General features: G+C 41.0%; 2 protein-coding genes across 2 annotated transcripts; one reads left to right on the top strand and one right to left on the bottom strand.

The window, feature by feature from the left end:
- The first annotated feature begins 16,013 nt into the window (after positions 1–16,013).
- RASSF6 (Ras association (RalGDS/AF-6) domain family member 6) lies at positions 16,014–35,341 on the top strand. Its single transcript, XM_010575489.1, has 11 exons — positions 16,014–16,197; positions 20,894–20,983; positions 27,246–27,324; positions 28,539–28,690; positions 30,645–30,736; positions 31,196–31,380; positions 31,810–31,911; positions 33,216–33,267; positions 34,179–34,297; positions 34,386–34,483; positions 35,266–35,341. Exons 2-11 carry the CDS (start codon positions 20,913–20,915, stop codon positions 35,339–35,341), a joined length of 1,026 nt encoding a protein of 341 aa, XP_010573791.1. The 5' UTR covers positions 16,014–16,197; positions 20,894–20,912.
- A 4,834-nt stretch (positions 35,342–40,175) lies between these two features.
- On the bottom strand, positions 40,176–55,738 carry LOC104836833 (alpha-fetoprotein-like). The gene is made up of 13 exons (XM_010575587.1): positions 55,656–55,738; positions 50,736–50,871; positions 49,601–49,803; positions 48,904–49,051; positions 47,937–48,034; positions 47,229–47,358; positions 46,390–46,604; positions 45,324–45,456; positions 44,580–44,677; positions 43,234–43,372; positions 42,222–42,445; positions 41,210–41,342; positions 40,176–40,220 (listed from the first exon to the last, which is right to left on the bottom strand). Exons 1-13 carry the CDS (start codon positions 55,736–55,738, stop codon positions 40,176–40,178), a joined length of 1,785 nt encoding a protein of 594 aa, XP_010573889.1.
- Positions 55,739–71,372: the final 15,634 nt, after the last annotated feature.

The raw sequence follows: 71,372 nt of genomic DNA on the forward strand, positions 1-71,372 counted from the left end.
TAGCTAGTGTTACCTGGTATGAGATGTGATGTTAACATTCTGCAGGCAAGTTAACAGCATGGCCTTTGATATTTAAAGTTGTACTCTTGAATCTGTGTGTGGATGCTTAAATAAGTGGCCTGATTTTCACATTTGTAACTGCTGTTGAAGTTGCTGGGTATCTGCGAGCGCAATAATCAAGACAATTTCAGTATCTTACTTTAGAAGTGCCCATGTGAAAGCACGGACCCATTAGGAATTTCCAGCTTAAGGGAAGTCCCTTGTGCAAGAAGAATATAAGGATGACCCAGGACAAAATTGGCAAGTAAGTTAGATTTATTATGTATACATGATGTGGAAGATTGATAAACTCAGAGAAAAGACAATCACATGCCTAAAGCATTAACCTGGAACCCCAGAGATTTCAGTCCAGCTCTTGGCTTTGGTGCAGAGTTTTGTGACTCTGGGATAGTCCGTGAGGCCAGGATCTGCAAAGATCTCATCAAAGCTGAAGCTGTCATCCGCAAAGGTCATTCCAGAACAAATTAATTACCTCTCAAGATTTAAGTTTTATTTCTTTGTCCCTGACTTCTCTATAAAATTACATAGCTGCCTAGATTGAAGCTGCCTGTCTCCCAGGAGATCTGTGAGTCTTTTCTCGAGGTTCAGAAAAAGAAACACTCTAAAGTATACAGCATGGAGGGAAGTTAGTAGAAGGGTCTTGAGAACTGAGTGATTAATATTTTTATTTTATTTTATTATACTTTAAAAACCAGGAGTGGAGGATTGCCACGGGTTATGTGATTAAATAAAGTATTAGCACAGTTCTCAGATACAAGTACAGACCTCAGATAATGTAAGTGAAACTGGGTTTTCTTTTTGCAAAAGTAGGATTTATGAATTACCAAGTATACTTTAAAGTACAGATCTAGAACACCTTTGAAAGAAACATCACCTTTGTTCTGTGTGTTTTGCGTGAAAAGATGCAAATTATGGGTATGAACTTATATTTAACACTTTAGGCACTTTAACCTTTTAAAATGGAAACAGAATCTGTAATTCAGAAAAACACAGGCTTGCTTTGTTCCTTTTTGAAATAAATCTCTCTTATAATCCTCTGGAAAGGATTCAAGCAATATATTTCACCCTCACTGCATTTCATAAATAAATAAACTAACACAGAAAAAAGCATTTAAGTTGGATTATGGTTTTTCTCCACACCTTAGAGCCAGGAAGTTCAGCTACAGGTGACACACTGGTTTTCAATGCAACCTGTTTTGTTTTCATGGTAAAGCCAGTTACAGACACTAGCTGAAAGCTGAACTTCCTGCCAGAAGCAGATGCAGGTCACACTTCTAGTGTAGGATTTGCATGATTTATTTCTCTTTTGGGTCACTTAACCTAATACATTGTTGGGGATTGTAAGGGTCTTATTCACCCCACTGAAGTCATTGAGGTGATTTCCCTATCACACTTTCCACTTGTGTAATCTGATAATTGTTTTCCTCTATCTCACATGCCTGAACAAGATCACTTAAGTGAAAAACCCTACCAAGTGTTTTTTCTTCTGGTATGTGATACAGTGCAAGCTTCAAGCATCTAGGCATGAAAGACATAAGTCCCACCACCTCTGCCATTTCTACAACGTCAAATTCCTTTCACATGTGTATCGTTCACCAGTCTTTTGAATTCAGAGGTTTAATGGTTCTGTTTCAGGTGTGAAACAGGTGAACCTAACAAGCATCTGATCATTTAACAACCATTAGAGTCAATAGGAATATTTTACTTCAAAAAGCCTGAGCTGAAACATTATATAAGTAGACACCAGTAAAAAGGGGATGTTATAGGAGGGTGCCAGTTGAGAATATGGTTGCTTACACCAAAAATAAATTCACAAAATCCATTTGAAAGCATCTTTATTTAAACACAGATTGCAAAACTAAATATCTCCCTTGCTATTACCTGAATCCCAACAATTAAATATTTCTAAATCTATTTCCAATTAATATCAATGTAATTTTTTCATCTTGAGTGAGATAGCAACCAGGAAATACTATCAGGAGTCAGTGCTCGAGTTTATAGCAAGTGAGTAAGTTAATAGCAGGTGGGTATCAGGGCCCAGCAAGAACTAGCTGCTCCCGAAGGGACTGGGAGCCGGGCACCATAACACAGCAGGCAGGGCAGTGACTTCACTGTCTAAGCTTCCTCCCACAGTACCTGAGCAAGGTGAGCCTGGCAGGCCCAGAGATCACAGCCAGATTCAACCAAGAGTCCACATCACGAGCAAGTTCATGGCAATGAGGCAAGTCCAAGGTCAACCTGGGAAGTCAAGTGTCAGGTGAGAGGTCTGGATCAATGTGGTCCATGGCCAGACCAACCCAAGGCAGAGGTAGAACCATAGACAAGCACTCCTGCAGCATAGTTCAAAAAGAGTAAAAATGCTAAAGCCACAGCTTAAATGGGTTTATGGGCCCATGGGCGAGGGTGCGTTTGGGGAGGCTCTGGGTGAAGCTCATTGGAGCTATTAAGGCTAATTGGTATACTCAGGGCCCGGACAGCAGGCAACCTCTGTTGCAGTGAGATCCCTAATACTGGAAATACTAGGTATCCACCTGCTTGTCATTGCTGAGGAGTTCAACGAGGTCATTAAAGAATTCAGCTGGAAATACTGAAGGAGCAAAATTTAGTAACACAAAACAGCCTTTCTTCCTTCCGCTACAGACTGCAAAAATTGAAGCTTTGGCTTATGAGACCTTCTGTGACCTTTCTGAATGTCTGGTTCCTTCCCCAATCTTACCCAAATCTTCTGAACAGAAATAAAACTCAATCTAAATCATTTCTGAACAGCAAAATAAAAATACAGAGGTTTTCCTTGCAGTTATGGCACAGCACTAAAGACCTTTCTGAATCTCTCTGCCTTCCATCTTCAAATGATAACTGAGCTTTGAGTTGTCTCCAATGCATGCCTCTCAGTGTAAACAGTCCTTTACTACTATCCTGTGTGAGGTTACCTGCTCAGTGCCAGATACTGAAGGGATTTTCAATCACATGTGCTTGCTCTGGGCTTGACCTTGTGTCCCTTGTCAGCAGTGGCAAAATTTCCCAGTGTTGTGTTTCAAGGTCCATTCGTTGGCTGCAAATGCTTTCGGTTTTGCTGCAAGCTTGAAAGTGGCGTGACTTTCAGAGTGCACCTTCAGTTCTTTTTGTAAGCCAGGTATATTTGAATCTCAAAGTAGGTACCCAAAACCATGTCATCATTTGGAAAAAACCCTTGTCCATGGATTTCACCATTCCTGTAGGGTTTTAGTATTAATACTTTTGTCACTAGTGATGAGGTTTTAGACTAAATTTATTCATATTCCCAAGTGAGAGGTGTTACACAGGAGGCAGCTTGTTACTATTAACAGCCTTTGCACATTTTTTTTCCTATGGAAATTGCTTTTACTGCCATAGAAGAAAAAAGAATGAAGAAGTATTCCCCTCCAACATCACACACAATGAAATTAAGTGTTTTACCCCACATTTTGGTCTGGTATTTATTTTTGAACAAGATACAATAATAGACTAGTAGGGCATGTTGATAGCACCAGAAGTGTTGTCAGTGAAATGCATGAGAAGTGTAGAATAAAACCTTTGAACTGCATGTTTAAAAGCTTTCCAATGTATTTTAGGGTTCTGCCCTAATACCGTGTCCAAACATGGCCTTAAATTGTGTTCTTGAGGATTGCTTTGAACAGGAATGGAATAAACTGATGCCCATGTGATTTTCAGCACTGGTGACAAAGAGGTACTCATTTTATTTTATGAGAAACAGAATAATTTATGATACTACATTGAAAGCAACCTGCAGCAACAAGTTACTGCATGCATACACAAATCACCCAGGAAATAGCAAGCTGTTGACTGGCTAACTGAGCCTTCTCTTTTGAACGCAAGTGCTGCATTGTATTGCCAAGTCTATTTGGAGATTGTGCTTTTAGTGATTTGCTGTGTCAGTTTCAGGCACATCAGCCTGGTCCTGGAAATTGTCAGATTATCCATATGGATTATAACTGGTAAGAAGCTTACGTTTATTAACGAGACGTGCCATTCAGCAGCCTCAGTGGAAACAGTGTCAAATAGATAGTGAGGATCTCGTCCCAGGAGAAGTCCTCTCAGTGGAATCCTCTTGTAGCACTAGACCTGGTATCATTCCCTACTTTCACATGAAGATTTTATTTGCTGTCCATTTAGCAAGAACAGCAGCCAGGATGAAAAATAACATCTATACTTCCTGCAGGTGATCCAGTGCTGGCATGCCTCCGAAGAACTGCAGCACACTGGTATCTCAATCATTTTAGGTGCTGACAGATCCAGCAGATAAGAGCTCAGCCCTATTTATGTGACTGCAGTGTTTGATGGGAGAGAATGTTTTGTCTTTTTGCAGTCTAAAAACTCATTAATCTGAAAGCTAAAAGGAAGGATATTTTCCTATTCACAACAATGGCAGAAGCAGCCTCTTGCACTTAGGACAGAATGGGCTAGCGTGGCCATATCTATTTCTTGTTTTGTCCAGGACCTAGTGGTTTTGGTCCAGATTTCTTCCTTTAATAATATTTGGCTTTGCTTGGAATATCGGGATTTCTCTTTGCAAGTGCTTCACTAACAACTTCAAGCAAGTAGGAGACTGTAATATCATTTCAGCTTCTTTGTCCAGGACCAGTTACCTTTTCTGTCATCAAACCATTCTAAAGCTTATAACCAAAACCAGACATCTCATGCCCTTTTTCTGCTTTAATTTCTTGTCCAGTAGTATCTACCAATATCCCTGAGGATGGATTCATTTTCTGTTTCACATCTGCTCCCACCGCCTCAGGCTCAGCATGGGCACCCCTTTGGTAGAGAAACGCTAAGTATGGTTATTCCATATGGCTACTGGTGTGCTGTGGAGAGTGTATGAAAGACTGATGGATCCGAGTCTATCCCTTCCCTCCCTACATTTTTATTCTCGTTCCCTCTTTGCTGCCCCAGGTCACCGCAGTAAAATGCAGCACAATAAAATGTAATTACAGTGCTTCTTAAGGCAGTTTAATTAGGAAGTCAAGTTTTCCCCACGTATCTTTTAGCCAGGAGGTATTGGAAAGACCGGTAAGGCAGCAGTACCTATGCCTGAAACATCCTTCTCCCAGGAACCCACGCTGAGGTTCATCCCCCACCGTCTCTCCTGTTAAGTAAAAAGACCTGATGTTGTAGTGACTGCAGGCATTTATGGAGCGAGAGAAAGGCGGGTAGCCCTCTCGGTGCCTGCTTTAGCCTCTCCGTGGGTCCAGGCAGGTCCACAGTTCCACCTGGAGGCCGAGGCTGACACAGCAGCCTCTTGTCACTGAGAGAGCCTTCAGAGCTCCCTCTTAACGGTACTGAGAGACAGTTGAACACCAAACCCCAAATCTGCGTGCCCAGCCCTGTGCTTTTCGTGCACATCGACTTCACCTGACCATTGCCTATGTACAAGAACGTTTTGCTCTCCCCCTGGAAGCTACCCCTGTGTTGTGAGTGAAGTTGATCCCCACAGTTATCCCTGGCTGTGATCACATACTAGTATTATTAGACAAGATCTAAAGGTCACTGATGGGATACTCAATTGATACATGCTGTACCATAGTTATATTGTATGTGAAGAGTTTTAGAGGACGAGAACTGTTTCCTATTTATATGTAACTCAGCTCTTTAAGATGGAAGTTTCACCTTCCTGATTAGCTTTACGTCAAAGAGCACATATCCCAAAGCAGCTCCGTGGGACTCAGACCGCTCCTCTCCAACGAGAAGAGTGTCCATTATTTAGTCCTGCATTCTGTTTCTAACCTTTTATTCTTCTACACAAGTAATTTCTCCCCTCTTGAGGGATCTTTGGTAATGGACTTTGTTGATTTCCTCCAGGGAGCCAGAGTACCCCTACCACCTGGGCCCCTACAGCCTGCAGGAATCCCAGCAGGTCCTGAGCCACAGTTTTTGCCAATAAAAGCTGCATTAACCCTTCCCCAATATTTTAGGTGTAATCCTTTGGTCAGCAACTCTATTCTTTGTTCTCTTTTCTACTAATTTGCCCCATAAAGGCATCAACTTACTGGGCTGTAGTTTTCCAGACATTCAGAAGACTTATCTTTAAAACCAGGCCATTTTCAAGTCTGGTACCAAGGCAGGTATAAATGAGAGGTTTGGGATCTGCTATGTTTTATCTCCACATGTAATATGCTAGAGTCAGTACTCCTTTAATCTTTTTTCCCTTTGACCATTCCTGAAACGTTGGAAGCTATCTTACATTCTAATAGTCTCCTTAACACTGTTGAATTACATAGAGCCTTAAAACATTTTTCCAACAAAAATTTAACAGCTATTTTTTCTGCACTCCAGAGTCAATAGAGCATTCTTGCAAGCTGTAAGTCCTCTACACAAACGCTGACAGCTCTCAGCAGTAGGAGAGTAAATTTATTTCAGCTTCGCCAAGTTAGATACAGACTTGCATCAAAGTGAATTTTGTCAGCTCAATAGCTGCGTCCTTGGAGCTACACCACCTTGTGGTACTGGCACTCTACTGCATCCTAATTATCCTGCTCTTCCCGAGCAGGCACTGCTCTGAGTTCTTAGATGTTTTCCTATATTACAGCATTGCTGACTTCAGTTGCATACAATTATTAGTATTCATATTGGTATAGTGATTTTTTCAGTTCTTTAGAGACCACGACAAAGGCTAACAAATGCATAATCAGAATCATTTATAGCCTAAGCAGTCACAACAAAGCGAAGTGCTAAGGAACAAGCCCAGTGTAATGTAAGCAGTTGGCACGTGAAATAGGTTTTATTAGTATATCATCTTTACATCGAACTTTTGAATGCAACAGCATTTACTCAGTTTATGTACCAGGGGAGGCTTGCAATAACATGTTTTTCTGGAAACAGACTTGGTGGAAAACGGAGGTAAAGAAAATCGGATCAGGATAGACAAGCTAAGTGAGAGCTGGCAGACATTATTTTTACATTCACAAGAACTTCTGACAAAATCCAAGAGCCATTTTGGTTTTCTTTCAGCTGGTAAATTAAGTATAAAATTATACATTTTACAAGACAAATTTTAAGTTATGAAGTTTTAGTTCCAAACATCAGTGTTTGAACAGATACTGCATTAATTAAAAAATTACTCCACTCCTGAAACTATTTTAACAGCATATGATTAAAATTATTTTCACTCCACAGAGGCCCTGGCGGCTTGTAAAATTTAAGTGTTGCAGTGACATGCACAATTGGGCCACAGACCTAAGTTCCTGGACAAAAACAACATGAGGCAGGAGGATTTGAGTGTCTTAGCTCGGTCCTTTCTAACTATCTTTGTCATTTTATTTGATTTTTGTAGAAAAAACAAAAAAGCAAACAAAACCAATTTAAATGATAATCTTTTAATAGATATGTCTTAACATACAGTGTCTAGCATAGAGCCCCAGACACCCTGGGAGATGCAGCAAAGTAGGAGTAGCCAACACTCACCTTAGGTCTGTAGTGCACATTTTGCTGCAAAAGCCAGCAGGGGCCAGTGCACGCTCACCATGCAGGGCTGCAGGTAACCTGCAGCCCAAGGCCAGCTAGCACTGGCAGGCACCCTGCCCCACTACTTACCTGGCAGCAGTTTGGCTACTCAGCAGACCCCTTGGTCATCTCCCCAGCTACCTACCTCCTCTGGTACCTTAACAAGGCAAGCTGAGCAGAAACAGAGAGCACAGCCATGTTCACCCAAGAATCCAAGCACCAAGCAAAGTCATGGTAATGAAACATGACCAAAACAAAGTAAAAAAAAAAAAAATCAAACCCACACTCACAACAGGATCAGCCAGTGATGGCCCATCAAGTCTAAAGCAACAAAAAAAGCAGTCTGTTCCACAGATCAGGATTCATAAGGTCCATGACCCAGCATAGATGTGTCTATTGCTAAAACAGAGATCAACACAACTCAAAAAAAAAAAAAAAGGAACTTCTGCAGGCTGAGCTTAAATAGGGTCATGGGCTCATGGGTGGGAGTCAGGGGGTGGCGAGGTCCCAGGTGAGGCAAATCAGGGTCATTATCATAAATTGGTGCCCTCAGAGTACAGACATTGAAAGAGATTTTACTTTTTGTTTTACAGTATTGAGTTATATATGTGTTTTTGTTATATGAGGTCTGTTACACTAGAAGAAAGCATATTCTGTATCTTGCAAGGTCTTGCTCATTGGCGGGGGGAAAAGGAAGTAAGAGCATCTAACCCCGGGAAAATGTCACATTTGATGAAATTTCGGGTAACAAAGGCAGCTGTCTGTGAACAGCAGAGACAAAGGACTGTCCCTCTTTGAAAAAGCATTGTCATTTAAGTGCAGATCTGTGGTGTTATATGTCAAGAGAGTGGTGCCAGGCTTGTTCATTCACATCCATCTTATAAAAGTGGTTGTTGATCAGTGATTCTTTAATTTCAGGGTATTTCAGTAGATATTCCTTAATTTTTCAGAAAGGTGTCTGAAATTCTGAAATTTGTTGCTGTAAATGAAGGATTGAAAATTCAGTGCCAACTCTTGCAGTGCTACTGAGTTGACTATTGCAGAAGTGTGCAGGGCCAAAGAGGATCTGTGCAGATTATCACATGGTCTGAGAGAGGAGCATTCAGCTCCCTGTCCATATGCCTCCAGTAATAGCCGGACATTTACTGCTCAGATGTGGTTCCCGTTTCTGCAATAATTTTTGCATAAAATTTCACACCTGAAATTGCTTCCATTCTTGCACCTGTTAGAACCTGTGCTCTCTGCACAGTTCTGGGCGAGCATACCATCTGACTTACAGTCCTAAAGACGCTCCTATTTCTGTACAGCGTTTTAGCTGATTGACCATCATCCTCTTGTTGGAGACTGCGTCCATCACCCAGCAGCCCATGGTTCCCTGTGGTGAGGATTGCCTCCTGCAAGCATGGTACATTTCCCCTACGCGGCATGCATTGTAGAAGCTGGCACGACATGATCCCAGAGGCTGAATTTGCATTTCCAGTGGGCAGCTTGTTCAGATTCTTCACTTGTAAGGACATGTGTACTGGCTAGAAGCAAGGTATCGCCCACAGGGCTGAGAATGACAGTTTCAGATGGATCAAATTCCAAAGTGGAAGACACACCCTCCAAACAAGTGCGCAGGGAAGAATCTTTTCAGAATTTCAGCATCTCCTAAACAGCTATTGACTTGTTTATGTTGCCTTACACAGGAACAGGCAGAAGTCATAGGCCAAATCAGATAGTGATTTTATATACCACTGTGTTCTGTATGCCTCCATTCTCATCTGGCTTTGTTTTTCCAAAGCACTTCTAGACCAGAAAGATATTCAGATGTGTTCAATGGTGAGATCAAATTTTATCCTTGTTAATTCCCATAAAACCTAGCGTAGGTTGTAAATGTGTTAGCCAAGCACTGAGAAGATTTAGCCCTTCGAAGTTAGTGACACTATTGTTTCATCCAGTGCTACTGAAATGCCACCGCCTCTGCCATTGAGCTGACACCCATAGCACTCAGTGCTTGCTGTGCTTTAGGACCCTGTTCAGAAGAGCGTGGGCCTTGGATAGCTGAATGAGAAGAAAAATGTGATCCATACAATCAGACGCTCAGGAGAAGAATATGAATATGACACAGTAAGTATATAAAAGTATTTACTCCTGGTAGAAATATGCTAGACAGCTGAATGCCCAAAGGTGTTATTTGATATTGTAACAAAAAAAGCAGCATTAGGGAAGGACAGGAGTGATCCGCGGCAAGCAGTTGCAGTGTCTATGGGGTGATTTTCAGCAAGAAGACTGAGCGGAGTTGAGGAGTATCCCAATGTCAGAGGGTGAAGTTTTTTAGAGAGAACTGAGGAGTTGCAGAGGTCTCTTCAAACTGCCAAACCCAAGGCAGAACCTCAGTGAGTAAGCCCCATCTGTTTTGCTTTGCGCTTTCCCCTTCACAGTGCTTTCTGTGCTCGTGTGAGATTTTCAAGAGCAAATTAATAAATAAATGCCACGGATGCTTATAGATAGTCTGCTCTACTGTCTAGATATCTCGTGCAGTACAAAAATTAAAAAGTCAGTTCTCTTTCTGAACAATTTTCATGATGCGCTTCAGGGATGTTACTTGCTTACGCAGTCAATATTCATTATGGCAATGTTTTTAAGTCTCAGATGTTGCTGTTTTTATGCTAGCTTCCCAGCAGTTTGATGTATCACTCAAGTTATTTGTGCTTAGCAGCATACAATTAAGAACCGTATGCCATGCAGAGCCACAGGGACACAATGTGAAGAATGTCTGCACTGTGCAGCAACTGTGAGCAAAGGAGTGTGCGCTGCTCAGACACAGAGGCGGGCTGCAATTGCCCTGCATTCCCCCTATGCCCACCAGCTTCTGATTCATCACTTCATAATCACAGAGCAAAAATGAGAGAGTACTGTTTCTCGCGCTATTCCTTTTCAACCTGAACGCTTTTATTGCACCAAGAGTTACATATGTAAGGATGACTGAAAGTTATTTCAGTAAGGACAAACTATGTTCTCATGTGTACAGGAGAAGCTCTGGCGTGTAATTGCTCTTAAAGGAAATCTGATTTTCTTCTAGAATGGATGCTAGAGTAAGTGAGGTGGCATAAGTGTGAGTGTGCTCTTCATACTGTTTATCTGGGCACCTGATAGGAGAATACGTTATAGGAGCTGAGCTCTTGCTAGGTGACTTGTGATTCAGTCTCCTAGGTCTCCTAATGACACTATGTACGCTAAAAGGCTATTTTCCTTCAGTATTGATGGAGTTTCATTATTTTATGCCATTGGGAAACTTGGTCCAGTAAATTACAGCCATGTAAAATATGGTGGAGATGTCAGATAGTTTTGTGTCACACATTCTTTACTAAAATGGCTTTATAATCTCAATCGCAGTAAAACATCTGCTAAATACAGCTTCCACATCCTCTCTCATCCTCACCATTTTCTTGAAGCCTGTAAATTCTAGCAATGCTGGCTAGCATAGGTCATCATTCTTTCTTAAAGTGACCTCCATTTAGTGACCCAAAGCAGCATATTGTGTGAAAAAATTGTACTTTCTGTTGGCGTGAAGAGAATGATATCTAGAAATCTGGGCTACTTGGTTTAACCACTGAAGTGTTTACATAGACAATGGCAAGGTATTTACATGAGCGCTCTTTAGCCCATATCCAGCCTATCATTAAGCTAATTTAACATTAAGAGGTTTTTGCTTCATAATTATGAGTCAGCATCAATTGCTATGAAGTAGAAATATTTATTGTAGCGTAGTAGCATATTCATAGAATCACGGAATGGTTTGGGTTGGAAGGGACTGTTAAAGGCATTTTGGTAGTACACTGTATAATAGTGACACTCCTGAAGCGCAGTTTACTTCAGACTTTTCTTTCAAATATATCTTGCAGTTTACACACACAAAAAAATTGCTGCTGAGCTCTTCTCTGAAATTTGCCACAGACTTGTGTGTGCTCAGAGCATCACAGGATCTGGAACTGTGTAAATTTTCAGAAGATGAAATTCTGAGGAAAAAAAGATAATCTCTTTGAAAGTCTGATGGGTAGGGTAGCGAACACTGACAGCATGACAGTAAACAGCCTCCCAGATCCCCCCAAATTCAGTAACATGCAGGCATGTTCAACAGGGCATAGGACAGTGTTGCAGACCGTATGCTAGAGATACGTAATCATTTCATACACAGTGCCATGTACTGCAGCAAAGTCAGGAGGACAATGTCTGATTTGCATTGTATTAATTAGAAATTCAACTCAGACTGATTACTGAAAAAGACTTTTTTGTATAATGTTCATGTATTTATAATGTGACTCTAGGACTGATCTTCAGTGGAGCCAAGACATTTCCCATTTCTTCACTGAGTTCATGGGGAAAATATGGACTTGCATACATATGTCTGTGAAGCAAAATATATTGGAATTAGGGTTATTGCTGAAGGTTGCTTTATGATTTGGGACATTCTAGGATGAGAAGAATGGGGAAAACTTGAGTACAATGATTGTCCCTGCTCAAATAGTCATAGAGCACTTTCAAAATCGAATCTTCCCATGTGTATGCAATCTAAAGGCAAGCGTGGAAGTAACAGGAAAAAATAACTGGTTGTTTTCCAAGGGCAGTTCTAACTGCAGCATGTTTGATATGCCTTCACAGGAACAATGGTAATAGCTTCAAGTCAGAATTAAGATTTGAAGTTTCCCCAAAACTCTAATTTAGATCTAGTATGACTGTTTGATTGTGGAGAGTACTGGACTGGTATTTTTAAAAGGCATAGAAAATAGGAGACAGTCCACATTATGACTCAACTGCCTTAAGAAGGAAGTATTTAAAGAAGAATCATTAGCATATTGGAAATAGGAAAACTGGAAAGAAAAGGTGCTACAGTCACATGACTCTCAATTGACCATTACAGAGGAGTGACCTGAGGATCCTATAATGCAAACGGGAGGAAGGTTAGGGCCTGGTTTTTGTGGGTGGGAGTGGCAGAAGTCTTGATTGTAGCTCTCAAAAGAAAGGTAGACCAGGGTTCTTGTATTTTGAAGACAGAAGAGTGTAGATATAGAGTAACATGCAGAAAGAAACTTGAAGAAGGGATGTTTTATAGAAAACCTTGGATTTGATAAAAATCTGGGTCTGGAAACCTTAAGTGTGGAGGAGTTAGGGCTTACAAGTGCTGTGTAAGTTGGCTGGGTGTGGTGAGGTGATTTTACTTCTGGTTGAGCTCTAATGGGAGTGAGAAGTTGTATGATTGTAGCTCTTTTGGACAGGGCAGTTCCTTTTGGTTTTGTCCTTTATAATATTTTGTATCTCCAGGCAATGAAAATCCTTGTATGGCTTTATAAAGTTCTATAATATCAAGCAGATGATTTAATGGGTGTATATAATCAATGCCAAGCCATGATGCATGACTCATGGTGTTTCAGATGCTTAGGTAAGACCTGCCCCTCTAACAGCAGCTCGTGAGGATAAAGATAGTGGTATCTGCATGTTGCTTTCCATGCAGGCCAAGGTCAGTATCTGGCAAGTTCCAGCCCTTTAAATGATGTCCAAACCCTTAGTGTTTAGTATATGTGCTGCTGCATACATCAGCTCTGCTTCTTTTTTCTTCCTTAAAAACTTATGGCCTCCAAAAATCACAAAATGCTGTGCGTGTAAGCATTTATGGCCCGTGATAAATTATAAGGCATTGTAGTGGATGTGTGCATTGCATATTTAATTATCTGAGCAAATAATTTGTTTCCTAGTTTCTGTTTTCCATGCTTATCAGATATGTCTGCAAAACGTGTCCTGGTACACAAGTATTGCTGTTGGCACTTTGGTGCGATGACAGAAAATAATCTTGCTCAAGAATGGGAGGCCCTCTGCAGGGTAAATCCAGTTGTTTTAAATTCCTTGATTTGTTGCTATTATCAATGCTATCTCCTGGTAATGTCTGTAATATAAAGGAGAGAACTGATCACTTGTTTTATGTTAATTTCAGAACGTGTCTGTTGAGCCTCTACCTTCACATTGCAGTCACTAGTTCAGAAAGTTCAATAAGAATTTTCTGTTTTGAGTTAGTGATCTGAAGTTGTCCAGAAACAGCTGTTTGCAAACAATATTAGGGATTTTCCTTCTCTCTACAAAGCAGAGAAATCTGTTGCTAGCTCATGTGTATCCAGTCGTGTTTATGAAAACACTTCCACTGAAGTCCAGCACGCGTGTATGATCTTGCCATGGCCATCCTGCTTATTATGATTGTGTACTACAAAAACAGAACAGGAATCTTTTTGGTTTTCCCATTTGAGATGTTGTTCTAGCTTTAGCATTCTGTTTGTTAATGATTTGAGGCCAGGTTATTAAACAACTGAACTCCAACTTCCAATTATATATTAACTTAAAATTATTTGAATATCAGTCATGCAAGGAGCCAGAAATGTAACACAGCCATTAAAGACTCAAGGATCATTGCGTTCCCTGCCTGTTCTAAAGAGGTCATTGTTACCCTTTTATTTAAGAGGTGAAATAGTATAACCAAGTTGTCACTTGTTTTTGTGTTTCCAGGGCATACAAATCATGTTTATTATGAAAGATGAAAAAAATAATGCCCTCTGTGCATTGATTATTTACTTTCCTATGAAAGGAAAAGAAGTATTCTTTTTCTTGGAGTTTACAGTAAACGAATTCCTGCTATGTGGCCTTAAAGATATCCTGACTACGGCCCCCCAGCCATGTGATACCTATTCCTAGTCTGCACTGACCAGTCTCTGCAAAGTACTTAACAGGTAATTGTGTATGACTCAAATGAGATCAGAACTAGGCCATTGCTAGGAGTAGTTCAAGTGTGAGAGTGAAAACTAGAAACAAATGTGAGCCATGTTCACCAAGCCAATGTAAAAATCAACCCACCTGGAAATGAGAACTATAGTCCTTTATTACAATTGTCCTTTATTACAGCTTTATTGTATTAATTTCTTCCTGAGACATCTTTGCATGAGTCCAAGTAATTTAAGCATTGGGTTTTCAAAACTTGCTTATAAACTTAAAAAAGCTATCCCTAAAAACTTTAATTAATCTTAAAAAAACTCAAACAAAACCTTATAAGTTTGGAGTCAGGATGAAGCTTGAGTTACACTGAAGGGTTAACATTACTTTGCTCTGTTGCATATTAATGATGTGGTCTTCTGTTCTAAAAATACTCGGATACCTCCTGGTGCCTATCAGCTTTATGGTGGAAGTGTCTAGCAGGGTGGCATACTTGTCAGAATCAGAGAGATTTGGCCTTATCTTGGTTTAGAGACTTGAAGGTGCCAGGTTGTGCTTGCTCTCCGCTCTAGCTCTCTGATCTGAGAACATCAGGCAGAATGCTCAAGTGTCTCAAGCTGTGACAGGAAAAATCAAACTTCTGGTTTTAAACAACTTGGGAAGTTATGTGGATTTGTGTTAAACTATTACAGAAGAGATGGAGCAGCTCCACAGGTTGAGCTTGGTGTGAAGCTCCAAGCCCACCACAGCATGGAGATTCTGTGCTGTTGTGAATAGAGTGAAAATCTCATATGTTGACTCCTCCTTCCTGTATTTTGAGAGATTTCTCAATATATAGCAATGAAATCCTTATTTAAATATTTGTCAGGTGCAGAGATAGGAAACTGCAGCATAAAATGTAATCCCAAATATCACGTATATTGTCTTGTGTGTACGGCAGTGAGTCTAGCTTAAGAGCAGTACACCACAGGATAATGATGTGATAATGATATATATATAGATAGATAGATATAATGATGATATTTATGGGTCTGTTCTGCCTCTCCCTAACAAAATTATATAAAGCAGAAGTAACTTGATAAGTCATAGTGTAATAAGATGGGTATGAAGGCAAATTCAGGCTCAGTATTTTTCATGCTCCTCTCTATGTGACGTCTTAAGGCTTGATCTTGTGAATAAATTGCTTGCTATAAATGGATAGGCAACCAGCAGGAATTTGGAAGGTGTGTGTTGGTTCAAATATTTTTTACAGCTTAAACATCTGCTTATATGATTAGCTACTGAGCAATTAAGCTGAGCAGCGATGTATTCTCTCTTACAGACACAACTATTGCCCAATGAGTAATATTCATGAGGCTATTGTACTGTTAAGTGAAAAATTGAATACACAGCTGTATGTGATTAAGTGATTAAGCTGTGTTGTCACAATTTGTGTCATGATGTTAGAAACCCACATATCTATACTTAGGCATGACCTGATTGTATGTATGAGTTATTCCACCAAACACTAAAGATTGGCTTATATCTGGAGAAGGAAAAATGACTTTATCCTATGAATTAGAAAACAGACAAGACAAGAGGTTAAAGAGTAACAGTGCTTTCAGCACAGGATGTTTCAGGGTGTGCCCCGTCAGTAAATGATTACTAAGAGTCAGCAGGTTACCTCTCATTATAAAGTTAGTGATTAAAGTGTTAACTGGAGCCTCCCCGTAGGTGTAACTGTGACTAAGGGAGGGCTCCTGTCAGCAGCTTGGAGGAAGGAAAGTGGGTAGGTAAATATTCCCGACATGCACTGAGCTGCGGGGAGTGTCCTGGGTTTCCAGCACTCCCAGTTTGTAAAGCAAAGTAGTAATTAACAGCTCTGTGGTTCCGTGAAGTAGCAGAGGTAGCTGTCAGCCAGTGCAATGCTGTCATGCCTCTTCCAGGGCTCAGTGAAAGGTATGTGAAACTTCTTCTTTGCTGCTTTTTCTCTGATCCTATGCACAGGTAAGTGAAATGTAAAGCTGGAGCTGTTCTTCTGCTTGCTGTGTAACCTGCAGTGTCAGTAGAAAGCAAGGTCCTTTGCAGTCACCCAGAACTCGAGTCAAATTCCTTTTGGGTAATTAGGGTGCCGGAGGGAAGGAGAAATGTTCGGTCAGAAAATCTCATCAAAAAAGTTCCTAAATCTCAAGGTGGCTTGCGTGAGTCAGAGTTTTGATTAAAATGGGCAGATAATAGGTAGTGCTGCTGCTCAGTGTGTACATGGGCATAAGCGTTTGCTGCCCTTCGTTCAGTTGCCGGTGTGATTTAAAAAGTTACGTCAGTGACCTTTTCTGTTCTTTTTGGCGGGTAAAAGCTATCTTTCCTAAGCGACCTGAAATAGAAAGTAACTTCTTTTCATAATAATGGGTTACTTATTGTTTGAAATAGATTTGGTGCAACCCCTGCTCTATCATCATTGTGTGAGGGGAGGGAGCTTCTCTGTCTCTTCCTTTGACTCAAAGTTAAGGGGCCATATTCTGAAATAAATAACAACTTCATTTTGGTTTCAGTTATCAAAGCCCATTCTGAACCTGCCTGAGCACAGGGGTTATACTGTGTTTTGTATTCAAGTAGTGTTGTTACTGCTCTGTACTGTAGCAGTTCATTTTTTAAACTAAAGCGTAAACAAGTCTGCAAGACAAAGAAAAAAAGCAAAACTTGTTTTCGGTGAGGAAAATACAAGTGTTTGGAATAAGTACTTTCTTTTGATTATACCTTTGCTTTGGTGATGAAGACATCTAACTTAAAAAAACAAACAACAAAAACCCAACATGAAGGTTCATATAATGACTGCGAGTGACTACGTAAAGACTAGTAAAATTATTCTGCCGATACTGAATTTCTTATATATGTGAATAAGTCCTAAACTCATTTTTATAGAAACAGATCATGGTCTGAAATTTCACTAGATACCAGACACTTTGGAGTTTAGAAAATTACTTGGGTATATGTGTTTTTGTGCATACAGTGCAAAGCTCTTTGTGCTGTACAAAATATTAGACGTATATGTTGTCAATAGGTAAGTTAATAGGCAGCTGAGCCTTGTGGTTTCTATACAAGAAACTGAGAAGCTTTACCCCATCCTGACTTCCTGTGGTTTTGGAACAGCTCTGGGAAGCACTGAATCAAAATACCTAGAAATCTTTGGGGAGGTTTGGGTTTTTCATTTTTCTTAACACTGGTAGGAGCTCTGCATAGCACATTGCTTGCTCTGCAGTCCCCATCGTAATATATGGATGTGCCAAAAAGCACGTTCAGGCTGTTACATACAAATTAAAATGCTGCTTTGCTGCTTCTGCGTGGTTCAAGTCTGGATGTCGGGTGTCCCTCTCTTTCCAGTTCTCCTCTACAGTTGCCTCCTTTTATCCTTGAGTAAAAATCTGCATGGCTGTTTGCTCTTACCTTTGCTTTGTCATTTCTCCACTGTCCTGTCCCTATTCTGCCCCCTTAAACAAATAGCTTAAAGATCACTGTACTTAAAAAAATTAAACAAGCCTTCTCATCTGCCTCTCCACTAATCCTTTGACTCTTTCTTAGAAAAAAACATTTCAGGTAAGATACAAATCTTACAGAACAATAAAGTTCAGAACCTGTGTGAGATGTCGTGTGCCCTGATGTGACTTGACCCTTTCGCAGCTTTGGGATTGTGCAGTGGTCTTTCTTCTCTTTACTTTCCCTAGACTTCTCCAATAGTTGCAGTTTTCCTCTACGGTTGCTCACTTTGCTTCTGCCCCACTTCTCCTTTACTCCTGTCTTTCCCTTCTGCTTCTTTTGTTTCCTTCCAAAAGTATTTTAGGCTTCAGTCAGTCTTCCTCCAAGCATGAAGTTTCTTCGTAGTTAAGTCTCAGGCCAGGAGGTTAGTCCAGCCAAGGTCCCATTTTCAAAGTCTTACCTATCTGAGGGACTTGTGTGGTTCTAGTCTAATTTAACGTAATGATGAAGACTCCTGTCTGACACCAAGCGAGTCAGGAGACAGCTTTGAATAGATGGCCATAACCATATATCGTTGGTAGAGCTGGAAAACTAGCACCCTTTTGTTAGTTCGAATCAAAGGGAACAATGGGAAAAACACATTGCATTTCTCCTGCTTGCTTCCTCAAAAGAACTAGAGAAATGACATGGAAAACAATAAAATACCACGAGGTGATAGAACATGTGACAGCTTTGTGCATTTATGGAGTGCCAGTGTAAATATAGTGTCATTTGTGCTGTCAAATAATTGTGGTGGGGAAGTCACTGCGTGTTCTCAACCTGCAGGCTTCAGGGTTAACTAAAAATAAGGGCCGCAAGATGTGTGTAGCCAAAATGCACTTACGAGAAGGGTACATGGTGAAGTGTTTTATCTCTAGGGTGAGCCGGAGCTGTGGAAATGTTTTGTACGAGCCTGATAAGCAGAACTGGTCACACAACTGAGGAAAATGTAGTGAGCATTTTTTGTGCTTCTGTGCCAGCTGTAGGAGAAAAGGCCAGTCTTTGTCTGGGGTAATCAGGCATCGAGCAAAAGAAAAGGGGGAGGTGTTGGTGAAGAATTGTTCCCATCACCAACTACTCTTCCAGTTTGTTTAATTGTCAGCATTTCAATGGCATCCAGCTGAATTAAGATATGCTCAAGGTTTTTAAGGCAAATAATACAGTAAGAGCCATTTGCTGTGTAACAGAACAGGTAGTTCATGGACAATCTTTTATTTTTTTTTTTTTTTTCCTCTTAAAGATCATGTCTCTTAATCTGTAAAGATCAGCTTTTTCTTTCATATGAATCATTTTAAGGTCAAACTCTATTGAAAAGAATGACACCACGAGCAATGAAGCGGTGCTAGAGTCGTTGCTCTATGTTTAATGGTGGTGACTTGGCTAAATGCTCTTCTTAACACGTTGTTTCCTGACAGATAGGAGGAAGCTTAAGTGTATATGCAGTTCATGAACTGCAAATGTACATCAACTCCTCTGCATCTTTTAAAATTGTTCTGAAGTTACGTTGGCATTGGTAGGTGATTCAGTTGAAGGTATTAGTAAATCACATAAAATCAGATTTCAAGGTGTGGCCAATGGTTACTGAACTCATTTCAGGGGCAAAGGAACAACACTATTTTACTGGCGTACAGCAATCTCTTCCTTGTATATGAACTCATGTGTCTGCAGAAGTCCCTGGGCTTATTTGGCTTTCAGGTATGCTTTTGCCTTGATGGATATCACGCAAAGGACAAAGGGTGTGCGGGATCCTTCCCACTCTTTTCAGTGAGCTACTGATCAAGCACTGTTAGAAACCCCAGCTGCTCACGTAAAGCTCATTTTGGTAGGGCACCCTGGGTTTAGAAGTTGTGAAATAACTTCTTATATGTTTTGTAGGGTGACGGTAATGTATTTTTATGGAAAAATTCTTTTTTGTCCACATATATTTTATAAGTCATTCATTTATGACAATGAAACTTTATCTAACTTCTAAAAAAGCAGCTCAGTAGTGCAGGATCATTTGCAAGGAAGCTAGGCACTTACTCTTTAGCTAGCAATGGTCTTTTCAAGCTTGAATTTATTTTCTAAATTGATGTTCTGAAGGCTACTTGTCATTAGTAGTGTAGAGAAGCTACTTTTCAGATGTCTTGGACCAGGCTCTGTTCCGTGCTGTCTGAAATCAGACTCGAGTCAATCTCCTGCTGTAAGGGAGAGCGGACGTCAAGTGCTGTTAGGCAAATTCCTCTGTCGTCATGCCCAAATAAGACAGGAAAAGAAGTGGAATAATCAAGTTCCAATGCAGTCTTTGGAGATTTTACTGCTTTCTGTGGGATTCATTTTTTCCCCCCATGTGTGTGATGCCACTTCTTGGGCTGACACTAAGGGGTTTTTTTTTAGTGCAGTATCAGTTGTCAGTCTTGAGTCTCTGAGTCTCTTCAGTTACTTTCTTCAGTCTGCCTTTTCTTCTAGTACCTGAGGGGGAATGAAAGCAGCCAAGACTGCATAATTAAGCTTATTGAAGAATGCATTGTTGGAGTCTCATGGGTCTGGCTTGTTGCCTGCACAACGTGCTGGAATCGCTACATGGAGATCTGGAAATTATACTGCTACATCACTGTAATTATAACCTTGTTCTCTCTTTAATATCTCAGCTGCTTTCTTTGTGTGCTGCAGGACACTGCCAATGATCCACACTTCTCCTTCTCTTGTCTAGTTTTATGAACCTGGTTAAGGGTGGTTTGCTGAGTCACTTATTTTTTTTGGTGACCCTGGGCAATGCTCTATCCATAATTAACAAATGAATCCTAACCAGTAAATGGGTTGCAGCCTTGGTGTACTAGCAAGTAAAGTGTAATCATGGAGTGGTAGAGTAGTCCTAAAACTACTTGAGAAGGTCCTGGCATATGTAGTAATTGGGATTTAAAGCACTGTGATATACTTGGTGGGAATGGCTTATGGCTTTTTTACTAGGGGTGGGAGATAGTTGGGTCGTAAGGCTAAATACCAAGTAGTCAAAATATGGTGTAGTTAGCCCTTAGCTTCAGTGTCGAAGCCTGTTTCACTTATGCAAACTAAGGCTTTGTTGTTGTTAGTATTTAGTCTTTCTTAGTGGCATTAGCGGATATAATTTTTTTTTTAACCGTTTGTTTAGATTAATCTCTTCTGAATAAATGAAGAAAGTGACTATGAAAGCACAGCATCTACCTTCTGTTTCCATCAATGAGGAGAAGTTCATAACCAGGTAAATTATTAAAAAAACCCCAAACATTTAACGACTTTGCTGCTTTCGTTCAAGTTACTCCATATTTATTCATTAATAGAGGATTCTGTAGAGAGCTGAGCCTGTAGCAGCAGCAATTCCTACAACTTGCTTTCTGTTAAGTGTCTACAGAACAAGGTTGCCCTTTATATGGATTTCAAAGAACAGAGCATTAAATCTTTTGGTCTGTGGATTTTGTTTATTAGGTAGAGCAGCACTTTTAGAGGATACTGAAATAAAATTCCAACTTAGGGCAGAAGACCTTCCTACCTTTGAAATCTATTGGAACTGAACTTGAGTTCCAGTGTTTAACGTGAGCTCTGCTTGTCTGAGGCACAGGGTTTGGTCTGTAGCCCCAGATGGCAGGGTTTCTTTGCAGAAAGACTTAATTGGGCTACCAGCTCTATTCTGTAGTGAGTGAAAGTAGTTCTTTAGCCTACTTATAAAAAGCTTGGAATTACACTCAAACTGTATTTTGTGGGATGTTTTTTGACAGTTAAATCTGGCTGCTAGGAATTGTTCCAAATGCTGCCATAAACCCTGAGCTGCTTGGCATATAGCTCCATCCACTTTTTAGGGGATAAATTTTTCCCTTGTTGACCAGACCACAGGAGCTGGAAGAGGGGGCTCTTTTCTCACTTCATTTCCATCCCTCTTAATGTTCCTGTGGGAAGAAGCTAACTGTAAACTTGCCCAGGGATGGGGCCTGTGATAGAATTTCTTATGCTGTGATAGGTATTTGCATCTGAATCCTCATACTTTTATACGTGGCATGAGCAGTGCTGTTGATATCTCAGTTTTTAAGGAAGGGTGTCAGAACTTTGCCTGAAGCACACAGGCAATAAATGCATCCCTGCCCTTCTCCTAAAGAGTTGTTCCTCTTATACTGCTACTAATTTGGGACCTAGAGCTGGAGATGTGTAAATTTATGCTAATAATGAAATGTTCTCTGTTCTCCTTTTCAAGGGCTGTTGTAATGTGCAAGCGTGTTTTCTAAACTATTGTAATTGTCTAGCTTTGTGAAGGACCTAATGCATATTTTAGGAAGTGACTTTTTTTTTTAATTCATTTAAACAGCATTTTTTTTACATCATGGCAAGTTAAGTAACTGTTGTTAGACTGGAGTAGTGTCAGAAGGAATTGATTAGTGTGAATTTTCATGTATTTGGCATACAAAAGCATTTGGACATGTACCACATGAACCAATGTCTCTGGGTTTTTATTCCCCTATATATTTGCTTTCAAGTGGTGAAATATGGATTCTGGTTGATGCCTTTCTGCATTACAGTCATGGTTTTAAGTACTGTTGAAGTTCCTTTGCCTTACAAAAAACCAACAAACAAACGTTTCAAGAATTGCTAACATATTGTCTATGCACTCAAGCTTGCTTCCAATGCAATTTCTAGACTATTGTCCCTCATATATACCTTGAATCTGCTGTTACATTACTCTTCTTCCAGTTGTATTGTGCAAATCTTGCTGATGTGGCAAGCCAGCAGGCTTGGGAGTTGCACAATGGCTGGATCTAAAGGCTAACCGAAGTATGTAGGATTATTTGGCTGGCTGAACTACGGTGTCTTTAAGCATAACTGCAATCCATGGATCCATATCCACAGATAAATGTGTAGGGCTTGGGGGAAGAAGAGGACACAGGTGAATTGTCCTAGGTTAGCTTTTCAAGTGAGCACAATCTGGGCTCTCTTGTGGTTTGCCACTGGAGCACTTGACCTTCCAGCTGCCTTGTATTGTGCCTTTTTTATTGGAGGAAGTGGTCAATCTGCAGTAAACCTTACCTTTTTGGGGGTTCGCCTCTAAGTTGTTCTACCAGTTACTTAGCTTTGGCTTCCATTAATGGCTGTGTTTGGCTGTTGTCAGAACACGACAGCTGCTGATTTTCTGGCTGTGTAACTCTGAAGAGATGTCGGTCTGCCTTTTGGTTAGGGCAGTCTTTGGGCCTTTGCAGTGAAGTTGTGTTATGCTAAGACTAGTTCTGGAACTAGTAGGATGGTGCATGTGTTACTTCTTTCCAGACCTAAAAGAAGTAAAGAAGAATTTTCTCTTCTAATGTCTGCACTACACAAGGACAAACAAGTCAGTGTGAGCTGCTGTTAAATCTCTCCCTCAGGGCTTTTCTAATTGCTTGTGTGGTTTGTCACTGTTGGTAGCACTAGTGTGAGAATGAAACCTGAAAGATTTATTTGTGCGAACTTCTGTAGAAGTTAATGGGAAGTTTTTTCTAGTCAAGGCAAGAAACGAAGTGAAAATCTAAAGAGCTTGCTCTGAGAAATGATATCTGCCTCAGAGATAACCCTTACCACATCACTTAGTGTTTTTAGTCTATGATTTTATTTGCTTTTATAGCCAACATGGACTAGGAGTAATAGAAGGGCCTCAGAGTGTAGCCCAAATCCTTAGGTATTCATAATCTACCTTCAGGGAACTGATGTCTCCAACTTTGTACCTGAAAAAAGCTTGCAAAATAACAGCTGTCAATAAAATGGTTGTCAAAGGCTACAAAGTATAAAAAGTTCCTCACAAGCTGTATCAGCAGGTCTATCAACTTATGTCAAACAAAACTATGTCTCTCTTGCTTGCATGTCAATTTTGCATTGCATCTTGATTTTGCCTCTGTATGAGGCCAAGGTGTGCTTCATCTTGCTTACCTTTAGCCAACATGATCCAAATTTCACTTGTACCTGATTCATATCTAAGCCTACTACAACTTTCCCTTTTGGTGGGATGACCTGAATACAATCCCTCATCGCTCATGGAACACAAAGAACCTCTAATGAGCTATTTGAACACAATGGAAAGAAAGGTTTTCACCACTTGTATTACTAGGATTGAGGAGCAAAGTGACTTGAAGTAAATGTTGGAAATGCTGTTTTGGAGTCCTGCACTCTGTTGATAAAGCCACTTCAAAATATTTTGGGGGGAGTTGCAGTAGGTTAAAGTAAATAATTTGCATCCAGAGCATTAGAAGGGAATGCAGTTAACCTTCATGAGTTTAGTGGTGCAGTCTGTGTCCTCATGTTACCTGCTAAGTAAAAGCCCTGATTATCTTTTCCCTTCTCACCATGGGAAAAAGCTCACCAAGCAACAGGACGCTGCCCACTTCAGTTTATAAAGTGGAGCAAGGGAGGGATAGGGTATGCCGAGGAAATTTTTTCGCTTGTACACTTTGCATGCCCCTCTGTCCCAAACACAGGATATACATATTAACTGGTGTCCCTGCTTCCCCCGCTTCCCTCTGCAGCATGTCAGGTTGGGGAAAGGCCACATTTCTGCTGACCAGTTTCAATGTCGAGCTCTCAGGCAGCAGCGTCCATCAGTCCCACTCGGGCACTCTGCAGTGTCAGATGTCTGCCTGCCTCACCCTGAAGGAAGAGGCAGGTGCTACAAGTATGTATCCCATGTAGAGACTCATGTCATGATATAGTTCTACTCAGCGTTATTAAGAGATACCGTGTTGTCCAGATGCTTTGGATATGTAAAAATGGTCAGAGGTGACTGAGAAACACAATCCTGCCTAAGGCGCTTGCTTTGAGCTCTCAGAGAGACTGTAGGCAGGGGAGACTGAAGGTGGAAGAAGAGCGTGTGTGTCATAAGCCACAGAAGAGGGTGTACGCTGCTGGAGTAAGACTATGACAGTCCCAGGAGAAGGTATTTTGGTTGTCTGCTTGGTACACTTGGAAACATACCTAGCACTTTCCAACCAAAATGATTTGTGTTTTCATCCTTCTCCTATTCTTTTGCACTGATTTCTTGGGAATTCCTTAGTATCTAAGGTGAGTTCCCCTGAGCAACACTGACTTTTTTATTTTTTAAGTTGCACAGTCAACTGTGCAGCCATTTAAACAGTCACTTTGAGTAAATTGAGTCACAATCTGATCAGAGAGAGGTGCTATGAAATAATATTCATTTCACCCCTGAAAATAACTTTCTGAACTCCTTTGCAGTGATGGAGAAGCTGATACCACTCCTAGGGGAGAGATCGCTCTTAGGTTTGTCATTTCTGATAAGGGTGCCACTCTTGTTGTTGATAATGTCCTCGTGTTCTGCTACATGGGTGTGTTGTGACTGTTACAGGAAAACAGATGTTAAAAATTCTGCTGAAACCACTCATGCCACTGTTTCTAGTGCCTCAAAGCTGCACTGTAGAGTTCTTATCTAAATGTATCTTTCTGAGAAGGTAGTGTGTAATACTTCGCATATAGTCTTGGTCCATATATTCCTGTGTCTCCAATGTTACTTGTTTTATGTTCTTGGTGCACTCTGAGTGTTGAAATATTAAAATGTAATTTCCACTGAGTGTCATTCCCATGTGTAATTTGTTTTTCAGTGATGGTGCTGGAAGTCAATTCTTGGTTTTGGGGAGGGGTTTTGCTTTTGTTTGGTTTTGGTGACTTTTTGTTTGTGTCTGGTTGTTTGGGGGGCTTTTGGGGGGTGGTTTTGTTTCTTAAAATTGGCATAGGAGTTGTAATAGCACTTCTGATAGTATGTGGGTCTTAAAGTAGTTTCAGTAGGTCTTGTGGAACTTAACTGTGAGAAGAGTTTGCAAATGCTGTCTGTTTTGCCTGTGGTTCCCCTGTTAGAGTATCTCATACTAGATGAAAAAATGGAAATAATAGACACTATTTAGAAACAAACTTGGTGTCTTTACTCACCACTGTAAGACAGTACATAAAAGCATCTGGATCATTTGTCATCTCAGTGCTTAAAGATTGTCTGTGAGGAAGAATTTATACATTTCCATGCAATTGTTTCCCATGCTTAATTATCTCTGCTGGTGGAAATTGCTTTCTTGAATTACTGTCTAAATCATCTTTGGTGTTTCATTGGTGTGGGGAAGAGCATTTAATTCTTGATGGTTCTGAAATATGTATCACTTAATTCTGTCTTTTTTTTGGTCCTCCTTAACCTGAGCTGCAATTTGCTTTTTGCCTTCACGAGAGCCTGGCACTACTGTCATGGGATCAGCAGCTGCTTAGCAGTAATTGCAAGGTGCTTTTCCACAGTGCTGGTGCCGAAGCAATCATCCCCCAGCCTGTGTTTGTGCAATGTGGCATTTATTGCTCCTTACCCATTTACAAGGTCTGTGTGGGCTGTCCACATCACTGCTGCTGTTAGCTCAGGTGCGAGCGGCGTTTGCACTGGCTGTCGGCAGAGAGCTGGCCTTGCCCTGCGCTGTGACTTTAACCCACCTGGGATGCTGCACAAGTGCTGTCTGTACACCCACAGGCTGCTCAGGTATCCAGGATGTTGAGTAGCCCAGTCTCTGCTGAAATTTCCCAGGAGGTTTGGAAATCCCATAGTTAAAATCCAGTAGCTAAAGGGTTTTGCAGACCAAGTTGCCAAAGGGAGGAGGAGGTGGCTGTGGCCTAGTAACTGGGATGTGCAGTAGCTCTAATTTGGTTATTTTGGAATCCCATAAAACTTGAAACTTTTTCTGAAACCCTGTTCTCCTGCAGTGTTGCGAGTTTATCAAGGATGGTGACAGGCATAGTTATCTCTGGTGGTGGTTCTTTAATATTAAGTTTCCAACATCATTATCACTGGCGTGCCTCACATTGCCTTCCTGCCTTCACACAGTGTTTTCAAAGCAGAATGTTACACTGCCTTTTTTTTTTTTTTTTAATTGCATCATGAATTTCTGTTTGAAATCTGAGATGATGGGCAGGCTTATAATCCTTGCTTGTTGGCAGAAGTTCTCTTCATCGCCATCCTTTCTCTGCGGAGCAAAGACTTAGTGCAAAGCTGTTATGTTTCAAGCTGAAGGAAACTGAAATGTTTTGTCTAGGCATACTGTAGATATTCTGAAGTAAGAAGACTATCTGAAGAAATATAAAAACCCAATGGAAACCATTACGGAGAGAAAACTAATTGTAACCCAACTAAAATGATCTGCAGCATTGTTGCATGGGAGTGTTGTTCCTGTTTGCTTCCCCCTTAAGACTACAACAGAAGTCCAAAGTACAAGTTACTCTGGGGCAGTGTTATTAATGTCACATCAGACTGTGACTAATTCATTTCCTCTATATATCAGGTCTTTAAAGAAGGAACTTACAAGCAACCTAGTATCCTGACAAAATTTTACACCTGGAAAATGATGTATTAATCATTAACAAACCTGTACAGAGATGCAGTGGGTAACACTGCAGGGTGTTACCCTGCCACTTAGCATCTGGATTTTTACAGTGATAGAGATGTTAATTATTCTTTTCACTGTGATCTTTTATTCTAGAGAGCAGCTCAGTTCTCTTCTGAAGACTTATAACTCTTACTATTCTGATCAAGAAAATCTGCAACTGTCACATAACCAGGTAAGGATCTCTGTAAAAATAATACAAAAAGCACAGTGTGATAGTAGGAAAAGCACTAATGGGCGCTGATGTTTAATGCAGCTAGACTGAACAGTATAGGATACTTGTCGTGTGTTAGTATATTAGAATATATCACTAATAAAAACGCTACAGCAAGTGCTACAGTCAAATGCTATAAGGAGAAGAGAGCAGAAATAAGTATGTTCAGACAAGTGGGAGTTTCAGATTTTTAGCAGTGTGATCTCCTTGCCATCCCATTCCTTAGCGTATCATAAGAAATCATTCTTTGGGTTGACCTCTCCAGTCTTACATTGTTAGCTGGCAGGGAGTAAGTAGTACTGCAAATATTTCTGTGGGGTGCAGCTCCCCCTTGCCCCTTCAGCTTGAACCTACCGTGGATAATGGCAGGACTGCTGTCACTTGGGTCAAGGAGAGACTAACAGTGTCTCCTCGAATGTGAACCTTTAGTACAGAGAGAATGCTTGCAAGCACAGCCCCAGGAATGTATTCTCTGTGGAGACCAAAGGGCCTGTGGAGCTGAAGGACGAATGAAAGCATGAATCGTGTGTCTTGTGCCAGAGAGTTCCTGGTCTAGAAGTCTGAACTTCCTGTTCCTCACAAGCTGTGTTTCTGTCGTTTTGCTGCTATCAAGACCCAAAAGGGATGTTAGAGCAATTGTGGGCAAAAATGGTCTGGAAACGGGAAGGTCTCACTCCTCTGTCCCAGTTCATTCTGCAGTCATAGTGTTCTATGTCAGCAAGAATGGAGACCGATAACAGCTTTTGAACTGATGCAGTGCTTTGCATCAACAAGGACAATTTCATTAACTGCTGCTTCCTCCTTTACCAGCACCCATTCTTCCCCTTTACCAGCACCCATTCTTCCCCTTTACCACCTTCTTAGCACCCTGGTTTACATCCAAATAGAACAAATAGGATTTGACTTGTAATAGTATGGGATTATGGACATGTTGGTTGTAAATCGTCCTGGTCAGTTAGACTGATGCTGACAAAAGATCAGGTCAGCTGCAGCTTTAGCTAGCTGTTTTGGAAATATCTTAAGTATGGAGATTACACAGCCTCTCTAGGTGACCTATTCCAGGGCTGTGTCGGCCTCAGTGATTTCATTGTATTCCTGTTACTTTGAGGGGGATTCTATTATTATTACTTTGTTATTATGCAGCACTCCTTATTCCTTTTTTTTTTTTTTTCCAGCAAGAAGGAAGCAAACCATTTATTGAAGGCATCTTGTCCATATTTTGGGGAGTCCGACATCCTATCCGATTAAAAATTCAGGATGAGAAGCAGATACCCTCTTTTGTAACCCTGAAGTCAACAGAGAACGTGGGTTTGTTCCCTAGTAAAAGGTAACTTCCATAAGAAGGAGGCAAGCTAGTATTTCAAGAGAGCTCATGTAGGTGGCTTCAGTGGATATGGCTGGTTGTATATCCCAGATTCCACAAAGGCCATGGTGGTCACTTGCACAGCAGTACTGTGTGCCCGGTGTAACTGGCGTGGACTTTCAACAGCTGCTGCTGGGCAGAAAGATGCATCTTTGTAGCATCTTTGTTCCATCTTTGTCTGGCTTTCAGCTTAAGAACAGTTGAGAAAGTGGAGGAGGCTACTGAGTATTGCCACGCAAGTACTGGGAAATGTGTATATATAAAAATTTACAAAAAACGCCCCCCCCTCCCCATGCATATATGTACACCTCAAAATGCCAGTAGTCCTTGAAAGACCTCATGTTGGCGTATGCTCTACAGCATGAAGCAAAAAGCTGTCAGGTTAGTACTAAGTGATTGTTTATCGCAGGTTACCTTCCCAGGTACTTCAGATGTGAAACAGTTGCTTCCCAGCGCAAAGCTCAAGCCAGGTAATAAATACTGGCTTCCTGTGTGCAAAATCTAATGTTAAAACCCCTTAGAAATACACATAGATCAACTGCTCCTTCAGGCTGTTGTCTATGATATTTCTTATCTGAGTGCACTGTGCTGATCTGACTCCTGCTAGATTTGCCATATCTTTAAAAACAGTTGTAGGTTCTTAGAGTATTTCTTCTTTCTGTTTCAATCATGTCTTTCGCAAGCCTTGGTTGGTGAATTGTGAATTGTATCTGATGAGCTGAAGCTGAGTTTTAGGTGTCATATGGAAGCTGAGGCAATGTTTACCCTGAATGACTCCTGGATAAATTCTGTATTTCAGAGCTTGTTTTCCTAATTATCCGTTGTCTTAGACTGCATGTGGTACATGTTTGAATTGTGGATTTAATTCTACCGTCACTGCAGCTGTGGGGATAGTCTTCCTCCCTATCTGTTGCTGTTGCAATTAAGGGATGTAACCTGATGGGAGTAACCAGCAAAGAACTCGAGTCTAAGGCAAACCTGGTTCTCTGTACCTTGACCAGGTCTACTGGTAAGGGGTGTTTGTGGCCTGTAGGATAGTGTGCAGTCTGGCAGTTAAAGTTATGCTTTGCCTTTTGTTTCTTAAAAAGGTAGGACTGTTGGAGATCTGAATCTTAAAGTAAATATTAATTCATGATCACAGAAATGTGAAGCTGCCCTGACATGCTTTAAGGTATGCAGAGCAGCTTGACTGTTTGATCTTAAATGAACTTTTTAAATGCATGGAACACAACTGAGATCGTTGTTTGGCATGTTCTTTGGAGTTAGTTGAATATTGTTTTGAATATATAGATAGGAAATGAATTTTTAATTTTTTTTCCTACAAATTGGTTTATTCTCAGTCAGAGCAGTAACTGGCCAAAGACTTTCTGCTAGAGAGTTTATGCAATGAATTATGGAAATACTGGCATAAAAAAAGTTGGGTTTTAAAACAGGCTGGATTGAATTCCTCTCACGCAGAACTGGTTTGGATAGCACAAGGGGCTAGTATGGTCATGTAATCTTTCGTGTCCCCAGATAGGATGCACCCTGTGACTATTTGAACCATAATATGTGTATGCTTTCCGTATGCCTGCCTGGTACCCCATGTGCACACTCTGGGGCATTGCTATAAAATAGATAAAGAATTACTGCAAATTATTTAAGAGACATCATGGTTAATGTTCAACATGCTGTAAATAGGGTTGTGTTACATTTGGGATCCCTTGTCATACCACATTTTACTATTTTCTAATGAAATAAACTAAAATTACTGTATTCATATACTACATTGAATTCTGTAGTCATGTTATATGAAGTTTTGAATGGGGATAGGAACATATTGCATGAAGCCTGGCTACAGGTTAAATTGAAATCACTGAGGCAATGAGGAGTCATCCTCATTATAGAATAAACTATAAATATATGTTTGATATTTCAGGGGAATGACACGCTGGGGAGAATTTGATGACCTACATCATATTAGCGGGGAGACATTGAAATCTACTGAAGAAAAGCCAAACCTTGAGAAAAGTTAGTGTCGGTGCTCTTATGTTCACTAAAAATTCTTTGTTCTGTGACTGTGCAAAAATAATTTGACATATTAGGCCTTCCCTGCCAGTAAAGGGAAATCTTTTTCTGTCTCTGTTTGACATCTATTACATGTTAGTGAAACACTGATGTATGACTGGTTAGTGAAGACACTGAGGTGCTGGTAACTTTTCAAACAGACAGTGCTAACGGGCTGTGCTTTCACCAAAGAAATCATTCCCAAGAAGTAAACAAAATAGCAAACTGTGGCCACTGCAGATAGCCTATTGCTCTGCATTGTATGCCTATGCCTTGCTCCCCTTGCACTCCCTACACCCACCCAAAAAATAATTAAATAATGATAAAAAAAATCCCTCCACCAAGAGCCTCCTTCCTGTGGGGGTGTTGGCAAGGAGGGTAGAGCAGCTGTACAATACGCTGATGCAGTTTCATTTTGTCCAGGTTATTCATGTTACGAAAGCTGCACTCTGAAGTCCAAGAGCGAGCAGGAACATGATTGTGCTACCCTGCCCAGGGCCGGCAGCAATGCCGCAGCTGTGCGGAAGAGGACCAAGTTCCCCATGATAGCGAGGACAGAAGTAGAAACTCACAGGTTTTCGATTAATGGCCACTTCTACAACTATGAGGTATGAATGGTTATGCTTGTCTTAGATCGCCTGAGGCTGCGTAATGGGACAGAGAAAAAAAGTCCAGCAAGCTTCTGGAGTCCCCTGCACCCCCTTAGCCAAGAGGGACACTCCACACTGGTCGCCCTGTGTGGCCGGGCCAGTGTCACTGGCCCCTGGGCTCAACCCCTGGGGTCCGCTTTTGGGGTCTGCTCCCGAAGGTGGGTTTCAAGCGTGCACGGCTGCTGCCTTGGGGGTTCCACAGTGGTCCTATGTACTGGGGGGCTCTCCTGAGGACACTGCCTGCCCTTTGCTTTATGGCAACAGTGGCAGCATACCTGACAGCTTGCTTTGCCTCAGAGCTGCGCATGTTTACGTCCTTTTGAGTGCCAGCCATTGAGTACAGCAGTCCTCATCCTCATGCCCTTTTGCTGCTCTTTTTGTTCCCAGACATCAGTTTTCACTCCGGCTTTCGGATCAGAAACCAAAATAAGAATAAACAGCCAGATGAGAACAAGACAAGTAATAGAACAATTGCTTCGGAAGTTTAAGGTAATTCTGCATGTTTGCGGAAGCAAGTGCAGCCGCGTTCTAGAAATGCTAGCTTGAGCATGTCACATAGTACTGTGTGAAATGCAGGAAATAACTGAGAGAGGATAGTGTGTAGAATAGAGCATAGAAAAAAACCCCACGTGGGCTCTTTTAAGGAATGGGTTGGTTTTATTTTACAAATGTTTCACGGCTCTGTGAGTCTGGAAACGTTCTGTTGGGTGTATGGTGTGCCGTGAAGGAAGAACTACAGAACCGCTTCTGTATCAACTCACACCCAGGAGGGGAGAAGGCTGCTGTACTGCCAGCATTTCTGAGCACAGGTGAAGGATGTTTGTTTAATGCACATGGCAGTGCTTCCCTCTAGTGACGGGCCCTGGTAATTGTATTTTGCTTAAAACGGTAGGGAATTCTCTTCTAGCCCGAGTGTCTGGGGGATGATGCATTCTGTTAGATCCAGGCACACAGAAAGCTCCAGAAAGTCAGAGTTAAAGCTACTGCTCGAGATCAGTGCCGTACTGTCTGAAACTACCTTTTTTTTTTTCTTTCCCTCCTTTCTTTGGTACCATCTTCCATTAACATGATTATACATGGTCAGAAATATGTTTACCATTGGTGCTGTATGTTTCTCCAATATCTTTATTCTATGTACCTTCTTAGTGTACAATTTTTGATAATTCTCCATTTAGTTTTTCTAGAGACATTTAACTTGTCTAGAGACTTTGCTGTTGCAGTATTACTTCATATAGTTAGTAAGACTGGGTAGCGTAATAGTAAAAGGAGAAGTTGGCTTCTATGAATGATAACATAAGGAATGGAGTTACAGAGCAGGTTGTAAAATTGTAGAGAAAAAGTTGAAAAAGAAGCATTCAGAAGGGCTGCTATTTTCTGAATGTGGTTGTGCAGGCAAGTAGATAGGAAGAGATCACAGGGTTTTACCCTAATGGTAATGCTCTTCGCAAACATGCAGGTCACCTGACAAGAAAGTTGTGTGATGTAGTTAAGGGTGCTACAAGGAATCGAGATGGGAAAGATCTGGTGTTGTCTAAGATGGTGTGTTACTGATTTGGGCAATACGGTGATGTATGCAGTCATGAGGTAGTGGGGTACAGGGACAATGAACGTGGCCGCATAGCTTTCCATCTTATCCAAATCCAGTATCTTTTAACTTTTCCCCAGACAGGATCCCAGTCTCAGACTTTGACCTAATATCTGAGTTGAGAAGTACGGAGAATATCTGCTGATTGTGAAATGCTAGGAGAGGGTATCAGTCAGTCTGAATAGACTTTTTTGTTTGCCTTTAACAGATAGAAAACAGCCCACATGAATTTGCACTTTATATTATCCATGCATCCGGAGGTAAGCCAGACACTGCTGCGTGATCACTTCATATGTAATTATCCTCTGTGTGTGTGTGCAGACCGCTTAACTTGGGAATGACAGGATTCATCACAGGCATCGGTCTTTGTTTGGACCGTGTGAGTGCGGTGTGGCATTTTGGCTTTTCTGGAGACCCCTTAGAGATGTGTCATCCTCTGATAGAGAGGAAAACCTGAGTAGTTGTCTTCTGGGTGCTTTCAGTGTGCTGCCAGTATGGCTGGTTCAGCTAAACAGGCTTTTGTTTTTCCTGTATTTAAAGGTTGTGTTTAAGATGCTTTTCTGCTCTAACTCTTGTTCTGCAGAGCTGCACTGTAACCATGGGATGCCAGGCTCCCACTGGTAGTGTTATGGCATATTTTAATTGACAGTTTGGGATGGTAGTCCTGGATTGCAGATGCCTAGTTAAAAGTAGTCATTTTTCAGTGGAAAATGGTTACTTTTGCAACACAGTTTATTCTGTTTTTTCAGGAAAAAGGGAATTTGATCTTTATTAAAAGGAATACCTGAAAGAATGGGAGAGAGAACTGATAGACACATACCTTAAATGTCAAAATACAAAGTTGAAATAATGTTTGAAAACTATTAAGTAGACTCTGTTTTAGGGAGTCATGCTCAAGCTAATGGGCCTGGGATCAGTACCTTAAGTGCTTACTTAGCTACCTAAATTGAAACTCCTTTGTGTTGCATCTACCAATTTCTTAAAAAATGCACAGTGTAAGTTAGGTGCGACATCCTCCTGCAAATATGTATTAGAGACTGGCTAGGCATCTAAAAATTGCACATAAGTCAAAACAGGATGTTCGTCAAGAAAAAAGACTGCTGATTGCATGAGGTATCTAAAGGCACTGTTGTATGTTCTGTGCATCCATGACATTTCTTGTACATCTCAGAGAAGAAGCAGCTGAGGAGTGGAGATGTTCCCTTACTGCACAGACTCTTGCAGGGGCCTTCGGAGAAGATTGCCAAGTTTTTTCTCATGGACAGGGATGTGGAAGAGATAAGCAGTGACGTACGTATACCATAAATTCTAATAGTTCATGGTATTTTTCTGAATTAGCATAGTTGCTCATGTGTATTTCTTGTTGTCTTCTTGACAGGTTGCTCAGTATATTCAATTTAATCTTTCCTTTTTGGAATCGATTCTGCACAGGATAAATGAAGAAGAACAACAGGAGATTGAACAGACAATTGCAAGGTAAATAAAAGTAAAATGAGTGGGGTAACTTTGAGGCCGGGAGAATATTTACAGTTATGGGTTGGCTCAAGAGGTGAATGCATTTACGTGGCAGAGAGCAGTTAGAACACCGTGCTGTGTCTACTGCTGGGAAACTTGGTGGGATTTATAATCCTTTCTATTTTCTGCATATCCAGATGTGCTGTTGCTGTTAAAGATTCCAGAATAAATACTGACTACGTACACTCAGGGGGGTCTTTACAGAATATCTGGACCCTCAGGCTCTCTTCCGTTTACTTGGTTTCTCTTCTGAGCTTTAGACTGGTTCCTCAGTTTCTACTTGCTGTATATATTTCCTCAGAAAGTATAAATGCAGTGCATACTGTGGTACTATTGAGGTAGCATACCATTTAAGCTAGATCAGTGCCAAATTTTTAATCTCCCTTTAAAACTTCACTTCTGATAAATGGCATGAGTTATTTGGATGGTGGCTCAAAATGCACAACAGGTACAAGTCAGAAATGCACTGTTTCTCTTCTGAACTTGTTTATGAGTCCTCAGGTCAAAAGCAATGAGAGTCTATGCGAGCTGTGGATCTGTTGTCAAATGACTGTCTGATAATCACTTTGAATCAAAGTGGCTAGGAAATCTAAAGAAAAAAATAAATAGCAATTGCTATTTTCTGTCAGAAGAGGTTTAATTACAACTCTCTTCAGCCATTCAACTAGCACGTTAGAATTTGGGCTGAATTTTTGCAGGATTCTGTGCTACTTAAATGCATTCTCTCTCTCTCTTCATCTCAGGTACCTAAAAGAGAAGAGTATGATATGCCAGCACCTTCATAGTCAAACTGTTAAAAAAACAGAGACAACTGTTTGATGTGAATGGCCTGTTGCGAATACCCCACACACCGCCTTTGCCAAAGGGAAGTCAGTATGTTTGCTTGAATGTGCCATGACTGAAGAGCACTTAAAGCACAGGGGTGTTCCAAGTGCTGAAGTTTGTCTCGGTAATTATGCAACCGAAATTGAACCCGCTCCTCTACAGCGCTGGAATACAAGTTGGGAACCACCAAATAAGAAGCACTAGATCCCCCAAAAGGCAGATGCTGAATCTAGCTTGAAACTTAAGAGAGAGAGAAAGATCCTTTGAAAAGCACAAGGCTTGAAATCCTGCTAATTTCCAAACCTTTACCAAAAGTCTAGGATATAAGGAAAATATTGCAATAACCAATGTGTTAATTGTACAGAAAATATGAAAATTAGGTATATGGTTTTCCTTCTATTAGAGAAATGTTGAATTATATTAGGAGGAAGCTTTCAGTAGAGATAAGTGGCAAAAGGTACGTATGCATCTAAGATTGCAGTTAGGCTTTTCACTTATCTTAAAAAAAAAAAACAACAAACAAACAACTGTGCAAGGGAGACCTGAAATCTCACTGGCTTTGGATTGGTAGATGCCTGACTTGCTTAAGCTTTGAGCTACAGTTAGAAAAATATAAATGGGAAACCCTCCCACTCAATAGCTACTTAGCTCTTAAACATAAGAGGGAAATTTATCTCTGAAGTATCTCTTGAACTGCAAAGTAAGAACTCTCACTACATACTGTTGCGACTGCTTGATTAGGTCATGGAAGGCACCTCTGCATTTGTTGTTGTTGTTGAAAAAAATGATTCTGTGTTACTTCCTGTGTTGTGTATGTGAAGATGGAAATGCGAAGTGTTCGGTGAGAGAGGTTGAACCTCACAGCCGTGGTAGGTTTGGGTTGGCAGCCTTCCCACAGATGCGGTTCTGGTACAGCCTGGCCCTAGCGTGGTGTACGGGAGCCAGCTATCGGATCCTGTCTGGTTGAGTCATGCTGAATATTAAAGCTCCAACTATAGACATGTAAATAAAATCCAATTTGTGCACCATTAATTGCCTTCCTTTATTAGTCTGGTTTTTTTACATGATATCTCTGTTTTGCCTCAGCTACGTTTGGCTTTTGCAGATAACAAGATAAATACTGAGAGAGAGAGGAAGTCCAAGTGCAGAACATGTTGTCTAGAAATCGTGTGGAATAAATCAAATATGAAAAACTCCACACTGCCTGCGATGATGTTACTCAGACAGTAATTTAAAAATGAGAAGTCACTGTGCTAATTGAAGTTACTGTGGCTGGGGCAAGGGGTTTATTTTTATGTACAGTCTATTATAATCCTGCCCAGGAAAATAATTATGGGCAAGGGAGCACAGAGGGGAGAAATAAAACTAATTCAGCAGTTAATGCATGGTATTAACCATTGCCTTAGAGGTGCAGATAGAAGTTCCTTGAAGCAACAGAAGTATGCACACACGTGTCACTGAAATTTTCCCAGGGACCCATTCAAATACATGTTAGCCAAGGTTTAGGAGGTATAGAACTCTACCCTAAAACATCACAGGTTACACTTGCAAGGTAAGGTTGAATTACAGTGAAGTCTGAAGAAGACCACAGTCAAGTTCTTAGCCAAACCCAAGCAGGAGTTGGCAGATCCAGCTGTGTCATGGATGGAGTTTTTGGTTCCTCTGAAGCCACGTGTGTTTCAAGCAGCAGCTGGCTCTGTTGAAGCGCTATGGAAATTGTACTGGAATCAGAATCTTTGTCTCGATTTCTGGCTTTGTTCTGCTTAAATTGCTGTAAGGAACAAACCAGAACCCACTGGCAAAGCAATATTCAGATAGCTTGAAGTCATGAGTAGGGACATAGGCTAGTGTGCACTCATGAGAAAACAGCAAGGGCTACAGTGATCTCTGCCTGTGCTGTAGCACCTGTTTTCCATTTGTACTATGAAGAAGTGTGTCAGTATTGTCATGCAGAATGGGCTATTTCTGTTACATGTTCCATTCTGTAAATGCTTGAGGAATTGTATGAAGGTGCAGTATGAAAATATTGGAATAGGACGTACTCATAATTCCTTGGTCTGAGATGAAAAGAGAAATTGATGCACAAGGCATGTGGAAAAGAGAGAAAACGTTTTCAAGCAGGTTCTCCAATCCTCTGTGTATGTACACAGTTCCTAAATTAAGCCATTTTTGTCACCATCTGATGTTATATACTTGGTATCTTTTTTATTTCACTTTATTTCAGTCCTGCTGAACTGGGACTGAAAGATGCTGGAAAATACACATGGAACATAGCACAGATTAGCTAGAGGCTGCTGGGTTTTAAGGGCTAGTGATACAAAGCTGTGAATGTGCTGTGGTATTAGTTCTTTGTGAATATTGTGCTCGTTTAAGTGAATTGTTTGTGACAAATAGAGACAAGAACAGGGAAAGAATTTATTCCAAAGCATGATTGGATATTCAAGGTAACACACCAGTGAATAACAGAGCTGACAGAGGAAATGGGGGTTGCTTTTGAATTTGGAGCCTAAGCCATTAGCCATAAAGACAGCGCTTAGAATCTATATCCCACCTGAATTGGTACTACTGAGCTACCCCATGAGAAAAATCAGAAATCAGAACTGGATTGAAAAAAAAGAAAAAAAAAAAAAAAGCTGAAAACCCCAAACCACCCCCCAAATTCCAGAAGATTGATCTTCATCAGAACATAAAATCTTAAGAAAAGAGAGTGCTGAGAAGCCCAAGATGGCCATCTGATCATCATTTTGGTATTGAAAACATGGCTGATACTGAGGTAAAGCCTGTTAAATACTTATGTGTCTCACAGCTCCCCACCTTTCCCAGACAGTCGATCCCGGTGCTTTTTTCCTCTTACGAGGCGCTGCCTGCCTGCTTTTTGTCCTGGGATCATTCTTTTTTGGTATGTTGAAGATTTCCAAGTTCCTACAAGCCTTTCTTATTAACCAAGGCAACCCCAATCTACTTGAGCTTTCTTCTTCGTGTCTTCTGGATCGTTGACTGTTACCATTGTTCTGTTTTCAGTGAAATGCTGTCTAGAAGTGAGGTACCCTAAATTTGTCCTAATGCTCCAGCAAAGCCCTTACCAGAGGTGAGGAAAATGAAACCATGATATGTGTGTTACATAGCTTGTTCTTCTGTTTTATCAGTTGTTCTGTTTATACCCCTGGTATGCAAGCATGATATTAGACTTTAATTAGCAGCAAACCACTGGTGACTCTTAGTCAGCCTGTGATTTGTTATAACTGCATTGTTATCCGCACAACTCCCTGATGAGCAGTTTTCCTGTACTGAAACGGTGCAGCTGCTTAATCATACCAATGTCATGCGTTAAATTTGTTCTCATAGAACATAGCTTTTTTTTTTTTTCTCACTATTTCTCTGATTTGCCAAGACGCTTTTGACATTGAAAATGCTGCAAAGGGATTTTCAAGCGTGTCTCCATCTTGCTGTCAGCCACAAATCTAATGAATCCTTAAGGAAGAGATTGCCTAGTAGTATATGCAGGATAGATTCTGATGGGACTCAGTTTGATTGATCTCTTCAACCTGACTCTGAAACCTTCTCTCTGATGGTAATACTTTAAGCTGGGTTTGCATTTTATGAGATGTTTGTTTGGGCAATGTTTCTTTATCTTACAGGTATTTTCAAACGTTCCCAAGATAACTACTGCTAGGTGCATCCACTGAAAAAATCTGATACCTGGGGGTGTCTCTTCCTTTGAGCCAAAGGTCTCCAGAAAAAAATATTTCTTTCTTTTAGTACTGGTTTTGACTGATTTTCAGCATGCCTTCTAATGGAATGTAAAATGAAAGTAAAAACCCAAAACTGTTTATGTGCTAAACCACCTGGAGTGTAAATTTGGCAGCCTCCCAGTGCTTTCTTTAAACATTCATCTGCTGCCCAGGTGTTTCAGCAGTCCATGTTCTGTCCTTTCCATGACATTTTGCTCATTTTTCTTCTTTCTCGCCCTCTTTGGGATGCCCAGGATAATCTTTTTCTGTGCTTAAAGGCAACTTTACAATTCCCTTAGAGCAGCCCACATTAGTGAATGAATGTGTTATATTTCAAGGACGAATATATATAAAAATGCAAAAATAATTATTTGGTGATTGAAAAATAATTTAGAAGTGGTTACAGGTAGATTTTTTTTAATTTGATCTAATTTGCATTTATGCTTCGTAAGCTTAAGATTTACAATGTCTGTCTTTTTTTTGGTGTCTGTGACTATTTGGTATAAGGAAAATAATATTCCATAACTTAAGATGGTGGCCAGATCTCACCCTTGAATTTCAATCCATTTAACTTATTCTTTTGGTGGATTTCTTTAATGTGATGTACCCTCTCTCTGGATTTAAACCAGCTTTAAGTTACTTGCTTTGGTTTAAAGTTTACATATCCCTGATCATTTTTAATCTAAGTGATAGGAGCCAGAGATGAAGTTTGCATACGGGTTTTTCCCCCATCTGAATAAAATTGGTACAGATGTTAGATTTTCAGGTAAGCTGAGCTCTCCGACCAGACTGGGTTTACAGTTCTACAGCTCACCAGATTCTGTGCGGGAATTTGATGTTTTATTCTGTGGCACCTCTTTTTTTTATCTTGTTCACAGCGGTTCACAGATCCGACAGTGGCAGAACTGTAGCTGGTGTAAACCATCATGACTTCATTAGATTTGTGACTAAAGAGCCACAACATAGTTTTCTTAGCTATGACAAATCATACGTTCTGGTTTATACTTTTTGAACATTTAGAAAAGATACGCTCACTGTTACATTTGTGCGACTTCCTGTCATTCAGCAAGTATCTTCCACTATGCCATGCAAGCTCTTTACGCTGACAACATTTTTTCACTTCTTTTTATAAGTTCTGGACCCTGAAAAAAAGCAAAATATGTATGAGCACTAGAGTCAGGAAGGTGATGCACTTGTGAGCAAGTTAAATGAGTATGGCAGCAGTAAGTAATGTTTTATAATCTTTGCAAGTTGTGTACGAACACTGTATATACAAAGTGCATATACATATATCACTATGTTTAATATATGTTTTGCTTTTACTATTCAGCTCAGATTACCTTAGAAGATTTGGTATTTGTCAGAACAATACTGAAATACAATTCTATTAGGAAGAGTTAGTAGAATGGTTCTTCGCAGACACGCTGTTTGGGTGTGTTCAGAGGTAGAAATTTGTGATTAAGAAAAGAGAGAATTTTCTGTATTTTATCATTTAAAACAAAGCAAGGCAAAGACTTAGGAAAAGAGAGAGCATGGCTCAAGGGTCACGGGTGGTTTGTTGAAGTTCAGTTAAGGAATATATCGAAGAGAGTAAGATAAGTAGACAAAAGCAGATTTACTGGAGAGTAAAGAGAAGCCAGAGTAGCTCCACAGCATGAAGTTCTGTGAGCTAAAATAACACAGGAAACACAAGAGGAAAACAGAGGTAGCGAGAATAAACAGGGAAAATGCTTTGACCTAAAATTTGAGTATATCCTTTCTCCTCATTTTGCAGAGGAACTTTTCCAGAGAAGTTCAGTTAAGAACTGTTAGCCAGGGAAAGACCTTTGCCTGTATCCTTAAACAGTGCAAGTCCCACTGACTAGCCAGAAGCAACAGTTGTAGCTGAGCTCTGTGTCTATAAATTGCTGCACATAAACACAAGACTGATTAGATAAGTTCTGTAGTGATCATTCAACTGGTAGACATATCTACTTGTGCAGGCAATAAAGTTTGTCTTAGGAGATGTAACTGCAGGAATTCTGGCTAGCCAGGCTTTGGGTTTGCTGCTTAATGGAGAAATTTACACTCTTGCATATACTTCATGTTTCTGTTTTGATTCAGAATGTATGGGTGAAAACAGAAACGGTACCTCTTTCACAAAACATGTCTCACGGTTTTCTTCTTTGCAGCATTGTTCCCGCATGGCAGTAAAGGCCGCTGTGACGGCGGTCAGCTGTTCCTGTGTGATCTGGGGCTTGTATTTGATGAGGTTGATGAGCATTCTGCAAGAAAAGCAAAGCAAGCCCCGTGAACCAGGGAGGTAAGCACACGGCTTACGAAGCACTTCTCCAACGCTAGTCCTGCCAAGTCCCTGTTTTGTTTCTGCCCGCTACCTTTCTACAGCTTTGTCATTTTTATTTGCTAGCCAGCTAATGTATTTGCAGCAGGGACCAAAGCTGCGCCCCGTTCCTCTGTGAACTAAAATACCAATGCTCTTGTTTGGAGTTGCTCCACCACGACTATCCGTGAATAAACTGTGCAGGTGGTTTATGTGTTGTGCATCACTCCAGAGGGACAGTATGGGTTCACCACAGCACGAGTTAATGGCCAAAGAGGTTTGTTTTTTTTCTTGCAGTGACAGTGGAAAAGGGGGCCAGCACACAAGAGACAGAGGGGGAGTGCATGGGATGAGGAAAAATATATGGGCTTTCCTGTTCTGAGAAATGAGCCCTAATTAAACCATAAAGGTCATGCAGTACTTCAGGCAGTAGCTTCCTTGTTTTTCTGGTGTCTTTCTTTGCAGTGCCTCGTGCAGTTCCCATGAAGGACTGTGGGAGGGCATGTTTCTCAGACCTAACTTTGGACACCTATTGCTTCCATCCTGGTGGGGTGTACACCAGTGCAGCCACCCACCTCTGAAAACGACTTTCTTCTAATCTGAGGCAAGTAAATGTAGGTTGAACCAGATAGCAGAGGAAACTGGGACTAGCATGAGAGGAAAGAAAAGGAGCTTGGGAGAGGGGTTGAGGGGTGTGTGGCTGTTTTTCCAATGGTGTATCGCAGAACAAGAAGGCAAGACAGAGTGGACAAAGGAAAGGTGAGCGTTGCCAGGATAAGAATAAGAAACACAGGGGTAACAGAGTCAAACAGGCATGTCTTACTCCTGCTTCTTGTGCTGTAACTTTTCCTCTTCAGTTGTACACAAGTCTTCATGGAAAGTGAACAGACCAGGAGTCAATGTTAAGGGCACATAATTCTCATCAATTTCTAGTTTCCCCATGCATGGTCTCCTGAGAGCATAGGAGCTACTACAGCAGTGGCAAACTCCCGGGTTTATAGGATTGGTCAGGTGTCTTCTACATATTTCTCCAAGCACGAGATCCAGCTTTACCAAGACAAGTGAAAAAAACAATTTTACATTATTATTTCATTTTCAAAAATCCCTGAGTACATGTTGCTTTTAGTGAAGTTATAAAAAATAACTGAGAATTTAAAGGAAACCTTGTTTGTAAGATATATAACATTTCATTTTTCTACTGAATGGTGACTTTTGTCAGTGCAAAAATGGCTCAGATTTTTCAGAATAAATACATATATGCGGTTTTAGGGACAGTCCTTTGTGTATAGAAATTACATGGCTTCTTCATAAAAGCATACTTGCGTTTGATTTATTGTCATCAGCAGGGTTTCTGTGGGTATGTTCGGCTGTTCTTGTAAGGGTGATGTTGTACAAATGGGTGGCTGGAGGACAGGCTGAAACTTTTTAAGTATTTGGCTTACAGGCCTGGAGAATTCTTCCGGAAGAGGTATACAAAATTGATCTTTTTCATAGAGCCCTACAGCTTCAGGCGTCTAGAAAGGATGAACTCGGACACAAGATCATTAGCTTCAGGGGGAACAGGGTCAGATTGCTTGCACTGCATAACTGCTAACTGCCTGGCACTAGCCTGACAATTTCCTGATCCTCCTGTAGTTTAATTCAAGCATTAACTTCAATGATGCTGAGTTATGCTTACTTCAAGCACGGACGTATATCTTGAGGCCAGCTCAATAGCTCAGTGAACACTTCTCTCAATTTACCTTTACTCCAAGCTCTTGGACCCTGCTGGCAGCAGATTTTGTGGCAGAGTTTCAAGAAAAAGTAGGACCGAGATACGGAGAAAAAATACTCACGTTTTCCTCAGCACAAGGCAGTAGCTTGTCCTGGCTTAACTGGCAGCATTTGGAGCCAATTGTAGTCATTTGCTTGGTGAATTTTATCAGCTCTGCAGATGTCAGCTGAGGCATTTTCTTGGTGAAGCTCATGAGAAGCCTGAAATGATAATTTCTTTGATATTGGTGTTTTTCTTCCACCAGGCAGCAGTGAGCAAGCCACAGCCTTTGCATGTGTAAAGCTCCAGCCAAACGCCACAGAACACTCTTCAGTACAAGGGCAGGACTAAGCCTGGTGTTTATAAAACCACATAGGCAAGTATAACCATGCTCTGTTTGCTTGAGTGCTCTCCTTTTCCTGGCCAGTCTCTTACCAGGTTAAACAAATAAAATTAATGATAGCATTGCCAGTTATATGTTGGTGGGCCCTCTTACCAGATTGTACATATGTTTTTCCCATGTTATTCATTTCCCTGGGAGTGCAGGGAGCTTGTCTAAGAGCAAAATTGAAGTCGAGTGACCTCTTGGCAGACTAGGTGAGGGCAGAAGATAAGCTCAAAAAACTTCGCTTGTTTTTTCTTTTTAAAAAACTGTGCTTATTAACCATCATGGCCAGGAGAACCTTAACAAGTGATACAACAGGCAGAAGCAGCCCACCAGGTTTGTTGGAAACCTATAGTTCCAAAGGTCTTTTAAAGATCAAACATGCTCGGGAGTGCAACAAGCCCAATGTGCCTCCCCAGAGGAGGATAGCTGAAGCCTAACTTTAAGTACACAAGCAGTTTAGAGGTTTCCTTGAGTTCGCTTACATACCTTAAGTTAGGCATGTGCTCATTACCATTGCAAATCAGGGCCAAAGTTCCTCCAGGAGGCTTGTGCCTGCATGTTGCGTTTAAGCATAGCATATGGTTCAGCTAGGCCAGTTTTGCTCTGTCTACTGTAGTTAGATTTTATTTTTTGTTACAATTGTTAATGTTCACATCTGCTGCAGGAGCTGCCTAGAGCAAAGTCTTTTGCAAAAGACACAGCAACTGTCTATTGGTCAAATTTATGACTCTTAAGTTAACAGCTCCCAGCTCAAAATGCAGCTATAAAGCAAGAACATCACAGGCAGCATGGCCGGGAGATTGGTCAAGTTGTCCCTTCATTGCTTCATGAGCTGGATTGAGGAGAGAACTCATGAGAGCCCAGAACATTGTCTTGGAAAAGAGGGAAAAAACCCCAACACCTAGAAGCCATTAATATATTGGTCCAAATATTCAAGTGGTGTCTTTTAGCCTAGCTTTTTTGACATGTGTGGCTTTACTCCAGGCCAAGTTGTGCCCAGCTGGTACAGGAGTAATGTAAGCATATAAAAAAAGTAATACTCGTTTTGGAAATAGTAATCTCCTTTCTCCTTGTAAATGTCGCAGCTTGTCTTCATGACACTTTCAGTTTCATAAATATGTTTCTTCAGTTCTTCCTCCTGAAAAAAAAAAAAAAGTTAATTTGAGGAGTCATTGTATCGGGGGGAATGCAGAAAGCCCTACTGCCTCACAATAAGGCCTGGATATCTATAGATACCTCTCACCTGATATATATTATATATTTTTAATTCCCTTAGAAAGTCTTCATCTGTCTGAAATCTCTATAAACTGCCTGAATGTGATAAATGTCCAGCTTCAATCACCTTGAAATATTTGATTTTGTATCACTGATGGAAGGCTAGGTCTGAGACACAGGGTGGCTCCTAACTTCAGATACTTACAACGCCAGTGTCTTTTTTCTGAGCTAATAACCACAAATGCCTTTTACATTTGCAAGAGGGGCAATTGGCACTGCTAGGGAGCCCAAAAGAGAGCAGAGCTCACAGAAATGTTAGCTCCATCCCTTTCCCCGACATCTCTGTCTACCCATGTTAAATTGCGTCGCAAGTGAAGATTGCAAAATCTGTTGGTGCTTTTTCCATTTGGGAATCAGTCGGGCCTTGTAATATTTGCTGGATTTGTTACAGGAGCTGTGGGTACTCAATCTAGACCTGGAGCAGGGACATTCACTACTTAGCCAGAACCAGTCATGTGGTCACATGCTTGAATCCATCAGTATGATGTGTGAAGCCCGACGGCACCCACCCCTCTGCTGCGGCAGTTGTCTGGAGCCCCGGTTTTGCAGCACTCTTTCAGTAGGTCCTCATATCCTTTACCAATTCTTAAAAGCATCTGAGCAGAAAATTCAGGGTGTCTCCTGGAATATTCGTACAGAAACCTGCAATACATGGAGGATCAGGAATTAGAGATAAGCCAAAACAACTGCCCTCGAGGTCGGGGATGGTAAGGACAGCAGGGGTGCTTTCAGGATGGTTTTGTCTTGGTGGAACAGGGAGAATTTCATGGCATCTCAGCCTGGAACAGAACCTGAACAAAACGGGGCTGACTGAGCAGAGCGTTGCCTGAGCAAGTGCTGTGCACGTAACTGTCCCAGATCAGTGTTACCTTGGGTCAAGCGTAGCTTAGAGCTTTGTGGGGCTTGGGGTTTTGCTCTTCCTTTTAATCCTATCTAAATGATAATGAAATCATTTCCAGTAACAGACGTGTTTCTCAGTGGTCACCAAACAGATTAGCTCTGCTGAAGCAGTCACCCTACACTGCAGTTGTGCCCAATCGATTAGCTGCACTTCTCATAAATGGAAGCAATGTACGTTATTTGAAGTGAATTCTCTGTCTTTGGGACTCGATGCTGTTTCTGTTGCAGCCTGTGGCATTCTTGCCCACGTTTACTACGGGTAGGATCGGGGCTTCCTTGTGCAAAGGAACATGGCTAGAACAGAAATGGACCAATCCTGTTTGAATCAAGACACAAGTCTGACTTAAGCAAGTGTTTTTGGATTCCCACTTAGAGCAGATCACAGCTACGTTTTGGGCCTGAGATCAGAACTGATAGTACCTAAATTTCACTTGTGTTTCTTCTGTTTTGTCTCTGAAATAACAACAGTGCCCTGTTCTGCATTTGTCGCCATTCCACACCTTCCAGCATTAAGTGGCGCTTCTCTAAGGTCAACTTGCACAGTATCCTGTGCCTACATGCTCACAGAGCAGACAAATCTGAGGCTGATGAGCTGGGCTTTAACGGCCAGACTGTCATCTTTTGACCCAAGTATTGAAACAGCAAAATTGAGGAGTAGAGAAGGACCCACGTTACCTGGCTAAGTGTGTGTCTTTCTCCTGGGCAAAACGTTCACATATTCCTTTGTCTTCTATAAACTCCCTGACGTGGGGGGACAAGTCTGCAGGTTTGTCGTCATTTTCTGCATTAACTATGCATTCACTTCTTTGTAACAGAGGCTTTTCACAGCACGTCTTAATTTTACTTGATAGGGTGTCTTGGTTGGTGCAGACATAGTGTAGAATCTCTTCCTGTAAAGCAAAAAAGAGAATGAAGGAAATTATACCACAATTTGGTCTTTTTTTTAAATCAGTGTTTTTATCTCCATTTTACAGACAGAGAAGGTGGCTCCCCAAAAGAGGTGGCTGGCCAAAGCTGTGCAACAGACGTCTGACAGAACAAGGAGGAAGACTGAAGTCCTGTTGAACTATTTGCTGCAGTCCCTTGCTTTGCCATTTGATAGGTGCTATAGGTAACCACCTAACCCGAGAAGTTAGCTGTCTAGCTAGACACCGCAGACAAGCAGTGTGATAATTGGATTTGGTATGTTAGAAGAAGGTGGAGAGTGAAGGACGGGCAGATACTGTGTTCTGCCAAAAGCTGCACAGAAAATAGATGGCGCAGCTAGGAGCTGCAACCAAATCTGCTGTAGCAGCGTTGGGTCATTTTAGTCACAAAGTGATCTTTCTGCCCTTCTTGATGACTTCACACCAGGAAAAGTCAAATGGGAAAATCAGCCAGGTTTTTAGACTCAAGAGTTAAACTCCAGTTTTGGAGAGCAATCAGTATAGCACAGGAGGAAAAAAAAAATCTGGAAACAACAACAACAAAAGCATTCAATTTCTGCAAACTTATAAATATTAAATGAGTTTTACCCTATCATGCATACAGTCCAGCATATCTCCACGACAGCAGTCCTTGTGCATGTTAGCAATATCCATCACAAGTTTGTTAACAGTAACAAAATCAGCTTTAGGGAATTTTTGGCTTATCTGAGCAAGTTTCCTACAATGAAGAAAAGTAGTTATTGCTTATATTCACAGTGTGAGACTGTGATAGCTATCATCATTTTTCTGTGGAGGGGGTATCCAAATTGCTCAGGAATGGTCTCTCCCTGCTGCCACTGAAGTTAACAAATAAATGTCCCTTGAAGCCAATAGCTGAGATTTTCAGAGTTATCTAAGGATCCTAGGTGAATTTTAGCGTGAGATGGAGGAAGGCAAGGTGGTGGGCGAGCAAGAAATTACAGGAGCAACGTTGTGTCAAAAATGGTTGAGAGACATGAGTTGTATTTTGCTTGCAATCACTCTAACTTTCACCACAGAGAGATGCATTCATTTCAAACTTTGGGTTTAGCTTTGGAAAGCTAATGGCAGCGTGTCAGGAAACAGTGACGGCTGTCATGCATAAATTTGTATTCCTAATCTGTCTTCCTTGTCAGATGCTACTCGTGACCTGCACACAGAAAGGACATGGCTGGTATTCAGAGTCACTGTACTCTGTGCAGGTGTGGAACCGCCCACAGCTAACATGCAACATCCACACTTTCTTTCAAAATCATGATAAACATGGGGGAGACTCACAGAGCCTTTAAGGTCCTTTCTCCAAACTTCTTCAAGATTCCACATGTGTGTTCCTGCCTCAGGCCATCTTCTTTTACTGGCTTTACCACCTTTGGTGCCTGGTAGAAAGAAGATGCAGACCATGAAAGCGGAAGAAAAGACAATGCTTTATGCTAAAACTACTGCGGCGACAGTTTTTGAACAGGGATTTTTTTTAACAGTGAAAGAAAAATGCTGTCCAAGCTACAATATGGACTAACTGTTGTGCTTGCTATTTAGTCACCAGCATTTATTAAGTAAGTGTTCTGTGAAAAGAAACCAGAACTCTTTTAGACAATAGTTCGGTGTTTTTAGCATAGGGGAGTAATTTGTCATCTGGGAGCTACATGACTGGCTTTGCATTACTGTGAGCTAATGTTAAACTAGGCCATCGCTTGCAGCCCAGCCAAGCTGCATGAAAGGCACATTCAGCCATTCAGCAAGGGCAGGTTCGTCATCCTTATTTTCCACTGTTACAGGTAGTTTGCTTTGAATTTCTGACACTGGTTATGTGCGGGGCATGTCTCTGCAGAGCAAATGCTCGGCCAAGCAGGAGATGTGTCATGGGATTATCAACAGTAAAAAAAAAATTGGACTTCTGCACCGTGCATAGCACCACGTCCTCTCTCGGCATCCTTACGACAAACCCAGTGCAGGTAGCAGAGTCAGGGTGGACAAGGATGCCGTCGCAGGGCGTGGGGACTGCCTTGGGCTCCCTGTAAAGCTACATCTGCCCAACACCCCACAGTCGGACATTTTCATTTAGGAGGTCAAGCTATAAATCAAGAGAGCATTTCAGTCTGATGTCAGCCTGTCCTTAACAAGGTGAATTCTAATAATGGGTTCAGATGCTGGAAAAGAAACAGCTGATATCTCTGCTTCAATAATTGTTTAGCTATAGGAAGTCCCTGGTTGCACCTTAATAAACTAAAACCCTGCAATGGAATACCTGTCTCCGAAAGCATTCCTCCAGGTTATGAGTGGGGTGTTCAGCACTTCCGCAGCAGTTCTTCATCATCTCGTCATATCGGATAGCGACAGAAAGGATTGTTGGGGCATAGAGGAAAGGATGCCGTCTAGAAACCTCGTAGATAAAACTAAAGGCAAGAGAAAAATATCCTTAGTTTTGGAGTAAGCCCCTACAGGCAGAGGCAGCAGTGTTACTGCAGCATCTGCCATATGTTAAAAATGAGAGTTGCTAAAAGTGATTGTTTTCCTGTCATCCCAACGAGCTGTATAGTGTGGTGTTTATCTTGGAAGGTTCTGATGGGGCTGACGTTTTTCTGGAAATTGAAGTCTCAAACCCTGCCAGTTTCTGGCTTAGAGGCAGCAAGACTTCTGCTTGGTTTTTAAGGACTGAAGGGAGGCCCTTGGTTTCAGATGAGTCATTTACATAGGCCATCATCAAGCAGGCCCGATGATTGTTTGTCATTTGTACCTATATCCAAAGCAGGAGGTGGCAGAACAGGCTTCACATCGTGACAGTTACAGCTAGATGAATTATGCAAATAATTCACATTAGGAAGAAAAATGAGTATGAGATTGCAGAGAATCTTAGACTGAACTTTTTGGTTGATACTGCATTTGCTGTCTCCAGGCTCATAACTGTCATATCTAGGCAACGAACCTATGATTTATTAACTTACTATCCTGTTAATGGATGTTGATGCTGTGAGTGATTTTTGCAGGCAGCTTCAGCATTTGGCCTTTCAAAAGGAGAAATGAACCCTCGCGATGAATTTTTAAGGGAGAGGAAGCAGTCATTTCTTTCAGGATCCATTTTAGCACAGCAGTCAGTAAACCTGGGAAGATTTTCGTCCTGGCATATTGTATCAAGGAAAATCCTGTCCTGTGAAAAATTAGAAAAAAGTTAATTTGTGTGAGGATTCCATTTTACTCCTCTGAGCTCTCTGGGGAGGCTACTTTAAGCCAGCAAGCCCCGACCTGCATAAACTCACAGTTTCTTTCTTTATTATCTCCTGCTTTGACTGCAGTGAAAACCAGACTGCCCTCTAAAACCTCCAAGTGATGATTTCTCAAACTCTGATAGCTACTGTTATGCCAAGACAGACTTTGAGTGGAATTATTTTCAAACACTCTGGACCTATAACATTATTCAGACCCTTTCTTTTGATAATGATCAAGGTGATCGATTTGTATACTGCAGTTTGCGGGATCTATGTTTTCTAATTACAGTCAGGTTCATACAATGAAAAGTGTCTCGTTTCTTGTTCACCAAGTAGCTGTGCTCAGGTCCAGCTATCAGTCACACCTCAGCTGGGAACCGTTTTAATTCAGGGTTTGTTTCAGTGTGTCTAACAAATCAGAAATGAGCCGTAACACAGACTGACATTCATGTCTCATGATTCAATCTGTCAGCTCCAAAAGTGTGTTGGAGCAGACACCATCAAAAACCAGGACTGTGAGTTAATGAAGTGGAAATAGACATACCTAATCTGGCTTCTCCTGAATTTTGTTACACCAGCCATAAAAGCACAATTTTCTGAACATCTTTTAGAAAAATACAGGTCAAGGATTTAAAAAGTTGGTGTGATATTTGGGGGGGGGGGAGGTGAGGGGCTTTGTTTTCTTCCACTTATCTTAGATGATTTATAGATGGGAGCCTGCAGAACGAGTCGGTAAGGCCAAATATGCATACACAAGGAAATCACATCTCTTAATAATGTATTCACACGTCTTTGGAAAAACACATACCAAGGCTTTGAAATTACAGGTCAAGTCTAAAAATGTTTGCCACATGAGAAGCATAAATGTGCTTACCAAAGGCTTCAGACAATCCGGGTTGTCTCTGGCTGCAGCAGCACACCTTTTGGCAAGGTCTGTGACATCTTCAGCCATTTTAACTGCTTTGACAAACGTGCCTCCTTGCACGTACTGAGCAAACATGATCATGGCACTACGAAAAGAACACACAGCATTAAACCTGTTGCTGGCCACCTAAAAACAATTATATAATTTTTACATGCGAGACAGTAAGAGGATCCATATCATTCCGGGCTGAGTTAGTGCGGGCTGGCGGAACGGGTGAGTGTTTGACTCATGGTACATGCTCATTTCCAAATGAGGCAAGGATATTTAGTGGCAGCAAATTTGCAAGTAGACGCTTTACCTGGACAACTTACATGGCTTTAAAATTATTCTCCTGCAGCTGAGAAAAACGTTGGCCAATGCTGTTTTTTTCCTCTGAAAAACAGGAAAAGTTGAATAAAAAGTGTTTACTAAATGCTTCATCAATTTTTTTTTTTTTTTTTTTTTTTTTTTTTTGTACTGGGGTCTTGGGGAAAGCGAATTTGGTGCCTGGGGTACTAGCACTGGGAGTAGGAAGGCATAAGATTGAACCTCCTATTAAACTTAAGCATGAAGATGTGAAACTATTTGTTTCTGACCTACAATATAATAGGGCCAAGTTCCCTACCTGGCTTAAGCACTGTGGGGAGGAATATGCTAAAACCTGGAGGGCCTTCAGCTGCTTTGATGATGCGCTTCACGTGATTAAATAAGCACCTTACAAAATACCTTTTAACCTTGCCTTAGCTATTTAAAGGTGTGCTTGACTGCTCTTTAGCTACAGATGAAGGATTTTCTGTGCAGAAAACATGGGATAAATTGAGGATTATATTGGTAGGCAAAGCTCCTCAAAAATTGACAGAGCTGCATCCTTCTGTCCGTGTTGTGAACTGGTCCAGAGCAAAACAAGTGTGCAAGCTATGTGAAGATGCTGTGCAAATATTTTTCTTTACCACTGGGCATTTATTAAGGGGTAAACCTAAATGCAAGAATTTCTTGAGTTCCTTGTTTGTCAGAGACTATTCTGAGAGATTAATTTTAAAATACGGGGCCTGTTCCCAAATCAAGATGTTACTGTCTCACCCTCGTGTCAGTAGGGCTGAGATCAGTGTAAAAGGATCAAACAAATCAAAGAAATAAGCCAGTTTCTCCCTCTGAGTAATGCAGGGGTGTCAGCTGAGACAATAACACGAGATACATAACACAGGCATCGGTTCTGTTTTACACTGTTGGGTTGTTTAGTGCCTTTGGAAGTCCTAAAGGGGAAGAAAAAGTTGACTAATGATAACAATATGTAACATGAAAGAAGCTTCAGAACCACATACTACTGGAGGTTTTCAGTTGTCTCATTTTAGGCACTTAACCTTAGTGAGAAGTGCGGTCATTGTAGGACCCTTCAGTAGTCAGTGAAGACAGAGTAAGAGCCCCTGCAAAGGAAAATACAGAGCAATAGCCTAACTTAGCTACTCTGAATAGCCACCGGGAGGTACCATCCCTCCTGGGACTTCTCTGTCTCACTTCCTCGTGGACTGTAGAGGGAGGCTGGAACAACCCCAGGCTTTGCTTCAGCAGTTTTTGGAGTACCTGAAATCAGTGGTGCAACCACAGCCCTGTGGATGAAATTACCCTTCGGTACACTTTGTCTCAGTAATCGCTGGCTGTCCTGCACTCTGCATAGATTCTCAAGCCATAAAGAAGCAACACATCTAAGTTCGGTCACAGAGAATTTATACAGGTGCAGTTTTGTTGTATACCTTTGACCCATGAGAAAATACCCATGTAGAACAGGCAGTGGCAAAGTGAGATACCAAATAACCATCCATGTGCAGTTGCAGTCATCAGTACTATACCAAAGAACAGAGTAAAAATGAGAGATATATCCTTACCTATGTCCCGATACCTTCTAGGCAGGGCTTTGACTACAGTAAGGCTCACCAATAAAATAACATAAATTATTGTTCTCCAATTCATGCTGTCAGATTTTGGCAGGGGCCTGAGATGAGCTTGGTTCATCTGTGGAAGGCAGAAAGAATTAAGGGTAAAGAGTAACTTTTATACTCTCCCAAATGATTTCTGGTTAATCAAAACCCTTTTACTGTCATATACAACATTAGCCCTTTTGGAATATTCCCACAATAATTAGACGTGCCATTATTTGCTCAGTATAATGAACTGGCCAGCTTGTTGCAAAGAAAGGACCTTGGAGATGCTTTTTTCCCCCTGAAATTCAGACAAATAGACATTTTTAACTTATCACACTTCAAACAAGAAGTTTAAACAGTCCCTGGGCTTTTTATCATGCATACTGATCTCACCTACTTACAAATTTGTTCAAAGGTGATTGCTGCTCAGAAGATGCCTTCGTAACAGATTGTTGACTGAAAAATCCCTAGTTCAGCTATTAACCTGATTGATAGTTTTGCATAGCTCCTTGCTGTACAAGCTATCTCTTGCTTCCACCTCCCAAGGTGTCACAGTGAAAAGGCTGAATTAAGTACCTCCTACAATATTTTTGGAGCATTAACAATCACCACCAAAATGTCTCTGAATCTTGAAACAAGATCAACTCCAAAACTACAGAATGAAGGGAAAAATATTTTACTGACTTTTTAAAAAGAATGCTGTAAACATCAACATGATAAAAATATCAAATTTTTGGAGATAGAATGGCTTTAGAGAGCCACAGGTATTTGTAACAAATAGGTAGGTGGGCAATGATATGTGTATTCAGTCTGAAGGAAAAGGCAAAGACAGAGCTTTTTATTTCTCTAGCGAGAAAATGGCAATGTGCCATGCTGCAGGAAGATGATGAGGGTTGCTTGTTATCACATGAGACAGTATCAAAAAGGACAAAGGATTCTGAGTGGGAGGATGGGAGCATGGTCATCAGAGCAGGAGAGCTGAAATCTAAGGTGAAACCACATCTGTTGAGGAAGACACAAATAAGCTCTGTCCCACTGTTAACTAAAAAGCCCTATAGGAAATAGAGAAATCTCCTTGAAAGAAAGAAGTCTGGAGGTTATGGACCGTATTTCTACGTATATGATCCTCATTAAGTCCATAGGAGCCCATCAGAGAACGCTTTTCCCATCCAGCTGTTTCCAAAAAGCTGATTCCCTTACGGTCGTGGCAGTCGGCGCTATCTCATGTCTGCTAGCGGCAGATTCCTCCCTCCAGCTCCCTGGACCCAGCAGCATCCCATGCTGAGGCTGCCAGAGCAGAGCCCTTGCCGGGGCAATCCAGGGACTGTCCAGTCTGTTCCAGCTTCCCTTTCCCCAGAAGTAGCTGGGAGAGAGGCAGATTGATCCTCTCATTTTCAGAATAACACCTTAATACAACCTTGTCACTATGAGCTTTATAAAAATACAGGAGGTGGGGGTGTACTACTTGAGGTGGAGCTGCAGAAACAGCTGAGACACTGATTCAGAGACTTTGTTCAGTGGGTTCTTCTTTGGCCCAGAATAATGTGTTTTGGAGATTGTGTATGTATCATGTGTTGCGCTAAGCATTTCTGGAAGCTGCACTTGGTTGCTGCATTTAAAATCCTTTAAATTAAATTTCTCCACTGGCCTTTTCCATGCTCAGCAGGATGGTTAACTACTTTTCACTTTTCTTTGAAAATATTTGCCACTGTTTGGATGGCAATCATCTGCCTGTTTACAGTGAACACTCTCCCATTTGCAGGAGGGAAATGTAGGTACAGTATTTAACCGGAAAGAAAGAGTGTGGCAAACACTGGAAATGAGATCCAATGAAGAGCTTAGGTCTTCATTAAGAGTTCCCGTTGTCCTTCAAAGTACGAAAACCATCTCAACCTATTCAGTTTCACACCTATTAAAGACCCCGCTGTTTTCAGAACTTCTCAGAAACTGCCTTGCAAGGTCAAGATAGAGCTAAAAGCAGCTGATGGCCCTCAGGGAGTGGAGTTGTGAATTCCCATCAGCTGGGGAGGGTTAGTGGGGGATGCTCAGTATGCCCTTGAAATGCCCAGCAGTCACGGTGTTGGAGCTTTTTTGCTTTGTGTGTTATGTAGCAGAGAGATGAGTTAGTTTTTACAGGACATTTCTTTTTCATGATGTTCGCCAGCTTTAGGGGAAGGTCTTTATGTCTCAGGCTGGTGGGTGTTCCTGATAGATTTCAGTCACTGATTTTCAAATTAGGTCAACAATGTGCAAATGTGTGGGCGTGGAGTTCAGCTATTTTGTTTCTGTTATTACTAAAGACAGCAGAATTTGTGAATCCTCGTTTAGCTTGGGTTGTTTTCTTCATGATGGTATCAATGTTTCAATTATTTTTCTTGAAATTCAACAATGGTGTTTTCTGGTGATATAAGTAGTACACATAGGATTTAAGTACATCCTTTCTTTATAGTTAGAGACTATCATTCTTGTCAAATCTGGAGCATTCACTCTAAAGACAGTAATGCTCATAGGAAGTTTGTGCACCTGGAAGAATTCAGCTTCTTCCCAAGTAGTAAGAAGGTTTGTCTTTAAAAGAATCTGAGCTGCTCTGATGTGATATTTGGGGTTATTTTCCCTGTAAGTAACTTGAAGTTCTGGGATGTGATGTGTAAGAGGCATGCTGGAACTTCATAAACTGTTTTATAAAGAAAACATCTTTCATGTCGATGTGTTTAGGTGGAAATATCATGAAAGGAAGCTGGCTAGACTTTATCTGATTATGTATTTTTCGATCTGTCTTGTTTGGGTACTGGGGTCTCCTGCCTGGAGAAGATACAGTACAGCAGCAGTTATGAAAGGCGACTGGTGATTTTCCTCCTCCTCCTTCCCAGTGTTTCTCTTTGTTGCAAACCCAAATCACCACAGGCCTTATGAGTTCCCTGAGTAATGGAATTCTTTTCCCCTTCTGGGGGGGCTATTGCAGGTAGTTTACCTCCGCACTATCCGGTGTGTGTTTACCACCGGCTCACCCAGTACGTAGGACATCAGCAGTTCTCCGGCTCTGCTATCTCCCATCTAGCGTGCAGAGCTCTTTGGTAGTGGCAAGAAGAAGTTTCCAGCCATTTCCCCCTTTCCGCAGAGGTGCGAGGCATTTCTGTGGGTTGCCGTGACACCTATTTCAGTGTGTTAGGCTGTGCGCATTTATGACCCTGTGAAATGGACATACCTGGCTGAGTGCTTGCTTTGAATTTACAGAAGTGATCAAATTATATTCCACAGAAATGTATAGTAATTATGAAGAGTGACAGTCCCAGCTTGTGTAAGCTGGTTCTGCTGAGGGCAACATAATTATCCCAATTTAGAGTAGCTGAGAATCTAGGCCAATTTTTCTCATGTTGCAGCTTTTTTTTGCTGGTCAGCTGGGGCATGGGCTGGCCAGAAGAGAACTGGAAATAGCAGTGAGAAGTAGCATTCTTTTAATAATTACAAATAAGTTAACATGTAAAGGACAAACTTTTTGTTATTTACCATGTTTCTGGCAAAGCAGTCTTTGTTGGTAACGGAGATGTCATTTGCAGCTTTGTAAATATCTGAAGGTGGAGCCCTAGGAAGTTTCTTGGCTAAATAAAACCAAAAACATGAAAAAGAAAGGGAGGATGGGAGGGGAAAAAAAAGACATTGGAAACTTGATAATGAGTTAAGTTGCAAGTTGTTAACAATTCTGTAACTTCTGTGGATCCATCTCCCCAGAAAGCAACACAGGAAAAGTGTCTCCTTAATCTAGAAGTTGTTGAACCCTTGTTATTCAAACCATTTATCTGCACAGCTGAGAAAAAAGAGGTTTAGGTCCTAAGTGGGAGAGATGCTCTGTTATAACCAGGCCCTTTAATACTCTAGGTCTATGTTTCACTCCTGAGGTCTCCCTACTCAGACTTATTGCTCCACTGACAAGGAGCATGACTGTTTTGCTGCTCATGAAAGCTTTATCCGTACCGAATTTAGGTCTTGTCATTGTCAGACTGAGCCTGCTACTTCCTGCGTGCAGTAACGGCTCATTAGTCCTGTCTTACTTCCCAGGCTATTTTGGGTTTTCACGGAAAGGGAAGAAAGACATTAAAGATGACCATTGGAGAATGATGGGTTGCTGGTGCAGTCCTTCACTGCCTTCCTGTAAATAGTTGTGTCAAAAGATGAAAGCAAATAAATAGTCATATGCACAGAGAGAGAGAGAGACAGATTTATGTGTGTATATATGTATACACATACATTAAAAAAATAATAGCTCCTTGAACTCTTTACACTATTAAGGTGGTAAAGCTGAGATGGTCACAGATTGCCCTTGGAAAAATCTCATCCACAGGGAGTTTCATTCTGTATTGTTAAAAATAATCCAGCTGGTGTGGAGGTTGGTTGATATGTATGGAAACAGCCTGTGTTGTCTATAAGGCGTCTAGCACTGACTGTAAATATTGTGATTGGCCTGTCTGTAATGACTCGAGTTTACATATAGCAAGCTTCCACGTATCAAGAAATACACCCTATGTGTATGACGCAGCTTGCACTTGTTTATCCACTGAGCACATTTGCTGCAGTGCTAGCAGAGTTGCTGTTAGGATGGTGGGTGGCTGCTGTTCTGCCCTAGCAGCAGAAACTTCTGCCTTTTTGGAAATAAGGAATAATTCCCTGCTATGAAGAACAAGAATTTGTAATGACTAATTTAAAACTAAAAGGGTAGAAGTATTGATTAAATGCTAAAAATGCAACCAAGAAAGTCTGGTTCATTTTTGCAGATTTGCTTCGTTTAGTTTTCATTGAAAACCCTGACCCCTTTCCTCCTCGTCTTCCAGTAATTGCTTTGTGGTTGAATACACAGAATTTTCCATGGAAAGCCAAAACCATTTCAGCTTTTCCATGTTGTTCAGTTAGTTAACTTCAGATTCCCAAAGCGAACTCACTTTCCTAGAACATATTTGAGTATTTCCTGCAAATATTTAGCTCAAAAATCAGCAACAGTCCTCTGTCCTCTTGTACATGTGTGTGAATGGCATTCCAAATGCCCTGAACTGGGATTATGCTCACCTCCTCTTGCTAACACTGAATTAACCGTGCATACTCGGGCAGTATGGGCCAGATCCAGCCTAATTCACATGAGAGCCTTTGGCTAGAGGGTTACAACTTGACGCTTACTGAAGCAGAGGAGAGTTTTCTATGTGGCTTTGAGGGTCTACTTTGAGGCTTATTGAAGAGAGTGGAAGCTTTGCTCTTAAGATCGCTTGTGATAGTATGGCAATTGGCACTCATTGCTGAATCTGTGCCTCAAAACGTAAGGCGTGGCATGGGGCATACTATATAAAACTTTATTACCTGTATATTCAGCAAATCTTTTCTGGTGTATGTAGCCTGGAGGCAGTACAGGGAGGAAATCCAAGTTGTTCACTTCATTGCTGCAAATGACATGTTTGGCTACGCTGGGAAGTCTGATGCTAAGAATTGTTCTTTTCAGCGCCTGCAAATGACTAATTATATCAAAATCGTTTATGAACTTCTGTTTGACCTGGAGATTATTTCCTCAGTGGGTATATATTGCCAGAAGTGCATGTCTTAACCTCTTTTCTGACTAGATATGTAATCCAGACCTTGTTATTTTTAGAAGGCCTTATAAGTTCACGGACTATCAGTACATGGAGATGTATGACTTGTTTAATGAAAAACAGGCAATTTTTGACATGTTATGGAAGTATTCTCTTGTTCCCCAGCCATGCCTTTTTGCTGGTATATGTTGAAAAGACGTACATGGTGTAACACAAACTGTAGTTTGTCTAGCTAAAAGGATCCTGTTCAAATTCTTTTCACTTGAGGGAATGAGAAGATGCATGTATGATGTCTGGCTTCTCCCTTTTTTTAGTTACTCCTGCGTGTTTTGCAGGGCCCCTTGGTTTGATCTGAATCGACAGTTTTTCCTTGAGTCCTCGTCTTCAGGAATCTTCGCCCAGTGGGTGTATAAGCATGTTGGCACAGGAGACAGGATAGCCTCTTGCAGTACAGGTGGGAGCGTGCCCAGGCCATGCACGCCTACACGCTGCCATGAGTTGGCAACAAATTCCTCTGTCCTTTGGTTCCTCTGAGTCACTTGGCTGGGAATGAAACAAATTTCCTTACCACTTTTCTGGCAGTGCTTCTCCCTATCCCGTTTGTCTCCGGGCTTGCAAGGACACATTTGCTGCGTGTTTTGTCAGTGGCACGTGGGTGGAAAGTGCACAGGGTGCTTTGCGTGGTCCCAGTGTTGGAAATAAATTGACAGTTGTCCCAGGAGGACTTGTCTGTGTGGGTGTTTGTAGTGTAGGTCTCTTAGCATGCCAACACAGGAGAGACCTTGATTTTTCTTTACAGTCCAGATCAGTTAAACAGATCTCCCTTTTGAGAGGCAGAAATTGGCATACGACAGAGTGTCAAACACAGATCACTCCCAAGAGGGGCTCCAAGGAAGTCTAGTGTTAGCAAACTGGGCTCTCCTCCTTCGTCCTGGTGTGCCAGCTCTAAGACTTACCCTGCCGCAGGGGCTGGTGAAACTCACCAGATCAGTGGGCTGCCAGCTGTGCTGTCGGTGCTTCAATGTTATTGCATCTAAGGTCAAGCACTAGAAATCTTGCCTTGTTTTCAGCTTCTTTGATTCTGGTAAATTGTTCTGGAGTACTACAAAGAGAAACAAGAAGGAAAAAAGCCTGTTAAACAGACAGATTAAATCTTCACATACAGGAGATATATTAATTTTCTTCAGCCTCTGAAATACTTTTCACAAGATAAATTCACATAAAACTCACAACGTTTCTTGCATTGTGACAACTTTTTTCCTTCATGCCCCTTTTCCCCTTCATTTTTGTTGTGATGCTGACAAGATGCTGAAAGAGGGATGGCTGCTCTTGAGGATGTCTGCAGGCTGTGTCATACTCTGTGGGTAGCAGGGTGACAGAGCCATCTAGTTTTCTTGAAGAGGTTCAGTCAGTGACTGCTGTGCCGTGAAAGGTGACCTTACTGCCCTAACAGACGTGATGGTTATTTATACATGGTGAACGATTCCTGCGTGACTTGTTCTTGAGGGAATTACTCTTGAGCTTCTAAGACAAGATCCAGGTTTCACCCATATTCAAGGCTGTTCTTCCAGCTTCAGTTGCATAAAGCTGTGCCTTCCTCCCAGGCATGTTTTTAAGCAACAAGAGTGTAAGAAGAAAAAGCAACCATCCCGCCACTGCTGCCTGCTGAAGTGGAGCTCCATGGCACTGTTCCCACTTCCTCCATAGAGCAGGGAGTCAGCCTTTTGTTTTGGTCTTTCCAAGTAAAGGTTGTCAAGCTTCCATCTGGCGTGCAATTTGGTCACCTCTGTGACATGAGGACCGAATTGTACCTGCTGAGTTTTACTACTTGGATTTCCACCCTGCCCTACTCCTCCACTTCCACTTAATTCCAGGACCATGTCAAAAGCAAAATAAACTTCTCCTATAGAGTAGGAAAGAAACATTCTAGTAACTCCAGGAGCTATTGCTCACCTCAGAGGCAATCTCTCTTACAGCAAATGTTTTTGACAGTAAAAAAAAAGAGAGAAAACAGACACCTATTTGGGACTTGGAGGTCTGACACCTCTCTTCAGGAGTTCAAGTTCTAGTCTGGTTCAGCACGTGGTGTTGGTGCCAGTATGGCTTCATCAAGGGAACTGGGTGTCTGCTTTTGCTCTGTAGGATGCTTTCTTTCACGCCATAATGAAATGGTTTAACTGGATGTAACCTTGTTCTGCCCTGGGTGAGGATCATTACCAGGAGAGGCTCTTCTGCTTTCTGTGTTCAGTGCCATGAATGTCCTGCTGGAGATTCTGGACTGAAGTAGTTATTACCTCCTAAGAGGGAGGAAAGAAGTAATCATTGATCCTAGGTGGTTCCTGGGTATTGGGAGGGGGATCTGCAGCCCAGTATTTAGTGTGAAATCTTTGAAGGGGTGATGTTTTGTAGAGGCTGCTGCATACATGTTTGTTACCAACACAATATGCCCTTTATTGGGAAGCAAAGCCTATATGCCAGCTAATTATGAGAGCGTAAGATGAACCTACAACATCTGGAATGGAACAAGAAAGAAATTCCTCAGGTTAAAATCCTTCACCCCCAACCCACCCTCCCCTTAACTTCCTAAGCAAAACACTCCCACTTTTATCTGTGTTCCAAATCCCACTGGGGGTTGATTGCAACTGAACTGGACACAACAAAGTACAAAGGGTGACATTTACAACTTGTCCTTGTCTTTATCTGGCACCTGTAGGCGTGATGAGTCTAGCCAAGTGGAACACCATCGCTGAATGTCAAAACAAGTTATCTTAATACAACACAATCACTGTTATCTTATCTGCCTTGTGGCAAACTTAGGTTGCAGTGACCTGCTTATACAGCGTTTTTGAGTAAGGCAGGGAACTTACTATATCTGCCTACAGGTAGCAAAACAAAATACACGGACTTTTGAGAAGGCCCCAATTAATTCCTTGCAGCTGCTTTGTGAAAGGCACTGCTCCCAAGACACCAAGTATTCTACAGCTTACTTGGGATGTAGTGGAGTTTTAGTTTTTGGCGTACAAATTCTCCCTTGACTCCTGGAGTGAAGTGTCTGGTATTGCCTTGTCCAGTCTTTCTTTTCTGACAAAGAAGTCATCCTTTTGTTGGGTAAGTTTTTTTACACTGGTAGTTCTCCTAAGATGACTCCATTTGCAGCTTACCCCGCAGGTGTGACTTATGGTGGCCCCATAGAGCAGAGAGAGCTGTCAAGCCCAAATCCACTTTTGAAGCCATGCTGCCTGATATTTTGTATCACTTTCTGAAAGGGATGGGCATCTCCCTTGGTTCAAGTGCACACAGTGGCTCTTTTTGTCATGTGCTTGCAAAGGAAAAGTTCTTCCACTTCACCAGGTTTCTGTAAGGGTCTGTTTGAGACACTTGCTCCAGTCAAGGACCCGGTCTCTCAGTGGAATTATACCCCCTGATCTTTTTTTCCTAAAAAAGCCAACACTACGATGGGTTGTTGGCTCCTATCCCGTCTTCATCTTCTCCTGACAACTTTTAGGTTGTTCATGTAATAAATAAGGTTATGGTTGAATAAACTATTTTCAAGAACAGTTGTGAAGTCCTGATAAGTAGTCATCTCAGACTAAAGCCTGTACTTGATTTTTTGTTTGTTTTGTTTTTGAAAAGAAGAAAGAAAAATGTCAACTTTTCCAGTATTCACATTTTCTTGTTTTCCATGGACTAACACTCCCTGTGTGTGCGCTTCTTGGGTTTAAGAAGCAAGCACACATGGTAGGGTTGAGTACCCTGAACACAGAACCTGTGTGACATGTCATTGGGTAGCTGCAATACTGGAGGGGGGAGTTGCCTAGCATGGAACTTTGCCCAGAAAAGAGCTGTTACCTTCTGGAGTAGTAGATAGAGACCAGGCAGGTTACCTAGGGTATCTCAAATGGGGTTAGATGCTTGCTTTTAGGCAACCGAATCATACCTATGGCTTCTGCATGTCTGTATAATCAGAAAAGCTTAGGATGCCTTAGGCTTCTAGAGGCTTAAGGGCTTGCTTGTCCATCTTGAGAGCGAAAGGTATATAAAATTGGTCCCCCCGTACAAGGGAATGTTCAAGTATGTCTACCTGGCAGAAATATGTATTAGGGAAAAAAAAAAATAGTGACAGGAGCCTAAAATGGCCCAACTGCTTAAAATAAGTCAGTGGAACTAGCCACAATTGATTACCAAACCTATATAGAAGTTCTATAAGTAAAGGAAATGGAAGCGTAAGGAGGCAATGGCTTTCCTTTGTACCAGGTCCCCTCTCACATCAAACCACTGCTGCTTTGCTCGAGTTGTTAATTTTTGCTTTACAGAATTAAACAGTAAACTGGAACAATGTATACTTCTGAAGTGTTTCTTTGTTGCCCATTTAAAAAAGACAACAAGAGAATTGAAAAGGATATGAAAAGTCCATGTAGGCTCAGACACTGAGTAATTTCAGTGACTTTGTTACTGTTGGGAAGAAAAGTAGAGGCTGAGCAGAAGGCTTCTCCATCATTAGCATTGTTAATCTAAACTGAGAGAAACCAAAAAGACAGGATGCAAGTCTAATGCTTACGTAAACCACCAAGAAGTCACTTGCTAAAGTTGGTTTGTGACAACTCCAAGGTGCAGTTCAGGCTTAAGCGCATTAGTGCTTGTCGCCCAGAATGCGGGCTTGCTCTGCCTCTGACCTGAAGAAAGCAAGATGAGCCCTGCTGCAGAGCTTAGCTGCCACAAGTAATTAGGTTCATGAATTGGTACTGTAACACCAAAAAAAGAAAAAAAAAAAAGGCTATAGAAAGTTGGATTTTCCTGAATGCAAGACCATATCAGTTTCAGCTTGTAAAAACCATCCTTGATGTGTGTGTGCTGTGTTCTGAAAAGGGACATTTATGTTCCTGATCCACCTTGTGGATGCCTTGTCAAAACCTGCATCTCAACGGAGTGTTGATTCATTATGTGAGTCAAAGCTGTTGAAAAGCTTTAATGCTAGTGATATTAGAGGAGCACTCTCATCAAAATGACTAGTTCATAGTCTCAAACTTAGAGTGCTTGAAGAGCCAAGAGTGTTCCTGCCTTTTGTGCTGTGTTTTGAAATCGTCTTCTCTTCTACAATTTTGTTTTGCAGTCATCTTTTTCTAGAACTGAGGCCTTTTGTCTTATGACACTAGGTTTTGCTTGTGATAGTATAGTGAATAAATTTTTCATCTGATTATGCATCTAGTTGGTCTGAATATTTATGTGTAGTAGAGGGATGTTGCTGCTGTTATGTGCAGGACTTTAGATACTATTTCCTAAGATGGCTGTACTTTGGGCTACCAGGTTTGCAGACTAGAAGACTAAAAACATAGGAGAGAGAGAGAGAGACAGTCAGAGGGGACTGTGAGCACAACCTTTCATACAGTTTATGTCTGCTAGTCTGGTGTCAAGAGACACAGAATATACCATTCTAGAGACACTAATTTTCTTAACTGTTTATAGAGAATACTTCCTCTGGAGCTAATGAGTTCACACTGAAGGGGATCATGATAATAAGGAAAATGTAACCAAAATGTATGGTAAGTCTGAAATACCGTCAAGTTATTAATTTCCTTTCAGTGCAAAATTTAGGATTAGAAACTGATATTTACACGTTCTGAAACTGTGGTTTGAGACCTCTCAATTGCTGTACATAGGTTTGTTTTGGCTTTTTTTGAAATGTTGATTTCTTCTGCAGAGTTGTTCTGACATAGCATGCGGAGATAGCTAAGTTAAAGGAACGAATGCTGTTGAAACTGGAAAAAAGAAGTGGATTACATAACTTGAGACCACAATCACCTCAGCTCTTCATCTGTTTTCATTATTTTTTGGGGTGCCTCCTTTTACATAAACCATCTGTTCCTATAATTTTCAGCTTTCCCGTGTGAGATGCCTGAAGTGGATCAGTCACAAGGAAAATACCTTATATGTGTCATGGATGACATGTTTTGCAGTTCAATGTGAAGATTAATTAGTCTGTGTGTACATAAAGGTGTAGTTTATTATCTGTGGGCAAACGCATGGCAAAACTAGCTGTACAAATGGCCACTCTAGCTGGCTGAATTACTTGCTCTAAATGCGTTCACTGATATTTGCTATGTCAGCTTTTGTTGTCAAGTGGTTTGTAAAGATATGAAATACCTCTTCCCCCAAGTATGTCGCAGCACCTGTTTGCTTGCAGCATTTGTCTATCATAGCAGTAAAATCGGCAATCACTTTCTTTGCTTGTCCATCTGTCATCTGAGGGTTGCATTTAAGGAGATGGAGCAGCAGTCTGGAAAGGAAGTCAAATGCAGAGTTAGTGCTAGTTGCTGAAGCCTGACATATGGATTTGTAATATCATCCTAAGTTTGTAACTATGCAGTATGTCCAGAAGGGCATACACGTTATGACTGTCACCTGTGGCTGTATTTCTATCTTACTTTGTGTCTGCTTCTCCCACAGCTGTCTTCTCCCTTTCTCTTCCTTCACAGCAGGAGGAGCTGTGGAATAGTGTTCTTGCGTACACATCGATTTTTTTCAGTAAAGCCCATCAATAAGACATCACATCTACAGACTTCAGTCTAGTCAGCTGAGATGCTTACGTTGATAACAAACTCTGTGTGCTATTGGCTAAACAGAGGTTCTCAGTTGACTGCCACTTTCTAAAGTCAGTCATGTTTGGAAACACAGGCAACTATAAGGCCTACTAGTTTCTAGAAATGTGATCCAAGATGCTAAAGATTAAAAAAAAAAAAAAGACCCTTGAGTTTTTCTTGGACACAATTTTTGTTTGGAAAAAGACGAGACAGATAGATGTATTAATTTCCCTCAGAAAATAAAATTACTTCCAGTTTGCAGGCAGGCTCTCTGAGTCATCCTGGTAATTTTTTGACAATATACTCCATCATTGGCGAGAACTGCAACTGAAGTACAATTCTGTCACGTGTAACATACCTGTTGTCATCTGTGAGAGACTTGTGTTTTAACTATTTGGTTGTCTACTGAAGTGACCAAAGACTGAGATATAATATGATTCTTATATGCAGTAAGTTTGCCAAAATGTAGAATAAGCGTTGCAGTATTACAAGGAATTACCTGTTGCTGTCTCCATAAGAGAAGGATCTGCATTTAAAAGCTGATTAAATCAAGCTGCTGTAGTTGATACTTGTGTAACATTTGTTTCTAATTAGGAGTACGGGCTATTCCTTTCATTTACAGTAGCAGACACAGTCTCAGCATCAGTTCTATTCTACATTAAAATCAGAAGGACTTAACTCAGAAAGCAGCATCGGAACAATGGACACACTTCTGGAAAATCTTCTGATTGAGTGGTATGTGAGTTGCTGATGATTCCCTATCTCTGTTCTCCACTGTATTTTCAAAATTTGGGACAGCCTGTCCATATTGCTTTCTTAAATGGTGTTTGGACACTTAGTCTGTTGTGAAGCCTGTCTCTCCAGACTTCTTCAGAATATCGCAATTGTACCCATTAATCCTGCTTAATTCCTTGATTCCTTTCCATAGCTGAACAAGCTACGATAACAAGCATGTTATCTACTAAAATGAGCATGTTTCACAAATGGCGAGACAACCCCCTGAAAACTTATTTCCTTATGCACGTCTGATGTTATTGGGATCCAGAGAGTTCTGATTTTTTTTTTTTAAAGCATTGCAGCAGGGGAAAAAAAATGCACTTCAGGTTGAAAAAATTCAACAAACAGAAGTGTGCTTAACAAAACCAAAATACAATTTTTTTGGATGGAGAGAACTCTAATACCTTTAGATTCAGTCAAATGCTGGGACTCGGCTGTTTGCAGCAGTTTTCGACTGCACTCTCGTAGTTGATAACCAGAACAAGGGTAGAAGCAGAAAGAAAAGCAGAGCTTCTTGCAACCATATGGATGTAACTGTAACAAAAAGAAAATTTAAAAGCCGTTGTAATGCTACAGAAAGCTTCTAAGAAGCAATTTTACTAAGAAAAAAACAAGATCTACTTTTGCATCTGCTGATGGCCGAAATCAGTCATGAAAGTCACCATATGCCTCCTTGCATTTTCAGACCCAAATGGTTATCAACACCCCATATTTAAAAACATATATGTATATATATACACACATGTACATAGAAATATGATGATAGCTAAAGATGTCAAGAGTTTTACAGTGGAGAAATCCTCACTGCCATACTTACCATTTTTCTCTTCTTTGTGCTTTCTTAAATTCAAGGCTTTTTGAGAGTTGTCATTTTTCCTGGGAAAATAGAGAGGAAAGGAAGGTAGAGAAATTGAGAATTAAACTTAGGACAATACAGGTGTTTTTACTAGAATACTGAAAACTGAAAATATAGAAGAAGGTTTCTGAAGAGAAGTATTTTTCTTACAATATTGTTTAAATTAAAAATTATCTGATTTGACAGTGGTGGGTGAAAGACTCCAGTCTTTGAAATGTGTGTGCAGCTCTTTCTAGGCATATACCAATATTTCTTCAAACTGTTCTATACTACCTGACTAAAAAGTATGTATCCAGTACAAAATAAGCAGTTTCCTTACTATTCCAGGAATGACACTTTGTTGTCCTACTATTCCTTGAACAGCATACGGGGCTCTAGCCTCTGGTGTGGTTGAAGGAAATATTCATTGGGAGTTCTGAAAGTTAGGAAATGCTGATTTCTTTCAGGGTCAGCTTTGGGACAGCAGTAGGCTGCTGCACAGGCTTTGTGAAGTTTTCCTGGCAGATCTTATCCAACGGTGGGCTACAAGAACACAAGTAAAGAGAGGGAAGAACATCAGAATGATGGGACTGTACAGAAGTCTTGTATATGATTCTATCCATTCAGATTCCTGTAAAATACGTGTGTGTGTGTGTGTGTATATATAAATCCACAACTTGTTTAACTCTGGGGACAGATTCTCTGTGATGGTTACTCATCAGTCTTGGTTGGCTGGAAATATAACCTTAAGATTATTTTCCTGCAGGTGGTTTAAAACACTCTGGTGTCACCTCATTGTGACCACACCAGTGTGCAAGATGGACAATTCTATTCACTTGTTGAGCTATGTTTTTTGTAACAGCAGTTCTGGAGATACTGATAAAATGTGACCATGGCCCTGAAAGAGAAGTACTTTGTCAAACAGAGGCACATTTCAGACTTCCAGAGACTCTGACTTCTGCATTCTAAGACTTCGACAACTGTCTGTAGGGACTGGACTGAGAGCACAGCTGGCTACAAGAAGCTAAGTAAAGTCATTGCAACTACAATTTCTAACGGGCTTCAATGCTTTTGTGCTTAATTGTACGCATACCCCTAAGGAAATGTCCAGCAGTGTGACTTGTTCATTCAAATGGTCCCAGAAATCTGTGTCCTTCCAGGTTTATTCCCTTCTCTGGTGAGTTCTTTTTATGTTGTTGGGTTTTTGTTTGTTTTTGTTTTTTTTTTTCCCCCTATCCAAAGCTTTATGTTGACTACAAATACTTCAGATGAGGACTCCTTCTGTGCTTCCTACTTCTTGAATCCAAGAAGCTTCTAGGTGCTTTATGCTCTTAATTGTTTATGATAACTGATAATAAAATATTTTTCTGCCTCAGCATGGTTGGTGATATATTTTTTTGATGGTTCTTTTTGCATTCCCTTCATTACTAACATCTACTGGTTAGGATTAGTATTCTCAGGAAAGGCAACGTGTCCTGCCCCAAGAGGGGTTATCTGCCAAGGCCCTACCATGCATGATTCAAGCAAGCTTTAGGTATTTCTGTCTGAGCTGGGTATTTTCTATGCTGTGGAAAAGCAGAAGCATCTGTCAAAGGGAAAAATGTTACTGAAATGAGAAATGTTAAACTGGTGGTTCACTTAGACTGCTTTAAAACTTCTTCCTGTAAATTTCTGAACTGCTGGACAAAATAACATATAGATTCCAGGAAGCAAAGGAAGAAACCGTGAGGCTTTGTGCTGCAGTTACTGTGGGGAGATGTGTGCATTTGCTCCTTTTGGGACTAAGTTAAGGCACTGGGTTACAGTTTACAAAAATGCTAGTTTTCCACCAACTCTTGATGGGAATAGTACCACTACCTTCACCTGGTATAGACCAAACTGGTCTTAGGCATGGTATGAAATGTCACCCTTTGACTGCCTGGTCCTAAGGCATTCACATTTGTTAGCTCTACATCCTTAAAGGCTTCTCCAGGTCCCCTGAGCTCTCTAGTGACAGAATATCTGTGTGTTTGACTGGGAAAGCTCAAGCCCACCCTCAAAATGTTTATATGGTTACAGGAAATAACTGGTGCAGGTCAGCAAGGACTATGTACAAGTATTTGTTTTGGTTGGCTTTGTTAGGGTTTGTTGGGTTTTTTTCCACACACGCCACCACCACCACCTACAGACACATGTGCTATTTTAGCCAATAGTCTCAAACAAAATCATGTATCCACAGGTTATTTGGAAAACACTGGTAGGCTTTCCATTTTGGAGATCCTGAAAAGAAAGAACTATTAGACTGGATTCTGGTTACATTTCATACACATCACCACCATAAGGCTTCTGTAAGAGATAGGAGTAGTTGGAAGTTTTCAATTTGTTCCACTTGAAATGCATATGTTTAAAAAAGGCAGGTCTTTGCATACAGCAATGTGTATCTATATGTAAATTTGAAGCCCTTTATCTAGCATTCATTAAAAAATTTTCAATATGTAGAAAGCAATTACTAGAACTTGTAAGATAATGAGGATTCTCATATGCTGAAAAATGACATTTAAAATTATGTCATTTGGGGGTTTTGTTGATTTCTGTAAACTTTTCTTTTTACTTAAAACCACATTTTTGTCTAGAAGTAGTGAATGTTTCATTGAAAATAAAGATTCTTACCTTTTACTGAATTTTTTTTCTTTTTTCTAAATGGGAAATTAGAATCTTTAAAGAAGTACAGGTTCTTCCTTTTTGGGGACACCCCCCCCACCCCAGCCCACAATCAATAATGTTTAATTTGTCATAGTTAGCATATTGTATGTATTCCAGTAGCCTGAAAATAAGGGTGTTTCACTTCATGTTCATTATGAAATTAAGTGAAATCAATTCCAACCAGTTATTGACACAGTTGCAAAGCTTATAAGGACATCATAAGAAGGAAAGCAATTCATCTAGAATGTCCTTATCTGCATTTCAGGCATATCTTTTCTGATTTTTGCATGTAGCAAAACTGGAGCAAGTAAAGAAAATAAACAGTATCTGCTTTATTATCGTGGAGTATTTGCAGGTGTAGACCACGCAGGGGAGCTTGGAAACAAATAAGATTGAAGGCAATGAAATCATTTGTATGCTGTTAACAAGCACTGTTTGTAAACAATTACAAAATACAAATGTAAATCGCTGTAAATTTCCACAGAGCCTTGGAGAGGGCTCCCAGGCTGAACCCACCCTTGCTAAGGGAGGATGACAAAATATTAGGTTTGTGATTTGGAGGGGGTGGTTTTGAAAAGATGTTGTAATTTTAGATTTTTGCTTTGCCCAGCTACATAAGAAATTGTGCAAATTAAGAACTGGGTTACGAGACGTTCATGTAAAATATAAGTAGGTTTAATCTTACAGTTGTGGTCTCTTTTGTCCCTCCTTTTTGGTGGGGTCAGCAGTGAAGACAGTATTTGTGGAATACTTTCTGTATTAGCGATTAATGGCTGAGGCAGAGCTGAGAACTGCCGTCGCAATTCCCTCAGGACTGTAAATCCTTAGAAAGTTGATTTAGAATTTCAGTTGTTTTACATGCGCTGAGGTACATTTTCCTTAGCATGTTCCTGGTGCTTTACAGGCTTCCATTGAAAGAATAAAAGTGGAGGTTCATTTTTGTTCATGGGGAAGCCCAGAACAGATGGACTGCACTTGTGGATCTGGTTTAGTACTTGCAGCCATTTGAATTTGGCAGATTCATGTGAGCCACTGCTGCAACCAAAGCAAAATACTATGTATTTTAATCCTGATACCCCTGGTGTATAGTAGTTTTATGTTAGTTGAAATGCAATTGACTACTGCTAGTATGCAGAAAAGTCACATTCAGTCTTTGGACAAAGGCAGTAATGAATCGCAGATTGGCAACCACCAAAAATGAAGTCATTTGGACAGCATTGACTATGAAAGTATGCTTACTCATAATTAACACAAAAAGCATATCCCCTGCTGGGCAGCAAGCCAAGTGATACTCTTAGTATGAGGTAACAGAGAACAGCCCCAGGCACTCCAGTAGGTTGTAAAGATTTATATTAAGAAAACATACACCCAAATGTACTGGTGGACTGCCTTGAACATTTTAAATACTTTGCACATCTTCGATCTGATGCAGTCAAAAAGGTTTCATGATGCCAATCTGAGAGCTGAAAAGGGCTAAGCACTGCACTAGCCAAAAGGAACTTTTCAGAAAGGCACGAATATGCTCTGGTCTGAAGCCGCTGCTCGTTACCGAGGGCTGGACATGCTCGACTGTATTTTTGCTAAGGCTGAGTGCCGTGAGATCGGTGTAGTAAGCTGGTACAGAGTGCTGGAAGAAAGTTCTTGCTACCCACTCATTTTTCTATTTGTTTTGTCATGAACTGGATATAAATGGTTCCAAATGGTGAGGTGGAAGCTGAAGCACACATTAAAGGAATTCCCATACATGAAGGCCACATCTAGCAGCCTTTTTCCAAGAGACACTCCAGAGTCATGATGCTATGCCTAGCTCCCAAGTATCAGCAATGAATGCAGAGCAGCTGGAGCCTAAGGGTCATGACATTTCATCAACCTCAGAGGGACCGTGAGAAATCAGGAAGTAACACAGAAATGCCATGACCAAGAGATCCAACTTAGCCCAGTGACCTGGAGATGACAAAACCTTTTAGGGATGTGCCTAAAAAGACCACTGCCAATACCCTCTGTTTTAAAGGATACAGGAAACTGTGCTTACAGCCAGGGCAACTGTCACTTTATGATTCAGAGTGTGGTAGAGGTATGGAAAGGAGAAGGAGGTTGAATAATTCAGGGATGAAGAAAGGAAGGAGCTTGGGGCAGATGGGAGGGGAGTCTGATGGAGGCAGGTGATGTGTGGTCAGCTGAAGGAATTAAAGACTGAAGGAGAAGGTAGAAGGAAACCGATGTAACCCTTTACTCTTTCACACTAG

The sequence above is a fragment of the Haliaeetus leucocephalus genome, unplaced genomic scaffold (assembly GCF_000737465.1).
Source record: "Haliaeetus leucocephalus isolate CR32 unplaced genomic scaffold, Haliaeetus_leucocephalus-4.0 Scaffold484, whole genome shotgun sequence".
Taxonomy (NCBI): domain Eukaryota; kingdom Metazoa; phylum Chordata; class Aves; order Accipitriformes; family Accipitridae; genus Haliaeetus; species Haliaeetus leucocephalus.

Coding starts and splice junctions, on each gene's coding strand:
- LOC104836833 (XM_010575587.1), bottom strand. CDS start 55,738: ATGGGAGATAGCAGAGCCGGAGAACTGCTGATGTCCTACGTACTGGGT. Junction 50,872..55,655: donor ACACACCGGATAGTGCGGAG/GTAAACTACCTG, acceptor TTCTTTTCGTAG/TGCCATGATCATGTTTGCTC. Junction 48,035..48,903: donor AGGAATGCTTTCGGAGACAG/GTATTCCATTGC, acceptor TCTTTCTACCAG/GCACCAAAGGTGGTAAAGCC.
- RASSF6 (XM_010575489.1), top strand. CDS start 20,913: ATGAAGAAAGTGACTATGAAAGCACAGCATCTACCTTCTGTTTCCATC. Junction 27,325..28,538: donor TGCAACTGTCACATAACCAG/GTAAGGATCTCT, acceptor TTTTTTTTCCAG/CAAGAAGGAAGCAAACCATT. Junction 28,691..30,644: donor GGTTTGTTCCCTAGTAAAAG/GTAACTTCCATA, acceptor TTGATATTTCAG/GGGAATGACACGCTGGGGAG.